Raw genomic sequence first — 72,089 nt, forward strand, 5'->3', positions numbered from 1 at the left:
AGATGTACCACAAACGAGGAGAGTAGGCAAACGAAATATAACTGAAAATTGAAGATTGAGCTAGAGTAGTGAACAGAAAAGTTATTTCCCATTTAATAACATTCCTTTTTATCATGAACAAATACAGGAACAGAAGATTCCATATATATATATATATATATATATATATATATATATATATATATATATATATATAACATATAACATATTTTTGGTCTTACGTTTTCCTTTCCTTCAACTTCCCATAGATATTTCTAGTATATATATATATATATATATATATATATATATGCATGAACAGCACTTGAAACTCATCAGAAGATTCAGTGCAATGACCATGTGATTTACCTTATCATTAAAGAAGGTGTTTTCCAACTCTTTATCTGACATAGGGATCATATCCATTGAATAAGACCCAATAACTTATTCTTCAAAAATATATTACATACTAGAACAAATGCTTAAAATAATAGCACAAAAATTATCAAAATGTACAGGAAAAATACTAAACCCACAAATCATTGGTTAAGTATAAATACAAATGACAATGTTTATACTGTGTTGCTGGAAAAATGTACCCTAGAATACAGATGCTCGGACTAAATTTTAATATAGCTACTATAGAAATCGATATAGAAACTAAAAACTGAAATCACTTGTGATTCAATAGTACCACTGAAAGAATATGTACCTGAAAGTATCTACCTATATATTTCTATGATACCTTTATTAAATGAGTTTATCTTCTCACTGTTCACAATATCCATGTTACAAAATTGGATAAATGACATATATAGACACTAGACCTTTATGTAACCAGAAAAAGAGAAAAATTACATAATTGGAATGGATATTGATGAAGCTAGATATAATTGCCCCAATTGAAAAGAATAGAACTGTGAGGACAAATGCCTTAATCTTATGAAAGTAGACAACTACAGTTTGTTTGACTTTGAATCCTCTTCTATAGAAGGGAAGTCAGATCTCATGTTGTAAACATGGTCAAAGTTTCCCATGTCTCAAATGGTTGTAGAGAGGATCCTACTACTCCTGTTTTGCTAAATGACCATGTTGTCAAACTGTCTTCCAATTCTTATTGTTTTTGTCCATAGATTACAGCTTTCATGAGCTGTGGTCAGAGAAATGTGTATGTGTACTGTGCAGCAATTACTGCTGATATGTGTAACTGGTATAAGTGCTAAGACTGTGAGAAGAAGAAAGCTGATGGCTGGGGAAACATTGCAGAAAATGAGAAGACAGAATGTGAGGATTGGGAGGATGCAATCGTGACCTCTGGACATGACACAGTTATTGGACCTATGGACTCACTGCATCTACCCTCGTATTCACAAGTCCAGCACATGATTAAGACAAGATTAGGCAACATCCCAGCACGCAGTACTCAGTAAAGCAATGGATTACAAAGAAAAGAAAAAAATATAAAGAACATGAAACTGGAATGAGAATGTTCTGGAAAGAGTAGAACCAAGTTTAGGATAGGTGTGATCAAGGTACATTGTATATATGTATGAAGAATAAGTAAAAATTCCAAAATAAAAAATTCTGAAAATCTATTAAGACTTGTTGTAACCTCTGCAAGTCACTTTTTTCCCCTAAAAGTATCCTCACTTTTGGTAAGTTGCAGGAAAGTCAATGTTACATTAGTTCAGTGCATGGTGTCTGCATTATGGAAATATCAAACTGAGGGTCATTAATCTGTACAGATAAATTCTATCACCTGTTCAAATAAAATAAAATTAAACACTGTAATGATCCACCAAAACCAAACTGCACACTGGAGAGGTCAATGCAACCTGAAAAATGCCCTCTTCTTAACCTCAACCATTTTAATCTTTGAAACTCTGAATACATGTGAAGAAAAAAGGTCTATCCTGATACACAACATGTAGTATGGTGTCTTTGTGACTTATATGGCAAGACATTCAGGGTTGCACATTGCCTTCATTATGTCATTCATTTTAAAAATCCTAGGAGACCAAGATCTAAAATTCATGGGCTTTTGTACTGACAGCTATGGATTGCACTCTGTCCATGATAACTTTATGTATATTGGTTAAACTCTGAAAGTCAATTTGCTCCCTCACAAAATTAAATTGATTCATTGCTATGGTTATGATAATGATTTTTTGTAGAATAGTTATAAATTTCTCATGACAAAATGTGCTTCCTCTTCTGTTGGTTTGTCGGCTATTGATGAGCTTAACCCTCTTCCTTCCCAACATAGCACTTACTATAGATTATTTTTCACTGTCGATCTTATATACACTAAAGATAGGAAAAACACTGAAAATAGTATGGGCTTTGTTTTCTGTCCCAAAAGTTCTTTTTTTGAATTCTTCTTCATCATTTTCATCACCACCACCACCAACAACAATGACATCATCACCATCATCATCTAATTTACATGAAACTGAATTTGAAATTTTATTACACAATGAAATGAGGAGTATTCCCTTTGAAGCAGAGATATTGATGAAGACTAACTCCTGTGCAGTCATTTTAGTGTTATAAAGACATTGCCAAAATTGCTTCAGATGATTTAGTGAAATGCTAGCGCTCTTTGCAACTGGTTTTGAGAGTCCCTTAGTGAAAGAATGGTCTTCTACAGCAAGACCTTCATTAACAGAAGTTTGATTTAAACCATGTACCAACGAAGTGAAATTGTGCCAGAAATAAAATAGTGCCTCTCCTGAAACAGCTTTTATCCAATAATTCACATCTACTTCTATTTCTTAATTGCTATATTGATATGGGCTTAGGATACAATATATTCTGATTTATTAATGGTATTTTAGTTTTATTTGGTAAATTGTGAAAATTTCAAAGGAACATACCTATATCCCATACAACTTTTAATTTGAACTTGAAGAGTTTCATGAAAACTGAAGTATCAAAAATGTATATCTTCCCATTGAAAATGTGTAACATCCATCATGTGAAATACCCACTATACCCCAATGGATTGATGTCTCTGAAAGCATTTAAAGACTGCATTACTTTAAGCGTGCAGAAGCTTCACTCATATAGTTGCAGTTCCAGATTGGCTGTAAACAAATCACTTTCTGTGAGTTGGAAAGTGACTAAAACTTTTGATATGAAACTAGTTAGGACTTTGAGAAAAGGGAGCAGACAGGCCATATAAAGTATGTTTTTAAAATTCTTTTCTTTAAAATAGACTTTTTTATGCAATATATTTTTTACGGTTCCTCTACCCTCTATTTCTCCCCCTTCTTCTATACCTCTCCTGTCACCTGTATCTACATTCCTTCTGACTCGCAGTAGATAACAAAAAATCATCTAAGGGACAAAATTAGGGTAAAGGTTAATGAACTGGAGTAGAACAAAACAAGCAGATAGCAAAGAGCCAATAAAGAGCACAAGAATCAGGTACAGACACAGGGACCCAGACTTCCATTCACATACTGGATAATTCTAAGGAAACATAAAACCAGGAAACAATATATACAAAATCATACAGAGTAGCAATTAATAGATAATTAAACAAATTAAAAAGAGGTAAATGAAATTGTGAAGGAAATGTCCTGGTGGATTATGAGACAACGATTCTCCAAAGATAATTTTGAGTTCCATTAGTGCTTTTTATGCAGTCTACCCTTAAAATTGAATTGTGTACCCAGTGAGAGTCCCTTGGAGAAAAGTATGCTTTCATTTAAAATTATTACCCATTGGAGATAATTTCTGGTTGAGAGATAAGGTGATGTTCAGGGCTTGGCTTCTTTAAAGGGCTAATTAACAGGTAACGAGTTCTGTGAGGTGTTGTCTTCTGAGCAATATTCAGTTGTGACACTCAGGAAATCGCAATAATTACATCTATCTGAACAGACCCTAAATTATGTTGACCCTGCCTATTCAAAGTTACTAAGGGCAGTGCTGGAAAATAAAAGATGATGTAGCCACTGGTGTCTTACTAGGGGTTAAATGTTTAGCTTCATGCCCTTGTTCACCAAAAAGGCTCAAGTTATATCCAGGGGTTCATGAAGGAAAATATAAAGATATTCACGCGCTATCAGGATTTAGTCCAAAGAGATTATGTTGGTTGGGGAGGATGAGGTTGAGAGTGTAGAGGGCTTACATTCATGTTTTGTGCATGTATGGAATTGTCAAAGAATAACTTCCTTTCTTAAAACTTCTAAATGTAACCACAAAGAAAATTTGGGAGATATTCTTTCAAATCTGCTCTATTTGTTTTAAAAATTGTGTCTCATTGTGTAGCTCAAATTACCCTAGAACTGCCAGTGTTCTGTCTCCTGCATCCCCTGCTCTTTTATCAGGTTTACTCAATATTGACAAAATTATAGAATATATGTAAATATTCTGTTTTTCAAGTTTCATTAAATAATGCATTATTCTGTCATTTGTTTTTCAATTAATATATCTTGAATACATGTGCATGGGGAATTTCTTCATGGAATATCATGCATTTAATAAATGGTAGTATACTCATTTGTTTAAATAATAATCTAATTGTGCCATTCAGATCATTTTCATTTTCATTAACTAAAGTTCGCTACAGAAAGTACACTGACTCAGGCACTCTACTCAATGGTGATTATTTACATTACATTTTGTATAAATTACAAAACACATTGTTGGAATGATGTCAAGACTGTTAAGTAATGTAATACTTGTATAAATACTGCCAAATTTCCATTTCAGAAGACTCTAATAAATATATATTGCCATCAATTTTATATGTGAAACCATACTATACCATTCAAAATTAAATGGTACACATATTTTAAAAAGGTACCAATCTCGAACTTCTGTCAGTTCTTTAATTAGGGGAAGGGTTGAACATGTTGAAGAGGAGGGCATCCTCTATAGGAAGACAAGCAGTCACAACTAATCAGAACCGCTGAGATCTCCTAGACACTGATCCACCAAACAGGCAGGGCACATAAGGTGATCGGAGGCCGTGACACATGTATACCAGAGGACTGCTTGGTCTGCCGTAATCCTTGAGAGACTTGAGGCCACAGGGATTATAGTGCCTGGCAGGATCTGGGGAGAATCCTCCTCGAGTCAGGGGAGGAAGAGGTGGAATGGGATGAGGAACTGTGGGAAGGATATAGCACAATGGCAGGAATGTAAATAAATAAAATAATTTTTAAAATAGTTTCACTCATAAATTCAAATGCTAGTTTCTTTTTATCTTCTACATTGCAATTCAATTGTGAAGTTTAGCGTTTTCGCTTACTGAACTGTGTAAGCATTAATCCTTAATTTACTCTTCATACTATTTGCGATTTTTTCCATTCTTACTACTTTGCATCAATTGTGCTTTCATATGTCGTATGCTTACTATTTATTATTTGTGCAGAAAATATATTTATGAATCTTTTCTTTTATTTTAATGATCTGTTATGTGTGAATGTCTATGTATAGATTTGTGCACATGAACACAGGCACTTGGGGAGATCAGTTATCAGATCCCCTGGAGATGCTTTTACAGCTGGTTGCAAGTGTCTTCATGGGTGTTGTAAACTTAACGAGTTTGCTCTAAAGAGTAATAAGTGCTCTTAACCACTAAGGCAATACTACACTACTTATTCCATAATAAAATCAACCTATTTATCATTTTCTCATGTATTTCAGTGTATCTTTGTATTTGAGACATATTGCCTCCTTCTCGGTGCTGAGACTACATTCAGGCATTTTTTTCCAGTTTTCTTTCCTTTATCTTTTAAGATGTTTTAGATTAAATATGTCAATATTATACAGTAAATCTTTCAAATTTTTACTTATACAACCTTGGTTCAGTATCTTTTTCTTTCCTCTGCAATGACTATATTAATTTTACAGTTTGCTGTTCTCTCTTCCTTTACACAATCCATCTCATGTGTTTTTGATTTCATATAGAATGAAGTAAAAGCCTTTAGTTTTTCTGTGAAGAGTTAATCTACTAAGAAAATGTGTTGAATTTCCTTTTTTAAGGCCAATACAATACATTATTGTATTAAAATATTCATAGGGTTTTGTTTTTTTTCTTTTTCTTATTATTATTGTTCTTATTAGTCTCATTACTAATATTCTGTTTAAGCTTTTATGTGCTCAGGTCATGTAGTAAATATGAAAATCTTCAAAACATATATGTGTGGGTATCAAATTTAGATTCTTGGTTTTTCATGGCATGAAAATTTATCTGCTCGGCCACCTCTCTAGAACACATTATAAAACTTTAAGGTGACATATACCTCCAGGGTGCTTGTATATATACAATGTTTTCATCATTTGGATTTTAATAAATATATTTTGTTTACTCTAATTTATTTTATTTTCCATTTCCACTTGGTAACTCTAGTATGCTTATTTTAATATATAATTAATAATTCAATCATAATTATTATGCATTTGATACCTAGCTAATATGATATTATCTTAGATACAATTGAATACATGCAATTAGATACCTAAAGCATGAAACTTGGTACATAATTTTTTTCATTATTACTATGCATTTGCATAAAACAGAGAATATATCATCGTCACAATCATTACACAGTATGACAGCTACCAACTATCTGTGACTTTTAATCATTTAAAAGGAGTTAGAAGGAAACAGACCGGATAAACAGTTCTCTGCACCCAAGTCCTGTGGGAGGGAGAGTTAAACCTTCAGAGAGGCAGACATGCCTGGGAAACCAGAAGAGATTGCACTTTGCACACACATCTCGGACGCCAGAGGAAGACACCAAACGCCATCTGGAACCCTGGTGCACTGAAGCTCCCAGAAACGGCAGCACAGATCTTCCTGGTTGCTGTCGCCCTAGAAAGCTTGTGGGCAGCACACCGCGAGCAAACTTGAGCCTCGGGACCACAGGTAAGACCAACTTCTCTACTGCAAGAGACCTGCCTGGTGAACTCAAGACACAGGCCCACAGGAACAGCTAAAGACCTGTAGAGAAGAAAAACTACACGCCCGAAAGCAGAACACTCTGTCCCCATAACAGGCTGAAAGAAAACAGGGAAACAGGTCTACAGCACTCCTGACACACAGGCTTATAGGGCAGTCTAGCCACTGTCAGAAATAGCAGAACAAAGTAACACTAGAGATAATCTGATGCCGAGAGGCAAGCGCACGAACCCAAGCAACAGAAACCATAACTACATGGCATCATCAGAGCCCAATTCTCCCATCAAAACAAATATGGAATATCCAAACACACCAGAAAAGCAAGATCTTGTTTCAAAATCATATTTGATCATGATGTTGGAGGACTTCAAGAAAGACATGAAGAACTCCTTTAGAGAACAAATAGAAGCCCATAGAGAGGAGACACAAAAATCCCTGAAAGAATTCAAGGAAAACGCAATCAAACAGTTGAAGGAATTAAAAGATGGAAATAGAAGCAATCAAGAAAGAACACATGGAAACAACCCTGGATATAGAAAACAAAAAGAAGAGACAAGGAGCTGTAGATACAAGCTTCACCAACAGAATACAAGAGATGGAAGAGAGAATCTCAAGAGCAGAAGATTCCATAGAAATCATTGACTCAACTGTCAAAGATAACGTAAAGCGGAAAAAGCTACTGGTCCAAAACATACAGGAAATCCAGGACTCAATGTGAAGATGAAACATAAGGATAATAGGTATAGAAGAGAGGGAAGACTCCCAGCTCAAAGGACCAGTAAATATCTTCAACAAAATCATAGAAGAAAACTTCCCTAACCTAAAAAAAGAGATACCCAAAGGCATACAAGAAGCCTACAGAACTCCAAATAGATTGGACCAGAAAAGGAACACCTCCCTTCACATAATAGTCAAAACACCAAAAGCAAAAAAAAATACTAAAAGCAGTAAGAGAAAAAGGTGAAGTAACATATAAAGGCAGACCTATAAGAATCACACCAGACTTTTCGCCGCAAACCATGAAGGCCAGACGATCCTGGACTGATGTCAAAGAGACCCTAAGAGAACACAAATGCCAGCCCAGGTTACTGTATCCTGCAAAACTCTCAATTAACATAGATGGAGAAACCAAGATATTCCATGACAAAACCGATTTACACAATATCATTCTACAAATCCAGCACTACAAAGGAAAATAAATGGTAAAGCCCAACATAAGGAGGCAAGCTATACCCTAGAAGAAGCAAGAAACTAATCGTCTTGGCAACAAAACAAAGAGAAGGAAAGCACACAAACATAACCTCACATCCAAATATGAATAAAACAGGAAGCAATAATCACTATTCCTTAATATCTCTCAACATCAATGGCCTCAACTTCCCAATAAAAAGACATAGATTAACAAACTGGATACACAACGAGGACCCTGCATTCTGCTGCCTACAGGAAACACACCTCAGAGAGAAAGACAGACACTACCTCAGAGTGAAAGGCTGAAAAACAACTTTCCAAGCAAATGGTCGGAAGAAGCAAGCTGGAGTAGCCATTCTAATATCAAATGAAATCAATTTTCAACTAAAAGTCATCAAAAAAGATAAGGAAGGACACTTCATATTCACCAAAGGAAAAACCACCAAAGGAACACTCAATCTTATATATCTATGCCCCAAATATAAGGGCAATACATATGTAAAATAAACCTTACTAAAGCTCAAAACACACATTGCACCTCACACAATAATATTAGGAGATTTCAACACCCCACTCTCATCAATGGACAGATCATGGAAACAGAAATTAAACAGAGACGTAGACAGAGTAAGAGAAGTCATGAGCCAAATAGACTTAACGGATATTTATAGAACATTCTCTCCTAAAGCAAAAGGATATACCTTCTTCTCAGCTCCTCATGGTACTTTCTCTAAAATTGACCATATAATTGGTCAAAAAACGGGCCTCAACAGGTACAGAAAGATAGAAATTATCCCATGAGTGCTATCGGACCACCACGGCCGATGTTATTCAATAACAATAAGGGAAGAATGCCCACATATACGTGGAAATTTAACAATGCTCTACTCAATGATAACCTGGTCAAGGAAGAAATAAAGAAAGAAATTAAAGACTTTTTAGAATTTAATGAAAATGAATGTACAACATTCTCCAACTTATGGGACACAATGAAAGCTGTGCTAAGAGGAAAACTCATAGCGCTGAGTTACTGCAGAAAGAAACAGGAAAGAGCATATGTCAGCAGCTTAACAGCACACCTAAAAGTTCTAGAACAAAAAGAAGCAAATACACCCAGGAGGAGTAGAAGGCAGGAAATAATCAAACTCAGAGCTTTAATCAACCAAGTAGAAACAAAAAGGACCATAGAAAGAATCAACAGAACCAAAAGTTGGTTCATTGAGAAAATCAACAAGATAGATAAACCCTTAGCCAGACTAACGAGAGGACACAGAGAGTGCGTCCAAATTAACAAAATCAGAAATTAAAAGCAAGACATAACAACAGATTCAGAGGAAATTCAAAAAAATCATCAGATCTTACTATAAAAGCCTATATTCAACAAAACTTGAAAATCTACAGGAAATGGACATTTCCTAGACAGAATCCAGGTAATGAAGTTAAATCAGGAACAGATAAACCAGTTAAACAACCCCATAAATCCTAAGGAAACAGAAGCAGTCATTAAAGTTCTCCCAACCAAAATGTGCCCAGGTCCAGACAGGTTCAGTGTAGAATTCTATCAAAACTTCATAGAAGACCTCATACAATATTATCCAAACTATTCCACAAAATTGAAACAGATGGATCACTACCGAATACCTTCTATGAAGCCACAATTACTTTTATACCTAAACCACACAAAGACCCAACAAAAAGAGAACTTCAGACCAACTTCCCTTATGAATATCAACGCTAAAAAACTCAATAAATATCTGGCAAACCGAATCCGAGAGCACATCAAAACAATCGTCCACCATGATCGAGTAGGCTTCATCCCAGGTTTGCAGGGATGGTTTAATATACGGAAAACCATCAATGTGATCAATTATATAAACAAACTGAAAGAACAAAACCAAATGATCATTTCATTAGATGCTGAGAAAGCATTTGACAAAATTCAACACCCCTTCATGATAAAAGTCCTAGAAAGAATAGGAATTCAAATCCCATACCTAAACAAAGTAAAAGCCATATACAGCAAACCAGTTGCTAATATTAAACTAAATGGAGAGAAACTTGAAACAATCCCACTAAAATCAGAGACTAGACAAGGCTGCCCACTCTCTCCCTACTTATTCAATATAGTTCTTGAAATTCTAGCCAGAGCAATCAGACAACAAAAGGAGGTCAAGGGGATACCGATCCAAAAAGAAGAAGTCAAAATATCACTATTTGCAGATGATATGATAGTATATTTAAGTGATCACAAAAGTTCCACCAGACAACTACTAAAGCTGATAAACAACTTCAGCAAAGTGGCTGGGTATAAAATTAACTCAAGTAAATCAGTAGCCTTCCTCTGCACAAAAGAGAAACAAGCCGAGAAAGAAATTAGGGAAACAACACACTTCATAATAGACCCAAATAATATAAAGTACCTCGGTGTGACTTTAACCAAGCAAGTAAAAGATCTGTACAATAAGAACTTCAAGACACTGAAGAAAGAAATTGAAGAAGACCTCAGAAGATGGAAAGATCTCCCATGCTCATGGATTGGCAGGATTAATATAGTAAAAATGGCCATTTTACCAAAAGCGCCCTACAGATTCAATGCAATCCCCATCAAAATACCAATCCAATTCTTCAAAGAGTTAGACAGAACAATTTGCAAATTCATCTGGAAAAACAAAAAACCCAGGATTGCTAAAACTATCCTCAACAATAAAAGGACTTCAGTGGGAATCACTATCCCTGAACTCAAGCAGTATTACACAGCAATAGTTATAAAAACTGCATGGTATTGGTACAGATACAGACAGCCAGACAAATGGAATAGAATTGAGGACCCAGAAATGAATCCACACACCTATGGTCACTTGATTTTTGACAAAGGAGCCAAAACCATCCAATGGAAAAATGATAGCATTTTCAGCAAATGGTGCTGGTTCAACTGGAGGGCAACATGTAGAAGAATGCAGATCGATCCATGCTTATCACCCTCTACAAAGATTAAGTCCAAGTGGATCATGGACCTCCACATCAAACCAGACACACTCAAACTAGTAGAAGAAAACTAGGGAAGCATCTGGAACACATGGGCACTGGAAAAAATTTCCTGAACAAAACACCAATGGCTTATGCTCTAAGATCAAGAATCGACAAATGGGATCTCATAAAACTGCAAAGCTTCTGTAAGGCAAAGGACACTGTGGTTAGGCCAAAACGGCAACCAACAGTTTGGGAAAAGATCTTTACCAATCCTACAACAGATAGAGGCCTTATATCCAAAATATACAAAGAACTCAAGAAGTTAGACTGCAGGGAGACAAATAACCCTATTAAAAAATGGGGTTCAGAGCTAAAGAAACAATTAACTGCTGAGGAATGCCTAATGGCTGAGAAACACCTAAAGAAATGTTCAACATCTTTACTCATAAGGGAAATGCAAATCAAAACAACCCTGAGACTTCACCTCACACCAGGGAGAATGACCAAGTTCAAAACTCAGGTGACAGCAGATGCTGGCAGGATGTGGAGAAAGAGGAGCACTCCTCCATTGTTGGTGGGATTGCAGACTGGTACAACCATTCTGGAAATCAGTCTGGAGGTTCCTCAGAAAATTGGACATTGAACTGCCTGAGGATCCATCTATACCTCTCTTGGGCATATACCCAAAAGATGCCCCAACATATAAAAAAGACACATGCTCCACTATGTTCATCGCAGCCTTATTTATAATAGCCAGAAGCTGGAAAGAGCCCAGATGCCCTTCAACAGAGGAATGGATACAGAAAATGTGGTACATCTACACAATGGAATATTACTCAGCTATCAAAAACAACGACTTTATGAAATTTCTTAGGCAAATGGTTGGAATTGGAAAATATCCTGAGTGAGCTAACCCAATCACAGAAAGATATACATGGTATGCACTCATTGATAAGTTGCTATTAGCCCAAATGCTTGAATTACCCTAGATGCCTAGAACAAATGAAACTCAAGACGGATGGTCAAAATGTGAATGCTTCACTCCTTCTTTAAAAGGGGAAAAAGAATACCCTTGGTAGGGAAGAGAGAGGCAAAGATTAAAACAGAGACTGAAGGAACACCCATTCAGAGCCTGCCCCTCATGCGGCCCATACATATACAGCCACCCAATTAGAGTATGAAGCAAAGAAGTGCAGATAGACAGGAGCCGGATGTAGATCGCTCCTGAGAGACACAGCCAGAATACAGCAAATACAGAGGCGAATGCCAGCAGCAAACCACTGAACTGAGAATAGGACACCCGTTGAAGGAATCAGAGAAAGAACTGGAAGAGCTTGAAGGGGCTTGAGACCCCATATGTACAACAATGCCAAGCAACTAGAGCTTCCAGGGACTAAGCCACTACCTAAAGACTGTACATGGACTGACCCTGGACTCTGACCTCATAGGTAGCAATGAATATCCTAGTGCGAGCACCAGTGGAAGGGGAAGCCGTGGGTCCTGCTAAGACTGAACCCCCAGTGAACTAGACTGTTGTTGGGAGGGTGGCAATGGTGGGATGGTTGAGAGGGGAACACCCATAAGGAAGGAGAGGGGGGAGGGGAATGTTTGCCCAGAAACTGGGAAAGGGAATAACACTCGAAATGTATATAAGAAATACTCAAGTTAAAAAAAAATTCTCAAAAGAAGAGTTGAGCCTCTTCTGACACTACAATCCCCATGACTCTCCCACAAAGAAAGCCTAAATACCCAAAAGGAGAGCAATGCCTGACCTACTCCAGTGAGATGTGCCAATTCTCATTCTTAGAATCTAACCAAGGAGTGGAAACTTTGACAATTGTTTTTAAAATGTGACATTCTACAAAAAAAGGCAAAAAACTCAGAAATGGCTAATAGATTAAAAAAAAAGAGTTAGAATTATATTGTTAAATGATATTTCCCCAACATCAAGTAAATAGATTTTATTTTGCTTCAGTTAATTAAACATGCTATAGGAGGAAAATTTTAATTTCCTCCTTTTTTTAAACAAAATTTAACTTTTACATCCCCCTACCTATCAGAAAATCAATATTCTTATACTGGAAGATGTGCCAGGCACAGGTCAAATTTCTAGTATAACCTGTTATTACAATCATCAGTCTTGTCAGTTTCAAATGATGTTCACATCATGCCTGTAAAACACAATGATAAACATGGCAGTATAACCATAAGGGCAGTGCAATGGCGTAAATAGCTTGGTGATAGCCAACAGCTCTCTAACTTGGCTTAAGTCCTGTTCAATGAAAATCGTTTGTAGTAGAAATGTAGCCATGTATATGACTATTGAAGCTGTGGGTGCGAAGGAGAATTTACAGCCCCTTACTTACTTAAGCCAGTATCATACCTAACAACAATCAAAGCCATGTGTCCTTATATACAGAATTAATTACAGTCTCTGGAACAAACATCACAGTAAAAATCCCAGCCATAAAAAATGCAGGATAGTAATTTCAAGCCCAGTCTCAATGACTATATCTACAAAATGTCACATGATTCAAGGCTGAGGAACATTACCGAAGAGGGAGCATGAAGATTGTAAGAGACTAAAGTTTTCTATGAGATGGTGTCTCAATGTAACACCAGAAATTACACTTATATCATCTCACTAAAACTACTGCCTAAACAACAGCTGACGAAGAGAGGGAATGGAGAAGAATGGAACTTTAGTTCTCTTTCTGTTTCAAATTCTTCTTCTTCTTCTTCTTCTTCTTCTTCTTCTTCTTCTTCTTCTTCTTCTTCTTCTTCTTCTTCTTCCTCTTCTTCATCTCTCTCTCTCTCTCTCTCTCTCTCTCTCTCTCTCTCTCTCTCATTGTTGGAGATTTCATGTTTACATTTCAAATGTTATTCCCTGTCCATGTTTTCAGTCCACAAGCCCCTTAAACCTTCCCCCAACTCTTCTGTAAGGGAGTTCACATTCCCACCCATGGCCTCCCCACACTTCCCCATTTTCCCCAACACTGGGGGTCCTACCTTGGTAGAAACAAGAGTTTCTCATTACATTTTTCCCAGCAAGGCCATCCTTTGCTACATATGCAGTTGGAACCATGGGTCTGTCTATGTATAATCTTTCTCTTGTGGTTTGGTCCTGGTATCTCTGGTTGTTTGGCAATGTTATTATTATGGGGTTGCAAATCACTTCAGCTCTTTCAATCCTTTCTCTAATTCCTCCAACCGGGTTCTGGTTCTTGGTTCAGTGGTTTGCTGTTTCCATTTTCCTCTGTATTTGACATATTCTGGCTGTGTCTCTCAGGAGGGATCAATATCCAGTCATTGTCAGCCTGCACTTCTTAACTTCATCAATCTTAACTAGTTTTGGTGTCTGTACATATATGGGCTACATGTGAGTCAGGCTCTGAATGGCAGGTCCTTCAGTCACTGTTATGAACTTTGCCTCCTTATCCCCTGTCACGGGTATTTTGGTTCCCCTTTTAAAGAAGGAGTGAAGCATCTGTATTTTGGTCATCCTTCTTCAGCTTCATGTGGTCTGTGTATGGCATGATGGGTATTTCAAGCTTTTTGCTAATATCTGTTTATCAATGAATGCATATCAAGTGTGTTTTTCTGTGATTGAGTAACCTCACTCAGGATGATATTTTCTAGTTCCTTTTATATGACTAGAATTTCATGAAGTCATTGTTTTTACAGCTGAGTAATATTCCATTTTGTAGATGTACCACATTTCTGTATCCATTCTTCTGTTGAAGGGCATCTGGGTTCTTTCCAGCTTCTAACTATTTTAAATATGGCTGCTATGAATACAGACAAATATATTTCTCGGTTGTATGTTGGACAATATTTTGGGTATATGCTCAGGATAGTTGTAGCTGCGTCCTCATTCATGGAATGTCCAATATTCTGAGGAAACTTCAGTGTGATTTTCCGAAGGGTTGTACAAGTCTGAAATCTCACCAACAATGGAGGAGTGTTCCTCATTCTCCACATCCTCACCAGCATCTTCTGTCACCTGAGATTTATATCTTAGCCATTCTCATTGGTGTGAGGTAGACGCTCAGATTTGTTTTGATTTGAATTTCCCTGATTACTAAGTATGTTGAACATTTATTTATGTGTTTTTTGGCCATTTGATAACCTGCATCTGAGAATGTTTTGTAACTCACAGTACCCCATTTTTAATTCTGTTTTTGCTTTCTAAAGTCTAACTTCTTAAGATCTTTGTATATTTTGGATATTACCCACTATCAGATATAGGATTGGTAAAAATGTTTTCCCAAACTGTTGGTTGCAGTTTTGTCTAAATGACAATGTATTTTGCCTTACAGAACTTTGCTATTTTATGAGGTCCTATTTGTCAATTCTTGATCTTAGAGCATAAGTCATGTTTTTTTTTTTTTGTTTTTTTTTTCAGGAAACTTTCTCCAGTGCCCATGTGTTGAAGACTCTTCCCCATCTTTTCTTCTATTAGTGTAGTGCCCACCTCGACCAGCAAGGAAGACACATCACCGTTGGATTCTTCTCAACAGCCTTTATTTCAGGAAAACCTCATTCTTGATGAGGGGGGCCCCGAGGGAAAAAAGGCACTCCACCTAAATACAAGAAAGGCTGTGGTTGTAAATTTGTCCTCTGGGGATTGGTGGAGTATGAAATACCTTATTAGCGTGAATATCACTCCAGTCTGATAACTGCCGGAGAAATGTCAATACATGCACATTGTAGGTGTTTATCACTAACAACCACAAGATGTCGGAGCCATCTTTAGACACTCCCTACATCTCCCTCTTTTTTGTTTTCTAAAAATGACTGTCTAGATCTTGGTGTCACATCAGTATATGTCATTGTTTCTGTCTTAGGTCGGTCTTCTCCAGGACTCAGCCTTACTTGTCCTTGTGTAACCCTATCGACACCAAGCCCCTGTCTTAGGTTGGTCTGAACCTGAGGAATGGTGTCCGTCTCTGGATATAATGACTTCACATGACAGTGACAAAATATAGTCTAGGGCAAACTCTTAATTTTTTAAAGAGGCCTGCCATATATTGGGAGATGCACCAATTTCAATGGCAACCATAGCCTGGTAAACAATCGCTTTGTGTCTGTCATGTTCTCGTTGTAAACCGCAAAAGAGCCATAGACATACTCCACATCCCAAGAGGACAATGGCTCCCCAGGCAAAAATGCTAGCCCATTCTTTAAAAAAAAGAGAGCATTGGTAATCCATGATGTGAAATCTCTAAACATGATGGGTTCCATTCTAGTATTGTTAAGGACAAGAATCTGTATCAGCAATTGTCTTGATAATTGCTCTGCTTTCATGGACCAGTTTCCTTTTAGATAATTTGGGATTTCTTTGTTCTGTTAGAATACTGAGAAAAGTTAACCTGTAAAGAGTAATACATGAAAAACTACAATTATGTATCCTAATCAAAGTTGTAATGTTCAACTTAGCAGAATTATTGATTGATGTGTTTTCACTGCCTGAAGAAGCTACTTGGGCAATTTGACTCAAAGCAGCCAGGATGGTTCCAGTGCCCACAGCACTATTGTTCATAGGATCTAACCAATTGGCCAATGTGGTCCTTCACAACCATATAAAATGCTGGGAGGAATTTTTAAGAGTGAAACATAATGTATGTAACAAAGAATTATTAGTGGCAGTATACCGTTGGGGCAATTCTACATTTGGCGCTATACAAGGAACATCATGCAAACAGGATGTACAGAAAAAGTTGGAAAACAGTAGAATTGCTGTGAATTGGGATAAGTACTGGCCAGTATCTGGCAATGGCACACAGAGTGAGTGAATCAACCTGGATTACCATTTCCACCAGTAATGGTAGGGTTCGTAGTCTCATCTTCACGAATAGCAGGAGGCAGTTTGCAAGTCAAATATTCAGGCACCCATATTGGATTGTCTTGATTCTGTGGAAAAACACAAACAGCGCCCCTAGATCTCAAAATTACGAGTCTGGGCCACACCATTCACCAGTTAAAACATCCTTCCACTTTAAGTCTGCCTTAGCCATAGGTTTAGTAGCAGCATGGCGATCCGCAGCAGTGCGGCCATGCACATCTAAAATTAAGAAATTTAGAGTAAAAAGAGCTAAAGACAACTGTTCTCTTGGTGTTCTGCCATTGGCAATTTCCCCTTTTTGTTTTTGAAAGAGCTCTTTTAAGGTACGATCTATTCTTTTCACAATTCTTTGACCTTGGGGATTGTATGGCAATCTAGTACTATGACTGACCTGCACTGTCTGGCAAAATGTGTGAAAGGAGTTTACAGTGTAGGCAGGACCGTTGTCTGTATTGAGACTATCAGGCTTTCCCCAGGCTGCCCATGTCTGTAAGCAATGACTAATGGCATTACGAGCCTTTTCACCAGTCATCAGAGGGGCATGTATAATACGGGAACAGGTATCAACAGAAACATGAGCATATTTTAAATTTCCAAATTGAGATATGTATGTGACATCCATCTGTCAAAATTTTCGCGGGATCAGACCACGAGGGTTAATTCACACATGAGGAAGGAGGTGAAACTGAACACAATTCTCACCTTTATACAACATCACGAGCTGCAGCTCTAGAGATTTTAAATTTTTGTTGAAGAGTGAAAACAGGAACATGAAACTTTTGATGAAATTCTCTAGCGAGATCACCCAGAGCAGCATGAAAAATAAACTCTCTACGAGTACTAGCATCCATCAGGATGTTATTATTGGCCATGGGACCAGGCAATTTAGTATGAGCTCGGATATGTTGTATGAAAACCTTATTTTTTCTGGCCCAAAACAATTTTTGTAATACTAAAAGAATTTGACCCACAGTACTAGTCGACATAATTGGCCCTGCAATTTCAAGTGAGCGCAGAGCATTAACTACTTAAGCAGAATCAAAAATTATATTCAAAGAATCATGAAATCTTTTAAAAACTTCCAATAAAATTTTACATTCTGCAATTTGGGGGGTGCCTGGACTGTACTGAATTAATACTGGTTCTTGAGAATAAACCATATAGGCACCTACACCTGTTTTGGAGCTATCTCTATAAATATCTAACGCTCCAGACAAAGGCTCTGAGGCAGCGAATTTAGGAAAGATCACAGGATGTTCAGTAAAAAATTGTAACAAACGATCCTTAGCATAATGATTTTCAAACTCTCCATCAAAACTACAGCATAATATGGCCCAGTCATCTATCAGGGCACACAATGTTTCCACCTGAGTGGTAGTATATGGTATAATTTTCTTGGACAAAATAACAAAATGCTGAATACAAGATTTAACACCTAACATAGCAAGCTGTTCGACAGCAGAGGAAAAATATGCAAGGGTTTTATTCGGAGAAATATGGGGATAAATCCACAGTAGTGGTCCTTTTTGCCATAGCACTCCTGTAGGCTGACGAAAAGTTCTCAGTATACACAAAAAGAGAACCTCCTTTTCCTTTTACCTTCTTAGCATTGCTTTTTCCAGTCTTTCTTCTACTTTTCTCAAGGATAATTGTGCTTCCTTGGTTACAGCACAGGGTGATGTAACCTGAGAATTTCCTTTCAGGATCTCATAGAGTGGTTGTAAATCTACTTTAGGCATTTTAATATAGGGTCAAATTCAATTTATTCTTCCTAGTAACTTTTGAAAGTCATTTAATGTTTTTACATGATTTTTTCATCAAAAGACTGACAAAAGAATTGTAACCAGTTCACCTGGGACTTTCAGGACCTCAACAGTGGCCCTTTATCAAACTGTCTCAGAGGGCTAAAGGCCCATGGAAAAGAAAACATTAATCTTGACCTTGGTCACAACCCCTTATTGGAGTAAGGTGAAGAGCCTATGTCAAGACTTTCACCTCTTATCATCTTAGAGCAAAGCCTGTTCTGTCTAGAAAGACAAAGTTACTCATACTCTGCTGTAGACATTTTTGAAACTACTTTAGGCACCCCCTGTCCCCAAATCTGGGGCATTTTTACCATAGGGGCATAAACTGTCTGCTGAGGGGACAGGATCAAAGGCACTCTCCATGTTAATGATGATGAAGGGGAAAAGTAACTTAATGCTGGAGATCAAGGGGAAAAGTAACTTAATGCTGGAGACTGACTCCTCTCTTGGAATAAAGCCAGCAGATAAGGCAGACTCTCTTAAGGAAGTTGTCTTAATGAGCACTCTCTTTCTGTGAGCAAATGTTGAAGGTCAGGTGTTCAACTGGGAGCAAGTGGAATTTTTTCTTCTGACCTTGTTCTTTGAGTTATGGATAAATTCCTTTCTAGTTCTTGTTTTACTTAGAGTCTTCCCCCGCCTTACGCTCAGCCTTTTCAGATCGTTCTTTCTGTAACATTTCTAACACAGCCTGTCCCTTTTCTATAGCCTTTTAACAGCATTTCTGATCTTCTAGGCAGGTATTCATTAAGTGCCAAACCGGCCCATCCTCTGTCTTTATAGTTCCTTGCTCCCAAGCAAAATTTAAATCTTTTCCCAGCTTATCTCAGCTGTCCACCATGAGATTCCCAGAGAGTTAGCCAAGGAGTAATGGCTTCGAAATCACTAAGAAATCTCTCTATAGTGCTTCTTTTTATCCTGTCTATTTCTTTCAAACAGCTCTTGAAGAGCCAGGAAAATTGGGTGAGACTGAGAAGTTTCCATGTTCACAGTAGCAGCTCCGCAGCTAGTTTTGCTCCCCCCTACTGTGTGGGCTGGGAACAAAAGCACAGATAAAACACTATGTTTCAAAAATTAACATTGGGAATCAACCAACACACCACTACTAGAGCAGGGTCCATAAAATTAAATTTCCTTCTACTACACTTACTCCTTAGCCAGAGGCCTTATCTGAGGAAATTTTATTTAAGAGTTATTTCTTCCTCAAGTTTCCTTGTCTCTTTTCCTTTTGATTTTAAGCTTACGCTGACCAACAAGCTCCTGAATAGCTGACAGGAGGGGGTGGAGTGTGAGTTTCCCATGATCTACGACCTTATTTACTATTGATTTACGAGCAGGGCAAGCTGGAGTGTTTATTTACACACCAGTTTGTAGCTCATCATTAGTGGTCTCTACCCAGCACATGTATTCATGGCCTGGATGGTGGCAATTCAAACAGTAGCAACACCACCACACAAAAAGGGTAAAAGGCAAAAGTGTTAGTACAACCCACAGAAGATTATTTGGGGAAAAAAAAAACTTTGCCACGTTTCACTCACCTTTTTGCCTGTAAAACAAGGCTTTCATCGTCTCTGCTTACTCCAGAGAAACTTATTTTCCCATTAGGGAAATTTTATAGTCCCTAATACACCAGAACTTGATCGACACTATCTGGGATACTTATCGTCCCTTTTCTGGGAGCTTTATTATCCCTTATCCAGGAGCTTTATCGTCCCATCAAGAAACTTCCTCACGTCACAGTCCTGAGGCTGAAAAGTTCCGAATCCACTTGAGAAAAGAGAATTTTCTTGGGTCCCCGTACAAGTTGTAGTGCCCAAGTCGTCCAGTAAGGAAGACACAACACCATTGGATTCTTCTCAACAGCCTTTTTTGCAGGAACACCTCATTCTTGATATGGTGGACCCTGGGGAACAAAGGCACCTGACTTAAATACAAGACAGGCTGTGGTTGTAAATTTGTTCTCTGGGGATTGGTGGAGTATGAAATACCTTATTAACATGAATATTACTCCAGTCTGATAACTGCTGGAGAAATGTCACGACATGCACCTTGTAGTTGTTTATCACTAATGATCACCGGATGTCGGAGCCATCTTTAGCCGCTCCCTATTAGTTTGAGTGTATCTGGTTTGATGTGAAGGTCCTTGATTCACTCGTACTTAAGCTTTGTACATGTTCTTAAAATGGTATAATTTGCACTCATCTTCATGCTGACTTCCAGTTCAACCAGCCCTCTTTTCGGAAAATGTTATGTTTCTTCCTTTGGATGGATTTATCTCCATTGACAAAGATCAAGTGAAAGGTTTGTGGGTTCATTTCTGGGTCTTCAATTCTTTTTCACTCTCTATCTGTCTGTCCCTTACAAATACCATGGAGTTTTTATCACTATTGCTCTGTAATACTGCTGGAGTTCAGGGGTGGTGGTTCCCGCAGAAGTTCTTTTATTGTTGAGGATAGTTTTAGCTATCATGGGTTTTTCTTATTCCAAATGATTTTAAAAATTGCTCTTTCTCTCTCTATTAAAGAATTGAATTGTAATTTTGACGGGGATTGCATTGATTGTGTAGATTGCTTTTGGCAAAATGGTCATCTTTACTATATCAATTCTGTCAATTCATGGGCCTGGAAGCTCATTGTATCTTTTGAGTTCTTCCTCAATTACTCTCTTCAGAGACTTGAATTTCTTGTCATACACATTTTTCACCTTCTTGGTAAATCACACAACAAGATATTTTACATTATTTGGGACTATTGTGAAGTGTATGATTTCATTATTTTCATTCTCAGCTTGTTTATCCATTTAGGATAAGAAGACTTCTGGTATGTTTGAGTTAATTTTATGCCCTGACACTTTGCTGAAGTTATTTATCAGATTAAGTAGTTCTCTGGTGGAACTTTTGGGGTCACTTAAGTATACAATCATATCATCTGCAAATAGTAATATTTTGATATCTAACCTTCCAATTGTATCCTTTTGACCTCCTTTTGTTGTCTGGTTTCTCTGTCTATGACATGGAGTCCTGTTTTGAATAAGTAGGAAGAAAGTGGTGCAGCCTTATCTAGTCCCTGATTTTAGTGAGACTGCTTCAAGTTACTCTCCATTTAGTTTGATGTTATCTAGAGGTTTACAGTATATTTCTTTCACTATGTTTAGAAATGGGCCTTCAATTCCTGATCTTTCTACGACTTTTATTCTGAAGTGTCACGTCCACCTCGGCTGGCAAGGAATACGCAACACAGTGGGATTCTTCTTAACAGCCTTTATTGCGGGATCACCTCTTTACTGATAAGGGGAACTCGAGCGACAAAAGCGCTCGCCTTATGTAGAGAAGAGGCTGTGGTTATGCTAATTGTCCTTCAGGGATTGGTGGATCACGAATCACCCCACTATTACTCTGCTACTTGTCCTTCATGGATTGGCAGAGCATGAATCCCTCATTAGCACATTCCTGTCCCATCCAACTGATGCCAGGTGCAAATTCCATGCATGAGCAGTATGCAAATACCGTTGTTCACCACAGCAGGGCTCTGGATTACCTCATTATCATAAGGTCGCCCTGGCAAGTGGACAAGCCTATGCATCCTCGATAAGTCATTTACTACCACACGGGACAGGATGTCTGCACCATCTTTGTTTTACCATGCTGCTCCCCATTTCTCCCCCTTTTTTGTTTAATAATATGAATGGTCTAGATCTGGGTGTAACATCATTCTTTTCATTGCTCCTGTCTTAGGTCATTCCTGATGATGACTCAGACTTACCCATCATTGGGTTCACATACAACCACTGGGCCTCCTGTCTCAGGTTGGACCGAACTCGAGGATATTTACCCATCTCTGGATACAATGATTCCACATGACAATGACAAAAATGATCTAGGGCGAACACTTAATCTTATAAAGAGGCCATCCCTATGTTGGGAGAAGCACCATTTTCAAAGACGATCATAGCCTGGTAAACAACCGCTTTTTGTCTGACATGTTATCTTTTTAAATGGCCAATAAGCTAGAGACATACTCTGCATCCAAGGAGGAAAATATCTCCCCAGGCAAACATACCAGCCCACTCCATAATAAAGGGAGAAAGCATTGGCAATCCATGACGTAAAGTCTTCAACTGTGATAGGGTCCAACCTAGTGCTGTTAAGTCAGCAATCTACATCAGCAATTGTCTTGATAGTTGCTCTGCTTTCATGGAATAGTTCCCTTTCAGATAATTCAAGATTTCTTTGCTCTGTTGAGAATGGTGAGAAAAGTTAACTTGCAAAGGAGTAATGCATAAGCCTCTATGGGAAGAAAAGCAGGACAGCTGCGTAATATGGTAAGGTGCTTCAATTTGTCCTTGAACTAAATCTATCCTTTGATTAACTAATAGGAGGCCAGATACCAAATGGGTATATTGCTCACATTAGAGCTTATATTATATTGAATATTGAAATGTGGCTCTACGCAACCAAATGCAAGGCAGGGAAGAGTTCTTTAAATAAAACATAAGGTTGCGACAGAGAAAAGTTAATGGCTGCATAGCATTGGGGCATTTCTCCATTTGGCAAAATACAGGGAGCATCACACAAACAGGAGGCAGAGGAAAAGTTTGGCAAAACAGTTGAATTGCTATGAACAGGCATGGGTACTGGCCAGGATCTGGCAATAGCCCACAAGATTAGTGAATCAACCTGAAATACCATTCCCAGTTATAGTAGGGTTCGTAGTCTCATCTTCAGGAAGAGCAGAAGGCAATTTTCGAGTCAAGTGCTCAGGTACAAATTGGATTTTCTTGGTTCTGCGGAAAAAGACAAACAGCTCCCCTAGACCTCGAAATCACAAGATCTGGCCCACACCATTCACCAGTTAATATTCCTTCCACTTTTCTTCTGCGTTACTCATAGGTGTAGTAGCAGCATGGCAATCTGTGACAGAGCGGCCATGCACGGACAAAATTAAGAAATTTAGAGTAAAAAGAGCTAATGAATGTTCTTCTTTTGGTGTTTGGCCACTGGCAAATCCCCCTTTTTGCTTTTTATAAGCCCTTTTAAGGTACAATGTGCTCTTTCCACAATTCCTTGCCACTAGGGAGTGTATGGTAATCCTGTAGTATGACAAACCTGCATTGTCTGGCAAAATTCCTTAAAGGACTTTGCTGTGTAGGCCGACCCGTTGTCTGTCTTAACACTATCAGGCTTTTCCAGGCCACCCATGTGTCTAAGCAATGACTAATGGCATTACTAGCCTTTTCACCAGTCACCAGAGTAGCATGTATAATACCAGAACAAGTATCAACAGAAAAATGAGCATATTTTAAATTTCCATATTGAAATATGTGTGTGACATCCATCTGCCAAAGTTTTAGGGGGATCAGACAACAAGGGTGAATCCCCACATGACAAGGGTGGTGAAATTGAACACAATTCTGGCAACTAACACCACATCACGAACTGTAGCCCTAGAGATGTTAAACTTTTGTAAAGGCAGGAACATGAATCTTTTGATGCAATTCTCTAGTAAGATCAACTGGAGCTGCATGAAAAATAAATTCTCTACGAGTACTAGCATCCACCAAGTCGTTATTATTGTCCACAGGACCAGGCGAATTAGTATGAGCTCGGATATGTTGTATGAAAAACTTATTTTTTCTGACCCAAATCAATTTTTGTAATTCGAAAATAATTTGACATACAGTATTACTCGAAGTAATTGGCCCTGAAATTTCAAGTGAGCGTAAACTACATAAGCAGAATTAGAAATTAAATTAAAAGAATCATTAAATATTTTAAAAACTTCCAATACCATTTTATATTCTGTGATTTGGGGTGTTCCTGGACTGTACTGAATCAATACTGTTTCTTGAGAATCAAACATGTAGGCACCTACACCTGTTTTGGAGCCATCTGTATAAATATCTAATGCTCTGAGGCAGTGACCTGAGGAAAGATCACTGGATGCTCAGTAAAAAATTGTAGCAAAGGATCCTTAGGATAATGATTGTCAAACTCTAAATCATGAAGTTAGACTAAAGGGGGACAAATAACCCTATTGAAATATGGGGTTCAGAGCAAAACAAAGAATTCACAGCTGAAGAATATCAAATGGCAGAGAAACACCTAAAGAAATGTTCAACATTTTTAGTCTTAAGGCAAATGCAAATCAAAACAACACTGTGATTCCACCGCACACCAGTCAGAATGTCTAAGATGTAAACTCAGATGATAAAAGATGCTGGCAAGGATGTGGAGAAAGAGGAACAGGCCTCCATTGTTGGTGGGATTGCAGACTGGTACAACCACTCTGGAAATCAGTGCAGAGCTTCCTCAGAAAATTGGACATTTAACTACCTGAGGAACCAGCTATACCTCTCTTGGGCATATTCCCAAAATATGCCCCAACATGTAACAAAGACACATGCTCCACTATGTTCATAGCAGCCTGATTTATAATAGCCAGGAACTGGAAAGAACACAGATGCCTTCAACAGAGGAATGGATACAGAAAATGTGGTACATCTACACAATGTAATATTACTCAGCTATCAAAAACAACGGCTTTATGAAATTCATAGGCAAATGGATGGAAGTGGAAAATATCATCCTGAGTGAGTAACCCAATCACAGAAAATCACACATGGTATGCACTCATTGATAAGTGGGTATTAGACCAATTACCCTAGATGCACAGAACATGTGAAACTTAAGAAGGTTGACCAAAATGTGAATGCTTTGCTCCTTCTTTAAATGGGGAACAATAATATACTTGGGAGAGGATGGGGAGGTAAAGTTTACAACAGAGACAGAAGGAACACCCATTCACAGTCTCCCACACATGTGGCCCATACATATACAGAAACCTAAGGAGATAAGAGATGATGCAAAAAAGTGAAGGCTGACAGGATCCAGATGTAGATCTCTCTTGAGAGACACAGCCAGAATACAGCAAATAAACAGGCAAATGTCAGCAACAAACCACTGAACTGAGAACGGGACACTTGTTGAAGGAATCAGGAATCAGTTGAGCTTGAAGGGGCTCGAGACCCCATCTGAACAACAATGTCAACCAAGCAGAGCTTCCATAGACTAAGCCACTACCCAAAAACTCTACATGGACTGACCCTGGGCTCGAACTTCATAGGTAGCAATGAATATCCTAGGAAGAGCACGAGTGGAAGGGGAAGACCTTGGTCCTGCCAAGACTGAATTCACCATTAAATGGGATTGTTTTGGGGAGGCACTAATGAGGGAGGAAGGGGAGCTAGCACCTATATAGAAGGGGATGTGTATGGGATACGGGGATGTTGGTCCAGAAACTGGGAAAGGGAGTAACAATTGAAATGTTAAAAAACAAAATAACCAAGTTAATAAATATGGAGAAAAAAAATAATTTTCAACATGTTTAATCATAAGGAAAATGCAAATCAAAACAACCCTGACATTCCACGTCACACCAGTCTGAATGGCTACAAAAAAAAATCTCAGGTGACAGCAGATTCTGGCAAGGATATAGAGAAAAAAAAGAGCACTCCTCCATTTTTGGTGGGATTGCAGACTGGTAAAAATCATTCTTTGAGCTTCTTTAGAAAACTGGGTATTGCACTATCTATGTACCCAAGTATATCTCCCCTGAGCATATACCCAAAACATTCTCCAACATACAACAAAGACTCATGCTCCACTATATTCACAGAAGAAGATGGAAATTACCCAGATGCCCTTCAAGAGAGGAATGGATACAGAAAATGTGATAAATCTACACAAAGGAATACTACTCAACTCTCAAAAAATGACATCATATAATTCATAGGCAAGTGGATGGAACTAGAAAATATCACCCTGAGTGAGGTAACCCAATCACAGAAAAAACACTCATGGTATGTAGTCAATGATAAGCGGATATTAACCCAAATGCTCTGATTTCCCAAGATGCACAGACCACAGGAATTTCAAGAAGGATAACTGTAATGTGGATGCTTCACTCCTTCTTTAATAGGGGAACAAGAATACCCATAGTAGGGCACAGGGTGTCAATGTTTAGAGAAGAGAATGAAGGAACAGTCATTGGGGCCCATACATATACAGCCACCAAACTAAATAAATGGATGAAGCAGCAAAGAGTGGCAGGCTGACAGGAACTGGATGTAGATCTCTCCTGAGACACAAAGCCAGATAATGGTAAATACTTAGGCAAATGCCAGCAGCAAACCACTGAACTGAGAAACGGATCCCCGTTGAAGGAATCAGAGAAAGGCCTAAAAGAACTGAAGGGGCTTGAGACCCCATGTGAAATAACATGCCCACCAACCAGAGCTTCCAGAGACTAAGCTACTACTCAAAGACTTTACATGAACTGACCCTGGTCTCCAAAATCATAGGAATCACTGAATGCCTAGTAGGGGCACCAGTGGAAGGGGAAGTCTTTGGTCCTCCCAAGACTGAACCCCCAGTGAATGGCATTGTTGGGAGAAGGGCAGTAATGTGGGGGAGAATCGGACAGTAACACCCCTGTAGAAGGGGAGTGGGAGGGGCTAGGAAAATGTTAACATGGAAACCTGGAAAGAAAATAACATTTGAAATGTCAATAAGAAATTCTCAAGTTAATAAAGATTGAAGAAAAAAAAACACTCCTTCTGGAAGAGGAGAATGTATCATTTTCCGTTCAGTATCTGTGGGAAGAATTTTGGACACCTGGGCAAATGTGGAATAACCCTATAGAACATTGGAAACATTTGGTTATTTCCGCAAAGTCTTGGGTGGGTAGGAATATCTTGGGGTAAAATGGGAGATCAAGTTCTCCATGTCTAGATAGGGAAGGATGTTGGGAACCTGGAAAGTGTGGGGAAATTACCTGTCCAAGTTTGTCAGTAGAAGAGTCAGCAGAAGGTGGCCCAGGCACAGTGTGATCTACTTTGAATCTTTCAGTGTTCTCTCCAGTACTGTGTTTTGTAGATGTTGCAGGCACTCTGGCTACCAACTCGTCAAAGTCCATATTTTCTTCAAACCCAGTAGAAATAACCCACTTTTTTTTTCATCTTCCCAAGAATGAGCACTAAAGATGCGGCCACTCTTTTTCTGGTAGCAGGATGTAAGCACATGTTCTGGTATCCCTGGTCAGTGGGTTACTCAGTGATCTGCTATCCTTGGTCAGTGAATTACTCATGCCCTCAGGAACCCTCAGAGGAAGTGGAACTGTCCATTTCTTCTTCTCTGTCAGTTCCGGTCTGTGGTCTAGGACCCCCTTACTGACTGAAGCCTTCATATGATCTTCGAGTTTCCGTAGCTTTTCTGTAGCACGAATATCAGGTTTTTTTGAATCTCTGGTCTTCATAGGGTTTTGTGCATCTGAACTTGTACCGAGTGCGTCTAAGTAGTCCGGAAGGTACAAAGTCGCTCGGGTCTCTGCTATTCAATTGCTTCCCACACTGGTGTAGGAAGTTATAATCCGGTTGGGGGACACTGAAGGCGGTCTCAGGTGGCGAACACTGGGAACCCTTAAAGTGCTTCCCCCATTGGAGTCCGGTGTTATAATCATCTTGGGGGAATCTAAAGGCGTTCCAAGGCCGAGGAGGCTGGGAAATCGGCGGTGCATGGTCAGAGGGTAAAGTCCGGGATGAAGCTCACTGGCCTCTCTCCACACATCTGGCCTTTTAGTCGTTAGGAAATTGAACAAGAAATGGCAAATGGGCTACTACTCGTGAAGTGGCAGTGAATGTACTTCCCAGTGGTAAGGAACATCAGTTGAGCTGTATCATTTGAGTATTGCTCTCTCTCCCGAGAACTTTGGACAAGTCCGGAAGGCAAAGCAGGGAAATCTCGAGTGACCATTGATCTCAGGAAACAACCAAAGCTCGAGAGGGCCTGTCCTCGAGTTAGCACGGGGCAGTAGCGAGGACTGCATGGTGCAGTCGCGAGGTCTGCACGGGGGTCGTGAGGTCTGCACCGGGAAGTCGCGAGGTCTGCACGAGGCAGTCGTGAGGTCTTCACGGCCCAGTCAGGAGCTGCCTCACTTGTCAATTCTTCTTGTAGTAGCGGGCGATCATCCAAGCTTTCTGAATGGGGAGGATCCCTGTCGACTCTCCTCCTTTGAATCCAGAGTGCTATCTGCTCTTGTGCACACTGTCAGGGGCCAAGACAAGGGATTCTGGAAGGATCAACATGAATGGAAAGGGCAAGGAGTGCTTAAGACATTGTGCAGTCAAGCGACTCTTAAAACAGGGTAGTTCCCTGTAAACTGGAGGCCATCAGTGGTGCAGTCATGTGTCTTGGAGCCTCAAAACCGAATGTGAAAAGCTGATCCAGACCCTTGCTCCTCAGAGACTGCAGGGACTAGAAAATCACTGGTGGACTGTGTTAGGGAATGAACATGTGATAGGATATGAATAGAGCATAGAATGCATGTGATTGATATTAGAATTCCATGTGACTTCCAGGTGTTTCTGTGATGCTTGTGACTTGGTGTTCGTTATTTTTTCTTGTCCTAAAGCTCTTAATATTATTTCCATGATGATATTTTTGAAATATTGAGTATGCTACTCAATGGAATGTATTTTCTCTAGTCACATATATTGAATTTCTAAATGTCTCTTGTTATCGTACACAGTTGCCTGGCTAGAAATCCTGGGATGCATTCAATACTAGTAAGTTTATTGAACACATACTGTTCGTGTTACAAATTTTGCTTGTAATTAATTCTTTTGGTGACCCCCAAATAGATTGTAGAAATGGCTCCTGCCTTTTACAGACATATCTACAATCACCCTTGCTTGGAGAAAGGAGTTAAGTGTTATGCCTTCTTTGAATGAAGAGAAAGCCCTAAGGCTACACTCCTCAGAAAACAAGAAATCAGAAACTGTAGGAAGAAATATGCATCTAGGCAACAATAAATGTTCCAAGCTAACCTGTGCAGTAAAATAATGTATGGAAAATGCCACTCCTTTATTATTAGTATTATTAATCATTGTTTTTGTTTTCATTGCAAATATTAACCACTTTCCAGTCCCTGTTAATAAACCACCCCACAGTATCCTCCTCCACTTTGTCTCTAAGAGGGTGCCTCCCCAAATCTCCCACTCATTCTTGCCTCACCCCTCTAGAATCACTCTTCTCTGGGACATCAAGCATCTAAAGGCCAAGTGCTTCCCCTTCCACTGATGTGAGATGAGGCAGTCCTCAGCTACATATGTAGGGTACCAGACCATATACATTCTATGGTTGGTTGTTAGGGCCATGGGAGCTCTGAGGTGTCTGCTTAATTGATATCGTTATTCGACCTCTAATTACAATCCCCTTCAGCTCCTTCAGGCCTTCCCCTACATCTTCCATTGGGATCTCTAGGCTCAGTTCAATGGTTGGCTGTGCTGGCAGAGCCTCTCAGAGGACAGGCATATCAGACTCCAGTTTGCAAGCAGATCTCAAGATCAGCAACAGTGTCCAGTTTGGTGTCTGCAGATCTCTGGATGGCCTTTCCTTCAGCCTCTGCTGCATTTTTGCCCTGCATTTCCACTAGACAGGGATAACTGTGATTTAATAAGAGATGGGTGAGTTGTCCCATTCTTGCACTGTGGACCGTGTCTATCTACTGCAGGTGGTGTCTTCAGGTTCAGTATCACTGTTGTTGTGTATGTTGGCTAATGTCATCAATGTTAGGTCCAGGGAACCTGTCACATCCTTAGTATCTGAGAAATTCAAGAGATTACCCCCTTACCAGTGAGTGAATGCCATGTGCCTTTATTTGTGTTAGGTTTACTTCACTCAGGATGATATTTTCTAGTTTCATCCATTTGCCTATGAATTGCCTGAAGTCATTCTATTTAATACCTCAGTACCACACCATTGTGTAAATGTACCACCTTATCTGTTTCTCTTTTGAGGGACATGTGGGCTCTTTCCAGCTTCGGTCCTTTATAAACAAGGCTGTTATAAACATAGTGGTGTATGTGAACTTGTTGTAGGTTGGAGCAAGTTTTGGATATATGCCATCGAATGGTACAGCTGGGTCCTCAAGTAGTAAATACTACGTTCAATTTTCTGAGGAACCTCCAGCCGGTTTCCAGAGTGGTTTAAAGAGCTTGCAATTTCAACAGTGACAGAGTGTTCCTTTCTCTCCACATCCTTGCCAGCCTCTTTTGTCACCTGACATTTTTATCTTAGCCATTCTGAGTGGTATGAGGTATTATCTCAGGATTGTTTTGATTTGCTTTTCCCCAAGGACAAAGGATGTTGAAAATATCTTTAGGTGCTTCTCAGCCATTCAATATTCATCAGTTGAGAATTTTTGTGTTTAGAACTGTAGTCCACTTTTAAATAGTGTTATTTGGTTCTCTGAAGGATAGCTTATTGAATTTTTTGTATATATTGTAGATTAGTGCTCTATCGGATATAGGATTTTTAAATATCTTTTCCCAAGATGTTAGTTGCTGTATGGAAGTAATGACAGTGTCCTTTGCCTTACAGAAACTTTGAAATTTTATGAAGTTTCATTTTTTAATTTTTGATCTTAGAACAAAAGACTTTGGTGTTGTATTCAGGAAATTTTCCCCAATTCTAAAGTGTTCAAGGCTTTTCCCTGCTTTTTCATCAGTTAGTTTCAGTGTATCTGGTTTTATTTGGAGGTCTTATTTTTAAATATTTTTTTAACTTGAGTATTTCTTATTTACATTACCAGTGTTATTCCCTTTCCAGTTTTCCAGGCAAACATCCCACTAAGCCCTCCCCCTGCCTTTATGGGTGTTCCCATCCCCACCCTCCCTCCATTGACACCCTCCCCCAACAATCACATTCACTGGGGTTTCAGTCTTACCAGGACCAAGTGCTTCCTGTTCCACTGGTGATCTTTATGTGGAGGACTTTAATCCACATTTACTTAAACTTTGTACAAGGACATAAGAATGGATTAATTTGCATTCTTCTACATTCTGCCCTTCAGGTGAAACAGCACAATTTTTTAAAAAATGCTATCGTTTTTTCCACTGAATGGTTTTAGATCTTTTATCAATTTCCAAGTGGCCATAGCTGTGTGGGTTCATTTCTGCATCTTCAATTCTATTCCATTTATTTACCTGCCTGTCTCAATACCAATACATTACAGTTTTTCATCACCATTGCTCTGTAACACAACATGAGCTCAGGGATGGTGATTTCCCCAAAATGCTTTTATTTTTGAGAATAGTTTTCTCTATCCTGGGATTTATTTTATTCCAAATAAATTGGCAAACTGTCATTTTTATGTCTGTGAAGAATTCACTTGTAATATTGATGGGGATTGAATTGAATCTGTAAATTGCTTTTGGCAAAATGGACATTTTCACAACATTTGTCCTGTCAATACACAAGCATGGGAGATCTTTCTAATTTCTGAGACCTTCAATTTAATTCTTCAGAGACATGTGTTCTTGTCATATATATCTTTCACTTGCTTGGTTAGAGTCACACTGAAGTATTTCATATGCTTTTTGACTATTGTCAAGTGTGTCATTTCTGTAATTTCTTTCTCAGTCTATTTCTCTTTTGAGTAGAGTACTGATTTGTTTGAATCAATTTTTTACCCTGCCACTTTGCTAAAGTTGTTTATTAGGCTTATAAATTCACTGGTGGAAATTTTGGGGCCAATTAAATATACTACCACATCATCTGCACATAGTGACATTTTGAATACTTCATTTGCAATATTAGTCTGTTTACCTACATTTGTTGTCTAATTACTCTGGCTAGGACTTCGAATACTATATTGAAAAGGTAGGGAAAGAGTTGGTGTCCTTGTCTAGTTCCTGATTTTAGTGGGATTGCATTAAATTTCTCTCCATTTAGTTTGATGCTGGCTACTGGTTTGCTGTATATTGCTTTTACTGTGCTTCAGTATGGTCCTTGAATTTAAGATATTTCCAAGACTTTTAACTGTAAAATGCTTTCTCAGCATCTAATGAGATAATTAATTGTTTTCTTTTCTTTGAATTTGTTTTTATAGTGGGATTAGTTTGATTAGTGATCAGGTTCTGTATATTAAACAATCCCAGTATCTCCAGGATGAAGCCTACTTGATCATGATGGATAATTGTTTTGATGTGTTCTTGGATTTGGTTTGAAAGAAATTTACTGAGAATATTTGCAGGGATATTCATGAATAAATTGGTCTGAAATTCTCTTTTTTTGATGGGTCTTTGTTTGCTTTAGTTATAAGCATAACTATGGCATCAGAGAAAGAATTGTGTAATGTTTCTTCTATTTCTAGATTGTTGAATAGTTTGGAGAATATTGGTATTAGGTATTCTGTGAAGGTCTGAGAGAATTCTGTACTAAACCTTTCCAGTCCTGGGATCTTTGGTTGGGAGATATTTAATGACTGCTTCTACTACTTTATGAGTTATGGGAGTATTTAGATGGTTTATCTGATCCTGATTCAACTTTGGTAACTTGTATCTGAATAGAAAATTATCCATTTATTCCTTACTTTCCCGTTTTTTTAAGCATAGGCTTTTATAGTAGGATCTGATAATTTTTCGAGTTTTCTCATTTTCTATGGTTATATCTCTATTTCAATTCTGATTTTGTTATTTTTAATTTGAATACTAAGGATTTGCCTATTTCTGGATTTTTCAAAGAACCAGCTCCTGGTTTTGTTGATTCTTTATATAATTCCTTTTGTTTCTACTTGGTTGATTTCAGTCTGGAGTTTGATTATTTCCTGCTGTTTAGTCCTCTTGGTGTATTTGGATTTGTATTGGTTCTGAGATTTCAGGTGTTCTGTCAAACTGCTAGTGGATCATAGCAATTGTTTCTTTGTGGAGGCTCTCAGAGCTATGAGTTTTCCTCTTAGCATTTCTTTTTTGTGTTCCCAAGTTATGACTTCATTTTCATTAAATTCAAAAGTGTCTTTAATTTTTTCTTTATTTCTTCCTTGAACAAGTTCTCCTCGAGTAAATCATTCCTGAGCTACCATGTATATGTGGGTCTTTGGTTGTTCTTGTTGTTATTGAAGACCATTCTTAGTGTTTAGTGATCTCATAGGATGCAAGGGATTAATTCAGTCTTCTTGTATTTGTTGAGGCCTGTTTTGTGATGGATCATATTGTCAGTTTTGGAGAAGGTACTATGTGGGACTGAGAAGAAAGTGTCAGAAGCCATGACTGGACAAGCTAATAACTGGCAGGTGATCATCCTCAGATGAACAGCATCAGATTACTTTATAATCCACAACTGGTACACCCTTATTAAGCAAGGCTGTAATGGATTCATTTTGGGAAAGTTTCCTGCTATTAAAATGCTATTCCTGTTGTTATTATTAGACATATATAACAATAATTGAGTTATAGCACCTTTGGAGCACATCTCTGCAGGCCTATGAAGTTGTACTGTCCCGTAGTGTTAGTATACAGAATAGTAGATGAATTCTTTAGTCTTAATAACGATCCTACAATAAATCTTAAAATTATATCAATGGTTATTAAGCTCTTTTATAGTGGGACTGCTATAAGTCTCTTTCTATTAGTCAAAATTCCAGTGACAACTCTGCCAGTCTCCCAGGTGTCACCATTTAACTGTTCTGAGAGAGTAAACAGACTTAATCCTACTCAGAACACATTGCAAGAGGTTCCAAAACAGTTATCAAGAGTCAAACAAAGAGATCAAACGATTTGGTACAGGTGAAAGGACACAAGATAAGATATTGACTGGGTTTTTCAATATATAACTTCACTAACAACTATGGTTTAGGATCTTCAGTGAGCCTGTGGAGCTGACACTCGTGATGAATGTTTAGCCAGATAATTACTTCTGATGGATAATCGTGATGTCATGCCCCACCACCATGATGTCATGTCCCACACCCATGATGTCCCGCCCCCTTCCCAGTGATGTCATGCCTGAGTCCCTTGCTAGAATGGTTGCATCTATTCACCAGGTAGCATTCTGAATGCTGCCCTGGAACCACACTCCTCCAGGCTCCTACCATTTATACTCCCTCCTTCTATCCTCTCCCCTTCTTATCTGAGAGAGTGGAGGACCCCTCTGGGTTCACCCTCTCCCCTGGCACATCAAGTCTCTACTCAACTAGATTCATCATCTCCCACCAGGTCCTGAAAACGCAGCCCGGGTAGGAGAACAGGATCCACAGACAAGCGACTGGTTTAGTGACCCCACCTGAAGATCATTGTGCTCCTCTGTCTCTGTCTGCCCTTCCCTCAGCCCTTCAGTGAGACTCACTGAGCTCCATTCGATATTTGGCCGTATGTCTGTGCACCTGTGTCAGTCGGTTGCTCCGTTGAGTCTTGCAGAGGACAATAATGCTACCCTCCTGTCTGCAAACATAAGAAAGGACCATTAATAATGTCAGGGTTTGCCGTTTGCCCATAGGATAAGTCTCACATACGGCCACTTACCTTGTCGCCATTCCCTCATTTCCTCTTCCATTTCTGTACTTGTGTTTCTTATAGAGAGGACAAATTCTGGGTCAAAATTTTGGGAGTGTGTTTGGGTTATTATCCTTCCACCTTGGGTCCTCTGTGGCTATGGAAAGTGACCATTTCAGTACCCGTATCCCCACTGCTACGAATCTCAGCTAAAGTCACCCTCATGGATGCTGGGGTAGCCTCACACATCCCAGATTGCAGGCAAATAATACAGATATCACCCACCCTGGACAGTCACTGATTTCAGTTTATTCTCTTGGCCCTCTGTCCCTCTTGCCCGTCTCTCCCAAGAAATGATTCTCAAACCCCATTTCCCTTCCCATCCTCTCACCACCCAATCCTTTCCTTCCATCTGCCTACTCTCATTATTTTATTCATCTTTCTGAGTGAAATTTAAGCATTTTCTTAGGCCTTTCTTCTTGTTTAGCTTCTTTGGTTCCATAGATCGTAGCTTGTATATTCTGTACTTTATGGCTAATACCTTCTTTTAAGTGAATATGTACATGTTATTTTGTGTCTCAATTACCTCATTCAGAACAATACTTTCTCATTCCATCTACTTGACTACATCCTCACAATGTACTTATTTTCATAGCTGCATAGTATTCCATACTATAAATGAACCACATTTTCTGTAGCCATTCTTTGGTTGAGGGGCATCTGGGTTATTTCTATTTCCTTCTTATTATGAAGAAAGCAGTAAGGAAACTTATGGAGCACATGTCCTTGAGGTATGGCAGAGGTCTTTTCAGTTATAAGGCCAGGAGTAGTATAGCTAGGTATATATATATATATATATATATATATATATATATATATATATACATATATATATATATATATATATATATATATATATTGGTTTATATGCAACTTAAACAAAGTTTAACTCCATGTGTAGCTCACAAGTTAATGTGAAATGCTGAGGGCAGAATTTTTTACACTTCAGTTTGCTTATATGGTGAATCACTTTGATCGATTTTCATAGACTGAACCACTCCTGCAGCTACAGGAGGAAGCCTACTAGATGTCACTGGATGGAATATTCATGTGTCCTTGGATTTTGTTTTCTATAATTTTACCTAGTATTTTTTCCACCTATGTTCTTAAGGGAAGTTCGTCTGAAATTCTTGCTGTGTTAAGTCCTTTTGTGATTTAGGTGTCAGGGTGACTGTGCTGTCAAGGAATAAGTTTGGCAATTTTCCTCCTCTTTCTGTTTTTTGGAGTATGTTGAGAATTCTTTGAAAATCTGGTAGGACTCTGTGCTCAAACAATCTGGCCTTGTGGCTCTTTCAGTGGGGAAACTTTTAATTACTCTTTTGTCTCTTTAGGTGTTGTAGAGCTATTTACATAGTTTATCTTACCTCAGTTTACATGTGGTCAGTGTTATCCATCTACAAAATCATCCATTTCATTCAGAGCTTCAAATTGTGTAACCACCAGGTTTCTGAAGTGAGACCTAAGGATTTTGTGACTTTCATCAGTGTCCATCGATGTGGCTCCCTGATCATTTCTGATTTGGATGCTATTTCTCCTCCTAGTACATTATCTGTCTTAGGGTTTGTCTGTCTTGTTGATGTTCCCAAGGAACCAGCTATTTTTTTTCTTTGTTGATCTTTGTATTCTTTGTTTCTGATGTACCACTTTCACCCCGAGTCTGATTATTTCTTGCTGTCTCCTCCTTTAATATGTATTTGCTTCTTTTTATTTTAGAGACTTAGGGTGTGCTGGGAAGTTGCTAGTGTTGGTTCTCTCTGGTTTCTTCATGAAAGCGCCTTGTGCTGCATATGCATGTTCCTCTTAGCAATGCTTTCCTTATTTCCCTTAAGTTTGGAGAAGCTGTGCCTTCATTTTCTTTGAATTCTAGGAATGCTTCTTTTTTATGTCTTCTCTGAACTGATGGTTCTTCAGTTGCGAGTTATTGAATTTCAATGAGTTTATACACTTTTTCTTATTGTTGAAGTCCAGTTTTAATCCATTGTCATCTGAGAAAATACAATGGTTAGCACAGTCTTTCTGTATCCCTTGTGGCCTTTTTAGAGTGTGAGAACATGGTCAGTTTAGGATAAGGTTCCATGAGGTACTGAAAGGAGAGTGTTTACTTTTGTATTCAGGTGAATTATTATGTAGATATCAGTGAGGTCAACTTAATTGAACCCCGTGTTAGTTACATCATTTTTTTTTAATTTCTGTCTCAATGGCCTGCCCTTGGTAAGAGTAGGACATTGATATTCCCTACTACTCATTTGTGAGGTTCGATTTGATATTTAAGCTTCAGCAATATTGCTGCCTTTGTCTTTGGCATATAGACATCTAGAATCGAGATGGCATTTTGGTGGATTTTTCTTCTGATGCATATGAATTGTCCTTCCCCAACTCTATTGATTACTTTTGGTTGCATGTCTGATTTGCTGGATGTTAGAATATCTACGCCATTTGTTTCTTGTGTCTATTTGCTTGGAAAAGCTTTTCAAACACCTTTGTATGAGGTTGTGTCTATCTCAGTTGCTGGATTGTGTTTCTTGAGTGCAACAGAAGGATAGATCCTGTTTTTAAATCCATTGTGATAGCCTGTGTTCTTTTACTATTGAGTAGAGGCCATTAATGCTTAAAGGCATTAATGAGAAGTGATATTTAGTTCATTCTATTTTGATGTTGTCGAAGCATGGTTATTTTTTTTTTTGATTGCATGTTTTTTGGTTTTTGTTTTTTCGATTGGGATGTTTGAGTGTGTATGTGAGTATTAGATATGTTCTGTAGGGTGCATGGCTTTTTTTGTTAACATGTTTCGTTTTTGTTTTTTGGAGGAGCTGTTAGAGTATGTGTGTGAATATGAGAACACTTCTGTAGGTTATGCTGTGCAATTATTAATTTCTAGTGGGAGGCAGGGATGGTTCAATTTCTGAAAATTCATCAATATAATGCACTACCTAATGAAAATAAAAGAAAAAAATCACATGATAATCTGATTAGATGCTGAAAAGGCTTGCAAAAATATTCGAAACCCTTTTCATGTTAAAAGGATAAGAGCGAGCAGGGATACCAGTCCTATGCAGAAACATAATAGAAGCAATGAGCTGCAAGTCGGTACCCAACATCAACCTAAATGGAGAGAAACATAAAGCAATTCCATTAAAGTCAAGGACAATGTAAGGATGCCCACTATCAGTAGAGTATTTGAAATTCTATCCATGGTAAAAGAATGGTTCAAATTTGGTTCTGACATGGAGTATGGCCAAGGCCTGAGAAAAAGAAATGGCATAGAGATTTAGAACTCCTGGGTTATGGCCCACTCTTCAGCACAGCCTCATTGGACCTTGGTGAGTCATGAACCCAACGAGGACTTCATGCAGAGTGTTGCTCGGTTATACCACTCATATCCCTCTTAATCTAAGAAGTGCATGAAAATCCTCATGGAGATTCCCACCACTCAAAAGGCAGCACCATTGGTATTGGTAATAACAGTGGTCAAGGTCTTTTAGGGATTGCCTCTGGGGCAGATCAGTGCTTTCATCATTGCCTGAAGAAATGTACAATGGTCAGAGACGACCACAACCCTTAAAAAGCTTTTGGGAAAATAAAATTGTTCGTGAAGCTGGCTAAGATGTTTTCACTACTGTCTCTGATGTAAAATATATATATATATATATATATATATATATATATATATATATATATATATATATATATATATGGAACAATTTGAAGTTCGGAAAGGCTGGGACCTTTTAAGGTCAGGGATCAAGAACAATGGTGGTACAGGTAATGGTGTGACTGTCACAGAAGCTGGACTGTTGATGACTGATTTCTGACCCAGTTTTACCCTCAGCTTCCTGATAAGATTTAATAAGGATTTCCAATCACAGACGTATATTCTGATCATTTAAAGCAGATATGACGTTTTTATACAGATGTTTAGATTTCTTTTTTTTTTTTTAAGATTCTTATGAGGGTACTTTTAATGATAAATAATACAATACTTAACCATTGCTCTAGAAATTCAAATTGCTGCCTACAGTGAAGGGAAACCAACTGAAAAAAGTACTTTGTTTGTTCTTTGTTACTTTATAACAAATTGCTTACTTATGAAGTTACGTTGGCCTTGGGAGTAATTTGTTTTCTCTACATGTATTATGTAATACTAGGTCTCATACAGTGTTGGGTACCACTTTTTTCACCATCAAGCAGGAGAAGAAAATTAGTACATGTTCACATTTGCAATTTTTAACGGATTGAAAGATTTCACTAGGATATCAAAGCTACTTGTTGTGGTTTGCCCTGAAGTTATCTGTATTTTGATGCTAAATCCACTGGCCCAAGGATAGTTGCCTAGTCTTGTACTCAGAACTCAGGTGACTTCACAAGAACCACCTCCCATTGAATTTGTAAAGTACATGTGAGGGGCAGGAACAGGATAGAAGGAATCCTGTCATTGGAGGAGAAGGAAGGATGGGCGGGAGAGATGTTTGAAAGGAGAGGAGGAGACTAGAGGAAAAGGGAGAGACAGCAAGAGGAGAGGGTGAGAAGCCATTGAAGGTGAAGTCAAGATTCTGCTCTCTGTATTTACAGGTTGGTATTAATGTTCCTAAGGGATAGATGGTAAAGTGCTTTGTTTGTTTAAGTGGGCAATTATATCTTATTAATTGGGTCAAAATTATTGTGTTGTGTGTTCTTTTACATGAGGGTTTGAGGATAGGAAAGTGTGTGGCAGCAAGAGACACTGGGCAGCCAAGGAGTGGGGATGTGTTTTCCCAAAGATATCTACCAGATATCATGGGACAATATGGTGCCAGTGCTAGCGGGGTAAAAGGCAACATTACTTTTTTCTTTTCTCTTTTTACAACAGATCATGAACCAAGGTGATGATCAAGAATCCAATAGCATTCCTTAGAGTTTACTGAAAAGTTTTATTTTCTAAGTAAGAGGACACAGGCTCTATGTTAAGGCATGTGATAACTTAAGGCCAGGAATTCAAACAATGAAAAAGGGAAGCAGCCTGTACTGACAGGCTGTAGGTCCGCTGCTCTGTGATAAGTAAGGGCAGCTCAGAGAGTTAAGAGAGTAAAGCTGCTTTTTAAAGAAAGTTGTTTAGAAAGTTTTTCAGGATACTCATATTCTTTTTAAGGTGGGCTCCAAGTGAATTTTGGGATTAAATCCTAGCTACACAAGGTACTTCATTATTAAAGGTATTATTAAAAAGTGATAAAATTTGGTTTTAGAAAGAAGAGTGTAGGGACATTTCCTGACACAGGGGGGATTTTCATAAAAGCTTCAGAACTTAGATAAGGAAAAATTAGTCACTACCACCAAGTTGAGAGTTGTGATAAATGTCTGTAACAGCAGGCAGAGTGAATGCAGACATATATTGTAGAAGTTATTAAGGTTAAAGAAAAATCTGTGGCTCCGGGTAGAGAGCTTAAGTGATGGATATATTTTGGGCTAAAGCCCTGAGTTTTAAGTTGCATATTGATTTTAGAATTGATAGAATGTTGTGGTTTGCCTTGAAATTTTCTCTGAATTTGTTAAATAAAGGCAAGAGTGTGAGATTTGGACAGAGGGAAAAGTCAGGAGCAAGAGGGGGATTAGATTCAGAGAATAGGGTTAGAGAGAACAGTTGCTGACAGTTGAGCCAGTGGAACCTGAGCAGGAGGGGGAGAGGATGGAACAGTTGGGACTGTGAAGGGAGGAGAAGGAAGCAAGGAGGAGAAGGGAATGGTTTAGAGATAGGATGGGGAACTGAGAAGTGTTAGAAGAGACAGGAGATGGAGATAGGGGAGGAGAAGGAAGCTAGGAGGAGAAGGGAACGGTTTAGAGACAGGATGGGGAACTGAGAAGAGTTAGAATTGACAGGAGATGGAGAGAGGGGAGAAGCTAGGAGTCTTTGAAAGAGAAAGAGAAACTAAAGCATGAAAGGGTTGATATATTTGGGAGAGTGAGTAAAGAAAGAGAGAGAGAGAGGAGAAGCAAGGAGTCGTTGTGGGAGAAGCTGGAGACTTGGTAAATAAAGGGTGCAAGGGATAGATGGTACCGGGCTTTGTATGATTAAGTGGGCAATTATATCTTACCAATTGGAAATAAGATTATTGTGTGGTGTGTTTTTATATGTAAGAGTCTCACTGTAAGAAAGTGTGTGGCTGGGCTGTGTTTCTGCCAAGATATCCAGCAGATATCTGGGGCACTGAGGTGTGGAACCCAAGCAGGGTAAACCAACCAGGGAAAAACATTTACTGTTTCATTTTTATTTTTTATTTTTTATTTTTATTAATTTTTACAACAACAATAGAAGGTGTTTAAGTTTGTTTTAAGGAGAGTAAAGAGACTACCTGAATCACGTGGTGATTTTCATCTGTGGTTTGAAACTTAGATAGGGAAAAATTGGTCTTATTTTGCAGTTTGTGTCTGACACTGATATCTGGGAGATAGAATTGTTTCTAGTTGAGACTTCATCATCTCAGTCTTTTCACTAGTAATAATCTGAGTTCCATTCCTTGACAGTGACCTTTTAGATTTCTGAATCAGTAGGTGTGATTAGGTGGCAGATTTCTTTACTTTAATTTCTTTTATTTTTTTTAGCAAATTTTATTCCTTTTTTCAATTGGATAATTCTATATTTACAATTCAAATGTTATTTCCTCCCCAATTTCCGGCCCATAAGATCCCTAAACTGTCCCTCATCCCATTTCTACAATGTCCCTTACTGCTCCTTGTCATTCCCTTGAACTGGGAGTCAAAACCAGGGAGGATGAAGGGCTTCTCCTGTTGATGCACAAAAAAGCCATCCTTTGCTACATATCCAGTTGGAGCCATAGGTCTGTCCATTTAGTCTTTGAATATTGGTTTAGACCCAGAAAGCTCTGGTTCATTGGCATTGTTGTTCTTATGGGGTTGAAAACCACTTCAGCTCCTTTAATTCTTTCTCAAAATATACCAACAAGAGGTCTGTTTTCAGTTCACTGGTTTGCCACTTGCATTCACTTCTCTGCTTGACAGGTTCTTCCTGTGTCTCTCAGGGAAGATCTATATCAGCTTCCTTGCAGAATGCATTGCTTAGCTTTATCAACATTATCTAGTTTTCGTGGCTAGTAAATATACATTTGTTGGCTCGTACAGCTGGTTAGGTGCAATTTTAAAATGGATTCTGCACAACTAGGTAAAGATTTTATAATCCACAAATGAATATGACCAATAGACTCCCTCCTTTTCATATAAACATATTGGTATTGAGGTTTTAGTGGACCTAAAGCCATTCCTCTCACAGCCGATCCTTCTGAATATTGTTTGGCCTGTAGAAATAATCATGGTAGAACATCCATAACCCTCAAGTCAGGGACTGGGAACACAGGAAGGTAGATATGTGAGAACTGATATCTAATGGGACTAGAGAACTGCATTCTATACTCCATGGTGTTTTTTGCATTACTGATTTCTGGTAATTTTTGGATAAAATAAGGTTTAGGGAGTTTATTCTTTGAAGTAGGTACATAATATTTAAATTATTATACTCTATAGCTGAGTCCCCTTTGTTGAAAAAATCATTTAAAAAATTGGAATTGGAAAACAGAAGTTTTGAGTACACATTCAGGAATATATTTATAAAGTCCCCTATCAAGGAATGTAAAATAAGAAAATGTAATGTGAAATTCATTCAATTAAGGTCTGTAGAAAAAATATTGGCTTGTGGAAAACATAGAAAACCTAGGAAATTGAATTGTATGTCAGAGGAATGGAATTGGGAATAAAATGATTGTCCAGAAGAATCTATTTCACCCCATGTTCCTAGATCTTTTCTCTGTATGCCCAGTGCCTGACCTTCTACATTTACAGCATGTATACACTAATGAAGCAAGAAGTAGTATCTAACTTTAGGGAGATGTAGTATGTAAAGGTGTCCATTGTATAACCAATTCTATATGGGTGATCCCCTTCCCATCCTCCCCCCATTACCTCCAGCCCCCCAACAATCACGTTCACTGGGGATTCAGTGTTAGAAGGACAAAGGGCTTCCCCTTCCACTGGTGCTCTTACTAGGATATTCATAGATGCCTATGAGGTCACAGTCCAGGGTCAGTCCATGTACAGTCTTTGGGTAGTGGCTTACTCCCTGGAAGCTCTGGTTGATTGGTATTGTTGTTCATATGGGGTCTCGAGCCCCTTTAAGGTCATCCAGTCCTTTTTTTGATTCTTACAACGCAGTTCCCTTTCTCAGATCATTGGTTTGCTGCTGGCATTCACCTATGTATTTGCTGTATTCTGACTGTGACTCTCAGGAGAGATTTACATGTGGTAACTGTCAGTCTGAATTTCTTTGCTTCATCGATCTTTTCTAATTGGGTGACTGTATATGTATAGGCCCCATGTGGGGCAGGCTCTGAATGGGTGTTCCTTCTGCCACTCATTTGATCTTTGCCTTCCTATTCCATGCCAAGTGTATTCTGGTTCCACTTTTAAAGAAGGAGTGAAGCATTCGCATTTTGATCATCTGTCTTGAGTATCACGTGTTCTGTGCATCTAGGATATTTCATGCATTTGGGTTAATAGACACTTATCAATGAGTGCATACCATGTGTGTTTTTCTGTGATTGGGTTACGTCACTCAGGATATTTTGCAGTTCGATCAATTTGCCTATGAATTTCATGAAGGCATTGTTTTTGATAGCTGTGTAATATTCCATTGTGTAGATGTACCACATTTTCTGTATCCATTCCTCTGTTAAAGGGCATCTGGGTTCTTTCGATCTTCTGGAAAGTATAAATAAGGCTGCTATGAAAATAGTAGAACACGTGTCTTTTTATATGTTTGGGCATCTTTTGAGTATATCCCCAAGAGAGGTATAGCTGGATCCTCAGGTAGTTCAATGTCCAATTTTCTGAGGAACCTCCAGACTGATTTCCAGAAGGGTTGTACAAGTCTGCAATCCCACCAACAATGGAGGAGTGTTCTTCTTTCTCCACATCCTTGCCAGCACTTGCTGTCCCCTGAGATTTTGATCTTAGCCATTCTCACTGGTGTGAGGTGAAATCTCAGGGTTGCTTTGATTTTTATTTCCCTTATGACTAAAGATGTTGAACATTTCTTTAGGTGTTTCTCTGCCATTCCATGTTCATCAGCTGTGAATTCTTTGTTTAGCTCTGAACCCCATTTTTTAATAGGGTTATTTGACTCCCTGTGGCTGTCTAACTTCTTGAGTTTGGAGATTATATATATATATATATATATATATATATATATATATATATATATATATATATGCCCTCTATCTGTTGTAGGATCGGTAAAGATCTTTTCCCAATATGTTGGTTGCTGTTTTTTCCTAACCACAGTATCCTTTGCCTTCAAAAGCTTTTCAGTTTTATGAGATCCCATTTGTTGATTCTTGATCTTAGATCATAGGCCATGGTTTCTTCAGGAATTTTTCTCCAGTGCCCTTGTTTTCCACACAGCATGCACTTCTTAGCATCATCAATCTTATCTAATTTTGGTGTCTGAAATATATATAGAAAATGTATGCACACACACACACACACACACACACACACACACACATTTTGCTGGCTCCTACAGCTAGGATGTTGGGTGGAATTTTAACATGTTTTCTGGGAAACTAGGTCATGAATGTAGAATCACCAAATGACAATGTCAAATAGACTCCCTCCTGTTCTTATGAAACTATTGAAGTTGAGGTTTATCTTGACCTCAAGTGATTTTTCTCCCTGCCCATCCTCCTGAATCTTATGTTTTACCAGAAGAAAGAATCGGGGTAATTTATTTAAAACCCTCAAGTCTGTCCCTGTGAACTCAGGAATTCAGATATTAGAGTACTGATATCTGATGGGACTACAAGAAACATAATCTGTACTTCACTTTGTCCTTTGCTTTACTGATGTCTGGTAATATTGGGATAAAATTATGATTTGGGAGTTTATCATTTGAATTAGGTACACTATATTTAAAGTCTTAGATTTACTCTATAGCTCGACCCTCTTTGTTGCCAAAATCAGTGCAAAAAATGAATTGAAAAATACAGTTTTTGAGTACACAAATATATATATATATATACAAAGGAATATATACAAAGTCTCCAATAAAAGAAGTACAATAAGAAAGTGTAATACAATATTCAGTCAAAATACTGTAGGGCAAATTCTGTCCTTTAGGAAACAGAGAAAACCTAGGAAATTGCACTGTATGTCACAGGAATTGAACTGGGAATAAAATTATTATCCAGAAGTATCTCCTCTACTCTGTGTGTCTAGATCATTCTACCCCTGCCAAGACCCTGACTAACTTTGTCCATTCAGAACATGTAAACAGTAATGAAGCAAAGGGAAGTCTCTAGCTTTAGAGAGACAGAGTACATAAAGGATTCCCCTGTGTTACAGGGCACATACCTGGAAACGGCACTCTCGAAACTGCTCAATGTAAAGAAAGCTGTTTAGAGGTAGGCCATGGAAATTCTCAGTTACATCATCATTAGGCCCTCCATGAAAAAATCTCTTGTATCTTGGAGATCCCTAGTTTCTCCTGTGATATCATGTTGTCATGTCTGCAATGCCTCTCGTATATTCCTTCAGTACCTATAGGTTTTACTAATTGGCCTCTATTTCAGAGGAAACATCAATTTGGGAGTAAGAATAAAGAGGATGAAAAGCTCAGAGATGGGGAGAATGAAGATGGACTTCTGTCTTGGTATAAAAAAAAGGAAGAAATATGTCCACCCAGAGAAATCTCACTGAGTCCTTGGTAGGAGTTGAGTAGTTACCTTGAAGAGATAGAATTGATCTGAGCCTTCCACACATGGGATCAGGAGCTCGGAGCTCGGAGCGTGTCAGAAGCATCTGGACTTCCCTGCTTCAAGTGGTTCCTGTTAGTCAGAGAGTTTATATCATTAATATCTTTATCCCAAAAACCAGGCGTTGCGAAGGGCACTGTTCTTTTCCTTAGAGCTGATGGCTTTTATTTTTTTTTTTGCCCAGAAGAAAAAGGTCCTAAGGAAGAAGTGAAAGACAAGTATTGTCTCTTCAGCTCACAGTAAACTCCTCGATTATTTGGATACCTATAGTGCAGTTTGTCTCTGTTACTGGTATTTGGGAGAGAGACATGTTTATAGTTCATCATATCATTTTTCCACTAATATTACTCTGTCTCCCATTGCCTGGTTGTGACCCTTCAGATTTCTCAGTCAATATGTATGATTAGATGGCAGTTTTCATATCTTTAACATATTTAATTCTTTTTATTTTTTAGCAATTTTTTTGCTTTTTAATTTGATTTTTCCATATTTACATTTCAAATATTTTTGCCTTTCCCAGTTTCCTGTCCATAAGATCCCTCCCCGTCCCCCCACACTTCTTATATAATTTCCCTTTATGCCCTTTGACATTCCCTTGAATTGGTAATAAAACCTAGTTTAGACCAAGGGCATCTCCTCTATTGGTGCCCAGCAAGGACATTCTCTGCTACATATGAAGTTGGAGCCATAGGTCTATCCATGTATTATATTTGAATATTCATATAGTACAAGAAAACTCCGGTTCGTTGGCATTGTCTTTTTTATTGGACTGAAAGCTCCTTCAGCTCGTGTAATCCTTCCTCAAAAATCTACCAACAAGAGATGTGCTTTCAGTTCACTTTTTTGTTACTACCATTCACTTTTGTATTTGACATGTTCTAGCTGTGTCTCTCAGGAAAGACCTATATCCATATCTTCTGATCATGCAATTCTAAGTTTCATCAATCTTATTTAGTTTTGGTGGCTGATACACACACACACACACACACACACACACACATATATATATATACATATACATATATATATATATATATATATATCTGTATATCTATATCTATATCTACATCTACACCTGCATCTCCATCTACATCTCTCTCTCTCTCTCTCTCTCTAGAGAGAGAGAGAGAGAGAGAGATAGAGAGAGAAAGAGAGAGAGAGAGAGAGAGAGAAAGAGAGAGAGAGAGAGAGAGAGAGAGAGAGAGATTAGATGGAATTTTAACATGGATTCTGGGGAATAATGTCAAGAAAGTAGAATCTAAAAAGGACAGTGCAAAATAGATTCTCTCTTGTTCTTATGAACCTAATGAAACTGAGGACCTCAAGCCATTCCTCACCCTGCCAAACCTCGTGAATCTTATGTTTGGCCTGAAGAAAGAATCATAGTCAAGCATCCACAACACTCTAGTCTTGCCACGGGAACACAGTAAGGTAGATAATGCAGAACTGGTATCAAATGGGACTAGAGAACCGAATTCTACAGTCCATGTTGTTTTTTGCTTTACTGATGTCTGGTAATTTTGGGATAAAATTAGGATTTGTGAGTTTATCATTTCAAGTAGGTACACAATATGTACACTGTTATACTCATTCTAGAGCTGGGCCACATTTGTTTACAAAATCATTGCAGAAAAAGGAATTGGAATACGGAATTTTTGAGTACACATTCAGAAATATTTATAAAGTCCCATATCGAGGAATGTACAGTAAGAAAGTGAAACACAATATTAATTCAATTGAAGGTCCGTAGTGAAAATACTGGCCTTTGGGAAGCAGAGAAGAGAAACAAAATTGAACTGTATTTCACGAAATGTACCTGGGAATAACATTAATATCCAAAAGAATCCCATCCATTCTATGTTAAAAGACCTTTTCTACCCATTCCAAGCCCTTGACTAACTTTTTCTGTTCAGAGCATGTAATCTCATATAAAGCAAAGTGAAATCTATAGTTTTACAGAGATGGAGGATATAAAGGTTTCCACTGTGTCACAGGAGACATATCAGGAAAGGACACCCTCAAATATGGTCAATGTAAGGAAAGCTGTTCAGCAGGTAGGCCATGGCAGTTCTCAGTGATATCATCATTAGGCCTTGCCTGAAAAATCTCTTGTAACCTGGAGAGATTTTTCTTCTGTGATGTCACAATTGTTGTCATGACTTCATCTGCATCTCAGGTATTCCTTCAGTACCTCTAGGGTTCAGTAATAGGCATCTAATTCAGAATAAACATCCATTTGGGAGTAAGAACAAAGAGGATGAAAAGATCAGAAATGGGTAGAAGAAAACTGCCATTCTGTCTTTGTCTAAAAAAGGGAAGTAATATGTGTGCTTGGGAAAACTCAGTGCCTCCTTGGTAGGGGTTGACTGGTATTGCTGAACAGATAGCCTTGATCTGAGCCTTCCACATATGCAAATCAGGAGCTGGGACCCTCTCAGAAGCATCTGGACTTCTCTGTTCTTATGGTTCCTGTAAATCAGAGAGTTTATATAATCAATTTCTTCATTCCAAAACTAGTTGTTGGGAAGGGCACAGTTGTTCTCCTCAGAGCTCATGGCTTTTACTCTTTCTGCCCTGAAGAAAAAGGTACAAAGAAACAAAGAAAAGACAAGTATTGTGTCCTCAACTCAGTGTAAATGCCTCCAAGCTTTGTATACCTGTAGTGCAATTTGTGTCTGACACTGATATCTGGAAGGGATCTAGTTGAGACTTCATCATCTCAGTCTTTCCATTAGAATTACACTGAATACCATTTCCAGAAAGTGACTGTTTGGATTTCTCTGTCAATAGGTTTGATTATCTGGCAGGTTTCTTTTCTTTCTTTCAATTTTTTTATTTTTAATACAATTTTATTGCTTTTTTATTTGGATATTTCTACATTTGCATTTCAAATGTTATTTCCTTTCCCAGTTTCTTTTCCACAATTGCCATATCTAAATCCGCTAACCTTCTTATATAACCCACCTTACTGCCCGCTGACTTTGCCTTGAACTTGGAGTCAAACCCAGGCAGTACCAAGGACTTCTCCTTCCATTGGACTTCTCCTTCCATTGGACTTCTCCTTCCATTGGTGACCAACAACGCTATCCTTTGCCACTTATGCCGTTGGAGCCATAGTTCTATCCATGTATAGTCTTTGAATATTGGTTTAGTACCAGAAATCTCTGGTTCATTATGATTGTTGTTCTTATAGGGTTGAAAGCACCTTTAGCTCTTTTAATCCTTTCTCAAACTCTACCAAAAAGATGTCCGTTTTCAGTTCACTGGCAGCATAGACTACTTAGCTTCATCAATCTTATCTACATTTGGTTGCTGAGTGTGTGTGTGTGTGTCTGTGTGTGTGTGTGTGTGTGTGTGTGTGTGTGTGTGTGTGTGTGTAGAGCTGAACAATGAATTCTCAACTGAGGAATATCAACATCCTTAGCCACTAGGTAAATGGAAATAAAAAAAAATCCTGAGGTTCCACAGCACACCAATCAGAATGGCTAAGATTTATTTGGTGCCTCATACAGCTAGGGTGTTTTGTTGATTTTTAACAAGGATACTGTGAAACTAGGTCAAGAATTTAGAATCCACAAATGACTAAGCCAAAGAGACTCCATCCTATTCTTATGAACCTATTGAAGTAGAAGATTCACTGGACCTCAAGTTCCTCATCCCTCAGCCCATGACATGAACCTTATGTTTGGACTTCAGAAAGAATCATGGTAAAACATCCAAAACCCTCAAGTCTGGCCCTTGAAACACAGGAAGATAGATATTAGAGAACTGCTATCTAATGCGACTACAGAAATGTATCATATAGTCTATGCTGTCCTTTGTTTTACTAATATCTGGTAATTTTTGGATAAAATAAGGATTTGGGAGTTTATCATTTAAGTAAATACAAGATATTTAGAACTATAGAGCTGGGCCCCCTTTGTTTCAAAATCATAGCAAAAAATGGAATAGGATAATAGAACATTTGAGTACACATTCAGCAATATATATATATGTGTGTATATATATATATGTATATATATATATACATACATATATATATATTCCACTATCAAGAAATGTACAAAAAAATTTAATAAAATATTCACTAAACAAAAGGTCTGTAGGGAAAATACTGGCCTTTAGAAAAGAGAGATATCTGAGGAAATTGTACTATAAGCCAGAGGAATGGAACTAGGGATAAAATTATTATCCAGTAGAATCTCCTGCACTCCATATTCTTAGATCTTTGGGACACATGCCAAGGCCCTGACTAACTTTCTCCATAAGAGCATGTAACCACGAGTGATGCAGAGAGAATTCTGTAGCTTTAGAGAGATGGAGTACGTAAAGGTTTCCACTGTGCCAAAGGAGACAGACCTAGAAAGGACACCCTTGAATCTGGTCAATGTAAGGAAAGCTGTTCAGTAGGTAGGCCCTGCCAGTTATCAGTGACATAATAAATAGGCACCACCTGAAAAATCTGTTGTAACTGGAGATCCCTAGCTTCTTCTGTGATGTAACAAGTATTGTCCTGACAGGAACTGCCTCTCAGATATTCCTTCAGTACCTCTCCAGTTTACTAATAGGCCACTTATTCAGAGAAAGCAGCCATTTGGGAGGGAGTACAAACAGGATGAAGAGATCAGAGAAGAGAGGAAGGAAGCTTGCCTTCTGTCTTAGTATTAAAAAAATGAAGAAATAAGTGGTACTGGGAAACTTCAGAGAGCCCTTGGTAGGGGTTGAGTGGTATCACTGAAGAGATAGACTTGATCTGAGCCTTACTCATATGGGAATCAAGAGCTGGAAGCTTCACTGAAGCATCTGGACTTCCCTGATCTAATGGTTCCTGGATGTCAGAGGATTTATCTCATTCATTTCTTTATTGCAAAGCCAAGAGTTTGAGAGGGCACAGTTGTTTCTCTGAGAGCTATGGCCTTTATTATTTTTGTCCTAAGAAAAAGGTCCTAAAGAAGAAGGATGGACAAGTATTATGTCCACAGCTCAGAGGAAACTCCTCCAAGATTTGGATACCTATAGTGCAGTTTGTGTCTGACATTGATATCTGGGAGAGAGAAGTTCTTCTAATTGAGACTTCCATCATCTTTGTCTTTCCACTAGTATTACTCTGAATACCACTATAGATTTCTGAGTGAATAACTGTGATTAGTTGGCAGTTTTCTTTATTTTTATATCTTTCTTTCTTATTTTTTATAAAATTTTAGTGTTTTTAAAGTGGATGAGTCTATATTTACATTTAAAATATTATTTCCTTTCTTAGTTTCCTGCCCATAAGATCACTACCTGTCACAATCCTTTCTTATCTAACCATACTTCTACCCCTTGACATTTCCTTGAGCTGGGAGACAAACCAACGTAGGACCAAGGACTTCTCCTTCCATTGGTGCCAGCAAAGCCATCCTCTGCCAAATATACATTTGGAGCCACAGGTCTGTCCGTGTTCATTCTTTAAATATTGGTCTATTACCAGAAAGCTCTGTTTCATTGACATTGTTTTTCTTTTGGGGTTAACAGCACCTTCAACTCTTGTAATCCTTTCTCAAAACCTACCAACAAGAGGTCCGTTTTCCGTTCACTGGTTTGCCACTAACATTCACTTCTGTATTTGACATGCTCCAGCTCTCTCTCAGGCAAGACCTATACCCAGTTCCTGGTAGAATGCACTTAGCTTCCTAAATCTTATCTAGTTTTGGTGGCTGATTTTATATATATATACTTTTGGTGGATCCTACTGTATGAAGTTAGGGGGAATTTTATCATAGATTCAATGCAACTGGGTCAAGAATGTAGAATCCACAAATGGAATTGGCAAATAGATTCCCTCCTGTTCTTATGAAACTATTGAAGTTGAGGTTTCCCTGGTCCTGAAGCCATTCTTATCACTTCCCATCCTTCTCTATCTTATGTTTGGCCTCAAGAAAGAATCATGGTAAAACATCCAAAAACCTCAAATCTAACCCTGAGACACTGGAAAAGAGATATTGAAGAACCGAGATCAAACAGGACCTGAGATCCAAATTCTATACTCCATGTGGTCCTATGGTTTACTGATATCTGGAAATTTTTGGATGAAATAGGAATTTGGAGATTGCCATTTGAAGTAGGTACACCCTATTTACACTGTTATAATCACTCTATAGCTGGGCGCCTTTGTTGCTAAAATCATTGCAGAAAATGGAACTGGAAAAGCAAATTTTTGAGTACAAATTCAGGAATATATATAAAGTCACCTATCAAGGAATATTCAATAAAAATTGAAATACACATGCATTCAATTAAAGGTCTGTAGGGAAAATACTGGCCTTTGGGAAACAGAGAAAATGAAGAAAATTGAACTGTGTGTCACAGGAATGAACCTGAAAAAGAAAATATTATCTAGAAGAATCTTCTAAACTCAAATTCCTAAATCTTATCGACTCGTGCCAAGACCCTGACTACCTTTGTCCATTCAGAGCATTTAACCACTAATGAAGCAAAGAGAAGTCACTAGCTTTAGAGAGATGGAGTACGCAAACATTTCCACTGTGTAATAGGAGATATATATGGAAAGAGCACCCTAAAATCTAGTCAATTTAAGGAAAGCTCTTTAGCAGATAGGCCATGGCAGGTCTTAGAGACATCATAGTTAGTTCATTCATGAAAAATCTCTTGTATCCTGGAGAGCATTAGCTTCTTCTGTGATGTCACATGAGTTGTCGTGACTGCAACTGTCTCTCAGATATTCCTTCAGTAACTCTAGGTTTTACTAATTGGCCTCTAAATTCAGAGCAAATTGGGGAGTGATAACAAAGAGGATGAAGAGATCAGAAATAGGGAGAAAGAAGCCGGTCCTCTGTCTTGGTACAAAATACAAGGAACAAACATATGGTCCTACGGAAAGCTCAGTGAGACATATATAGGGGTTGAGTGCTATGGGTGAAGAGATAGCCTTGATCTGAGCCTCCCACATAAGGGAATCAGGAGCTGGGAGACCCTCAGAAGAATCTGGACTTCCCTGTTCTTATGGTTCCTGGAGAGTTTATATCCTTCATTTCTTACTTCCAAAAGCCAAGTGTTGTGAAGGGCACAGTTGTTTTCCTAAGAGCTCATGGCCTTTACTCAATTTGTCAAGAAGAGAAGGTCATAAGGAAGAAGTGAAAAACAAGTATTGTGTCCCTAGGTCTGAGTAAACTCCTCCATGCTTTGGATATCTATAGTGCAGTTTCTGTCTGACACTGATATTTGGAAGAAAGAAGTGCTACTAGTTGAGATTTCATCATCCCAGACTTTCCACGAGTACTACTCTGACTAGTTCACTATTTAATTACTTCACTATTTCACTTTACTATTACACTTCGGATTTCTGAGTTAATATGTGTGATTACTTGGCAGGTTTCTTTTCCTTTATATCATTCATTTTTTTTATTTTTTAGCGAAATTTATTGATTTTTTAATTGGATGTCTCTATATTTACATTTAAAATATTCTTTCCTATCCCAGTTTTCTGTCCATAAAATCCCTAACCATTCCATTTCTTTCTTCTCTAACCAGCCTTTCTGCTGCATGACATTCCCTTAAACTGGGAGACAAACTAGGGAAGACAAGTGCTTCCTTTCCAATGTTGCTCAATATCTCATCTTCTGCCACATATTCATTTGGAGCCATAGGTTCAATGTACGTTCTTTGTATATTGGTCTAGTATGAGAAAGTGGTGGTTCATTGGCATTGTTGTTCCTATGGGGTTGAAAGCACCTTCAGCTCTTCTAATCTTTTTTTTTTCAAAAATTACTTACAAGTGGTCCGTTTTCAGTTCACTAGTTTGCTACTAGCATTCACTTCTGTACTTGACTTGTTGTATCTCTGTCTCTCAGGAAATATCTATATCCAGTTCATGGAAGAATGCACTTCTTACCTTCATCAATCTTATCTAGTTTTGTTGGCTGATGTAAACATATATACTTTTGGTGGATCCTACACCTATGTAGTTAAGAGGAATGTTAACATGGATTCTGCACAACTATTTCAAGAATGGAGAATTCACAAATGACAATTTTTAAAAGAATCCCTCCTGTTTTTATAATCTATTGAAGTAGACCTTTAACAGGTCCTCAAACCATTCTTCTCCCTGCACATCATCTGGTATCTTACTTTTGGCCTTCAAAACACAGGAAGCTAGAGAGTGTAGTACTGATATAAAATGGGACAAGAAACTTAATAGTCCATGTTGTCCTTTGCTTTCCTGATGTCTGGTAATTTTTCAAGAAAATAAAAATTTGGGAGTTTACCATTTGAAGTAGGTACACAGTATTTACACTTTTATATTCTCCCTTTAGTTGGGCCCCCTTTGTGACCAAAATCATTGCAGAAAATGGAATTGGAAAACAGAATTTTTGAGTACACATTGAGGAATATTTACAAAGTCCCCTATCAACGAATTTTCAATAAGAAATTGAAATACAATATTCATTCAATTAAACGTCTGTAGGGAAAATACTGGCCTTTGGGAAACAGAGAATACCTAGAATATTGAAGTGAGTCACAGGAATGAACCTGGGAATATAAGTACTATCTAGAAGAATCTCCGACACTCCATGTTCCTAAATCTTTTCTACCCATGCCAAGACCCTGACTAACTTTCTCCATACAGAACATGTAACCTCTATTGAAGTAGACAGAAATCTCTAGCTTTAGGGAGATGGTGTACGTAAAGGTTTCCACCGCATCAATGGAGATGGACCTGGAAAGGGCACCCTCGATCCTGTCAATGTAAGGAAAGCTGTTCAGGATGTAGGCCATGGCAGTTCTCAGTGACATCACCATTAGGCCTTCCCGAAAACACTCTTGTAACCTGGAGAGTCATACCTTCTTCTCTGATGTCACAACTTTTCTCATAACTGCAACTGCTTCTCAGATATCCTTCAGGAACTCTAGGGTTTAATAATTGGCCCCTAATTCAGAGAAAATTGGAGAGTGATAACAAAGTGGATGATGAGATTGGAAATAGGGGAAAGGAAACTGGCCTTCTGTCTTGGTATAAAAACAAGGTCGTTTGGAAAGCTCAGTGAGTTCTGGGTTGTGGTTGAGTGGTATCGCTGAAGAGATAGCCTTGATCTGAGCCTTCCACATAAGGAAATCAAGAGCTGGGAGACTCTCAGAAACATCTTGACTTCCCTGTTTTTATGGTTCGTGGATGACAGAGGGATTATATCATTCATTTTTTATTCCAAAACCAAGTTTTATGAAGTGCACAGTAGATTTCCTGAGAGCTCATGACCTTTACTATTTTTGTCAAGAAGAAAAGGACCTACGGAGGAAGAAAAAACAAGTATTGTGTCCCTAACTCAAGTTAAACTCCTAAATGCTTTGGAAACTTATAGTGCACCTTGTGTCTGACACTGATATATGGGAGAGAGAAGTGCTTCTAGTTGAGACCTCAACATCTCAGTCTTTATACTAGTATTAACCTGACTTCCACTTCTGAGTCAATATGTTAGAATATTTGGCAGCTTTCTTCTCTTTTATATCATTCATGTTTTTTTATTTTTTAGCAATTTTTTTCTATTTTACTAGATGTTTTATATATACATTTAAAATATTATTTCCTTTCCCAGTTTCCTGACCATAAGTTCCCTACCAGTTCCATTTCGTTCTTTTCTAACCAGCCTTTCTGCCGCATGACATTCCCTTGAACTGGGAGACAAACTAGGAAAGACAAGGGCTTCTCTTTCCAATGTTGCCCAAAAAGGCTATCCTCAGCAACATATGCATTTGGAGCCATAGGTCACTCCATGTACTTTCGTTTTATATTGGTCTAGTAGAAAAAGTCTCTGGTTCATTGGCAACGTTGTTCTTATGGGTTTGTTAGCACCTACAGCTCTTCTAATTCTTTTTTCAAAATTTACCAACAAGAGGTCCATTTTAAGTTCACTGGTTTGTTACCAGCACTCACTTCTGTATTAGACATGCTATATCTGTGTCTCTCAGTAAATATTTATATCTGGTTCCTGGCAGAATGCACCTCTTACCTTCATCAATTTTATCTAGTTTTTTGACAGATGTATACATATATAGATTTGGTGTCTCCTACACCTAAGTGGTTAGGTGGAATGTTATCATGGATTCTGCCTAAATATGTCAATAATGTAGAATTCACAAATGACTATTTCAAATAGACTCTCCTGTTTTTATGAACCTATTGAAGTAGATGTTTAACTGGTCCTCAAGACCTTTTTTGCCCTACCGATCATCGGGTATTTTATGTTTGGCCTTAAGAATAATCATGGTAAATTATCCTATACTCAAGTCTGGGCATGCAAACACTGGATGTTAGATAGAGTGTATTGTTATCAAATGGGACTAGTGAACTGAATTCAATAGTCCGTGTTGTCCTTTGCTTTCCTGATGTCTCATAATTTTTTGTTAAATAAGGATTTGGGAGTTTATCATTTGAAGTAGGATTACAGTATTTACACTGTTATACTCACTCTGCAGCTGGGCACGGTTTGTGACCAAAATCATTGCAGAAAATGGAATTGGAAAACCGAATTATTGAGTACACATTGAGGAATATTTACAAAATCCGCTATCAAGGAATTTACAATAAGAAATTGAAATACAGTATTCATTCAATTAAATGTGTGTAGTGAAAATACTGGTCTTTGGGAAACATAAAAAACCTAAAAAATTGAACTGTATGTCACAGGAATGACCTGTCAATAAAAATATTATCTAGAAGTATCCCCTACACTCCATGCTCATAAATATTTTCCACCCATGCCAATACCCTGACTAACTTTCTCCATTCAGAGCATGTAACCACTAGTCAAGCAGAGAGAAGTCTCGAGCTTCAGAGAGATGGAGTACCTAAAGGATACCACTGTGTTACAGGAGATGGACCTGGAAAGGGCACTCTCGAATCTGGTCAGCGTAAGGAAAATTGTTTAGCAGGTAGGCCATGGCATTTCTCACTAACATCACCATTAGGCCTTCCCTGAAAACTCTCTTGTAACCTGGAGAGCCATAACTTCTTCTGTGATGTCACAACTGTTGTCCTGACTGCAACTGCCTCTCAGAAATACTTCAGTATTTCTAGGGTTTACTAATTGGCCTCTAATTTAGAGCAAATAGGGGAGTGAAAACAAAGAGGATGAAGAGATTGGAAATGGAGAGAAGGAAGCTGGTCTTCTGTCTTGGTATAAAAAACAAGGAAGAAATATGTGGTTTTTAGGAAAGCTCAGTGAGTCTTTGGTAGGTGTTGAGTGATATCACTGAAGAGATAGCCTTATCTGAGCCTTTCAGATATGGGAATCAGAAGCTGGGAGCCTGTCAGATACATCTGTGCTTCCCTGTTCTTATGGTTTCTGGAAATCAGTAGGATTATATCATTCATTTCTCTATTCCAAAAGGCAAGTGTTGTGAAGGGCATATTTGTTTTCCTGAGAGGTTATGACCTTTACTCTTTTTGTCAGAAGAAAAGGTCCTAAGGAAGTAGTGAAAAACAAGTATTGAGTACTAAGCTCCGAGTAAACTCCTCCATGTTTTGCATATCTATACTGCAGTTTGTGTCTGACACTGATATCTCGGAGAGAGAAGTACTTGTAGTTGAGACTTCATCATCTCAGTCTCTCCAATAATATTACTCTGAATACCACTTCAGATTTCTGAGTCAATATGTGCGATTACTTGGCAACTTTCTTCTCTTTTATATGTTTCTCATTTTAGCAAATTTTATTGCTTTTAATAACTGGATGTTTCTATATTTACATTTAAAATATAATTTTCTTTCCAAGTTTCTTGCCCTTCAGATCCCACTTGTTCTCTTTTCCTACTTCTCTAACCAGTCTTTCTGTTTGTTGACATTCCCTTGAACTGGGAGACAAACTAGGGAGGACCAAGGGCTTCATGTCCATTGTTGCCCAAAAAGGCCGTCCTCAGCAACGTATGCATTTGGAACCATAGGTCAGTCCATGTACTTTCTTTGTATATTGGTCTTGTAAGCAAAAGCTCTGGTTCACTGGCTTAGTTGTTCCTATGGGGTTGAAAGCACCCTCAGATCTTCTAATCCTTTTTCTAAATTTACCAAAAAGAGGTACGTTTTCAGTTCAATGGTTTGCTACCAGCATTCACTTCTTTATTCGACATGCTGTATCTGTGTCTCTCACTAAATATCTATATCCAATTACTGGCAGGATGTATTTCTTACCTTCATCAATTTTATCGAGTTTTGTTGGCTGATGTATACATATATACGTTTGGTGGCTCCTACACCTAAATGGTTCAATGGAAAGTTAACATGGATTCTGCCCAACTATGTCAAGAATGTAGAATTCACAAATGCCAATGCAAATAGACTCCTTCCTGTTTTTATGAACCTATTGAAGAAGATGTTTCATTGGTCCTCAAGACATTCTTCTCCCCGCCCATCATCTGGTAGATTACATTTGTCCTTAAGAAAGAATTATGGTAAAAAGTCCTGAACAATCAAGTCTGGCCATGGGAACACTGGAAGGTACAAAGGGTTGTACTGATATCAAATGGGACTAGAGGACTGAATTCAAACTTCATATTGTCCTTTGCTTTCCTGATGACTGGTAATTTTTTGATAAAATAAGGATTTGGGAATTCATCATTTGAAGTAGGTACACAGTATTCACACTCTTATACTCACTCTATACCTGGGCCCCCTCTCTGACCAATATCATTTCAGAAAATGTAATTGGCAAATGGAATTTTTGCTTCCACATTGAGGAACATTTACAAAATCCCCTATCAAGGAATTACAGTAAGAAATTGAAATACAATATTCATTCAATTAAAGGTTTTAGAGAAAATATGGCCTTTGGGAAAGAGAGAAAACCCAGAAAATTGAACTGTATGTCACAGGAATTACCTGTCAATAAAACTAATATCTGTAAGAATCTCCTACACTCCATGTTCCTAAACCGTTTTTACCCATGCTATGCCCCTTACTAACTTTCTGCATTATGAGCATGTAACCACTGGTGAAGCATAGAGAAGTCTCTATTTTAGAGTGATGTAGTACATACAGGTGTCCTGTGCCACATGAGACATACCTGGTAATGGCACTCTCGAATCTGGTCAATGTAAGAAAAAGTGTTCAGCAAGTAGACCAAGGTAGTTCTCAGTGACAGCATCATTAGGACCTCCATGAAAACTCTCTTATAACCTGGTGAGCCCTACCTCCTTCTGTTGTCATGACTGCAACTGCCTCTCAGATTTTCCTTCAATAACTCTAGTGTTTACTAATTGGCCTCTAATTCAGAGACAATTTGGGAGTTAGAACAAAGAGGATGAAGAGATATGATATGGGGAGAAGGAAGCTGGACTTATGTCTTGGTATAAAAAACAAGGAAGAAATATGAGGTGCTTGGGAAAGCTTAGTGTGTCCTTGTTAGGGGTTGAGTGGGATCACTGAAGAGATAGCCTTTTTCTGTGCCTTCCACATAAGGGAAACAGGAACTGGGAGACTCTCAGATGCATCTGCACTTCCCTGATCTTTTGCTTCCTGGTAGTCAGAGACTTTATATCATTCATTTCTATATTCCAAAAGTCATGTGTTGTAAAGGACACAGTTGTATTCCTGACAGATCATGGACTTTATACATTTTGTCAAAAAGAGAAAGTTACTAAGGAAGATGGGATGGACAAGTATTGTGTCCTCAGCTCAGAGTAAACTCTACAGTGTTTTGGATACCTATTGTCCAGTTTCTCTCTGTCTGAGACTTCTATCTTGGAGAGAGAAGTGCTCTATTTCAGACTTCATCATCTCAGTCTTTCCACTAGTATTACTCTGTCTATCATTTTAGATTTCCAAGTCAATACTTATGATTAGTTGGCAGGTTTTTTTTTTTTCTTTTATATCTCTCAATTTTTAGCAAATTTTATTGGTTTTTTTAACTGGATGTTCCTTTATTTACATTTAAATTGTTATGTCCTTTCCCATTTTCTGGCCCATAACATCCCTATCTGGTCCCCCTGCCCGTCTTCTATAACCCTTCTTACTACCCCTTAACATTCCCTGGAACTTGGAGTTAAACCTAGGGAGGACCAAGGACTTCTCCTTCCATTAGTACTCACCAAGTCCATCCTCTTCCACATATGCAGTTGGAGCCATAACTCTGTCCATGTACATTCTTGAACATAGGTCTAGTATCAGAAAGCTCTGGTTCATTAGCATTGTCGTTCTTATGGTGTTAAAGCCCCTTCAGCTCTTGTAATCTTTCCTGAAAATCTACAAACAAGAAGTCCATTTTCAGTTCACTGGTTTGCCACTAGCATTCACTTCTGTATTTGGCATAATCTAGTTGTGTCTCTCAGGAAATATCTATATCTGATTCCTGGAAGAATGCACTTACCTTCATCAATCTTGTCTAGTTTTGGTGGCTGATGTATATGTATGTACTTTTGGTGGCTCCTACAGCTCTGAGTTTAGCTGGAATTTTGACATGGGTTCTGCATATCTAGGTCAAGACTGTAGAATCCACAAATGGCAACACCAAATAGACTCCATCCTGTTTTTTGAAACTTCTGAAATTGAGGCGTCACTGGTCCTCAAGTCATTCCTCTAGATGCCCACCCTCCTATATCTTATGTTTGGCCTTAATAACTAATCATGGTAAAATACTCAAAACCCTCAAGTATGGGAATGAAACTCAGGAAGGTAGATATTGCAGAACTGATATCAAATGGGACTAGAGAACCGAATTCAATAGTCCATGTTGGGCTTTGCTTTTCTGATATCTGGTAATTTTTTGTTAAAATAAGGATTTGGGAATTTATAATTTGAATTAGGTATACAGTATTTACAGTGTTATGCTTACTCTATAGTTGGGCCTCCTTTGTTGCCAAAACCTTTGCAGAAAATGGAATTGGAAAACAGAATTTTTGAGTACACATTGAGGAATATTTTCAAAGTACCCTATCAACGAATTTTCAATAAGAAATTGAAATACAATATTAATTCAATTAAACGTCTGTAGGGAAAATACTGGCCTTTGGGAAACAGAATACTTAGAATGTTGAACTGAGTCACAGGTATGAACCTGGGGATATAAGCATTATCTAGAAGATCTCCTATATTCCATGTTCCTAAATGTTTTCTACCCATGCCAAGACCCTGACTAACTTTCTCCATTCAGAGCTTTTAACTACTAGTGAAGCAGAGAGAAGTCTCTAGGTTTAGAGAGATGGAGTATGTAAAGGTTTCAACTGTGCAATAGGAGACTCTCCTGGAAAGGACACCCTCGAATCTGGTCAATGAAAGGAACGCTGCTCAGCAGCTAAGGACATGGCAGTTCTCAGTGACATCATCATTAGGCCTCACTGAAAAATCTTTTGTATCCTGGAGATCCCTAGCTTCTTCTGTGATGTAACAAGTATTGTCCTGACAGGAGCTGCCTCTCCGATATTTCTTCAGTACCTCTCTGGTTTACTAATTGGCCACTAATTCAGAGTAAACAGCCATGTGGGAGTGAGAACAAACAGGATGAAGAGATCAGAAATGGGCAGAAGTAAGCTGGCCTTCTGTCTTAGTATTAAAAAAAAGAAAAAAATAAGTGGTATTTGGAAAAGCTCAGAGAGCCCTTGGTAGGGGTTGAGTGGTATTGATGAAGAAATAGACTTGATCTGAGCCTTCCACATATGGGAATCAAGAGCTGGAGCATCTGGACTTCCCTGTTCTTCTGGTTCCTGGATGTCAGAGGGTTTATATCATTTATTTCTTTATTCCAATACCAAGTGTTATGAACGGCACAGTTGATTTCCTGAGAGCTCATGACCTTTACTCTTTTTGTCAAGAAGAAAAGGTCCTAAGGAAGAAGGGAAAAACAAGTATTGTGTCCCTAACTCAAGTTAAACTCCTCAAGGCTTTGAATCCCTATAGTGCAGTTTGTGGCTGACACTGATATCTAGGAGAGAGAAGTGCTTCTAGTTGAGACTTCATCATCTCAGTCTTTATACTAATATTAACCTGACTACCACTTCAGATTTCTGAGTCAATATGTTAGATTACTTGGCAGCTTTCTTCTCTTTTATATCATATTTTTTTTATTTTTTAGCAATTTGTTTTCTTTTCAAACTACATGTTTCTATATATACATTGAAAATATGATTTCCTTTCCCAGTTTCCTGCCCATAAGATCCCTACCAGTTTCATTTCCTTCTTCTCTAACCAGCCTTTCTGCTGCATGACATTCCCTTGAACTGAGAGACAAACTGTGGAGGACAAGGCCTCTCTTTCCAATGTTGCCTAAAAAAGGCCATCCTCTGCCACATATGCATTTGGAGCCATAGGTCTGTCCTTGTACTATTTGGTATGTTGGTATAGTATGAGAAAGTTCTGGTTCATTGGCATTGTTGTTTGTATGGGTTTGAAAACACCCTCAGCTCCTCTATCCTTTTTCAAAATTTACGAACAATAGGTCCGTTTTCAGTTCAATGGTTTACTACTAGCATTCACTTCTGTATTTGACATGCTGTATCTGAGTATCTCAGGTAATATTGATATCCGGTTCCTGGCAAAATGCATTTCTTACCTTCATCAATCTTATATAGTTTTGTTGGCTGATGTATACATATATACTTTTGGTGGCTCCTACACTTATGTGGTGAAGTGGAATGATAACATGGATTTTACCCAACTATGTCAAGAATGTAGAACTCACAAATGACCATTTCAAAAATACTCCTTCCTATTTTTATAAACTTAATGAAGTAGATGTTTAACTGGTCCTCAAGCCATTCTTCTCCTTTCCCATCATCCAGTATCTTATGTTTGGCCTTAAGATAGAATCACGTTAAAACATCCTAAAACCTCAAGTCTGGCCATTGGAATACTGGAAGCTCAATAGTGTAGTTCTGATATCAAATTGTACAAGAAACCGAAATCAATAGTCCATGTTGTCCTTTGCTTTCCTGATGTCTGGTAATTTTTCAATAAAATAAGAATTTGGGAATTTATCACTTGAAGTAGGTACACAGTTTTACACTTTTTATACTCACTCTATACCTGGGCCCACTTTGTGACCAAAATCATTGCAGAGAATGGAATTGGAAAACAAAATTTTTGAGTACACATTGAGGAATATTTACCAAGTCCCTTGTCATGCCCAACCTCGACCAGCAAAAAAGATATGACCAATGAAGATCTTCTTCAAGCAGTTTTACTCAGGAACCTTGAAACAATCTTCTGACCCCGGGGAACCCCCGGAGAACACTTAAATAGCTAGTGCTGGCTAATCCCAGCAAGCTATCTGGGTCATGCAGACAGGCTATCACTATGCGGAAGCTAGCAAGCCAGGCAGGTATAGCCAAATAAGGACTTGCTTACTACAAGGAGCGCACACTGTTCGGAGGGTGGAAAGTGGAACCAGCACGATCTTTGACGCCTGTCACGTCACAGCCGCCTATAGTTCCACCTTTTTGTTTAATTAACCAAGCAGGCAAAGGCACCAGTGAGTGTGGTGACCCCCACTGTCTTAGGATCATCCCTTCATTAAACCAGTCTTATGACACCTCTTTGCCCACCAAGTTCCTTAGCTAGAAGAGAGGTTGCCCATAACTGGGGAGGGTCACTCACACATACTCATGCCTGAGGTACAACAAGGTCTTCTGAATAACCTTAAGCCAGGCTTGAGGGGACTGTCCTGCTTCAATTGCTGCAAATACCTGTACCACCATAACAGCGTGCCGCCTCTGAACAAACCTCATTCTACAGAGACAACACAGGCACACTAGGCAGACCAGCAGCAAGAATCCAACTAGGGTTCCCATACCCTCCCACTCCCTTAGATGATTCATAGCAGCCTCAATCCAAAATGACAATCCTGTAGCCAGTCTAGCATATGCACGTGTGGAGTTCACCGTCACGATGGCTGCACATAGCTGAACCATTAAGAAATCGAATTCTCCTGTCCAATTTCCTAGAAGATAACTTGACAACTTTTTAGAAAAATTAGATGAGTGGATTTAAAAGTCATGACGTATCGGCATGAGTCTCCGGAACACCAATAGTATCCCCCACAGGGGTTCCATTTGGACCACCATTTGTTTCACACCAAGAAGTGTCAGCAGCAGCAGGATCTTCATTCTTGTTGTACCTCCTGGTCAATCTTTCAGCGACCCACAACGGATCTTGCTGGTCCTGAGGAAACACACAAAGAGACCCTCTTGCCCATGACAACACGGGATCTGGCCAATGTCATAAGCCAGTGATCACGTCTTTCCATTTCACGTAACCTTTCAACATGCCCACCCGACACTGATGTCTGTCAGTGGCAGATAGGCCATCATAATCCAATATTAAAAAATTAAGAGTAAAAGGGGCTAAAGATATCTGTTCCCTGGTGGTTCTACCATGGCCTATTCCCCCTATTTGATTAATCACGCATTCCTTCAAGGTACGATATGCTTGCTCAACAATACCTTAACATTGGAGATTATAAGGCAGGCCATGGGTCAACTGCATATCCATCTGTTTACAAAAGGATTTGAAAGATATAGCAGTTTAAGCTGGGTCATTATCAGTTTTTAAGTGTTAAGGCTTTTTCCAAACAGCCCAGGCTTATAGGAAGTGTCCAATAACATTGTGTGGCTTTTCTCTACTCATAGGGGTAGCATGAATGACACCTGAACAAGTATCCACAGAAACATGAATGCATTTTAGAGTCCCAAATCCAGATATGTGAGTTACATCCATTTGCCAAATCTTTAGGGGCAAAAGGCCTCTAGGATTAACCCCTACACCTGGGGAATCGTGAAAAGTGATACACTGTTGACATCCTAAAACTATCTGTCGAGCATCTGCTCAAGACAGATGAAACTTCTGTTCTAAGGTCTTAGTAGGCACATGAAATTGTTGATGAAACTGTCCAGCTTGATCCAATGATGAGCATAAGAAGATGAACTCCATTTGGGTCCATCTATCCACAAGATCATTTCATTGTTAGACAAAAATCTTGACCTCTTTTCAGATCAATTCCTGAAGTTCCCTCAGCAGCTGGCATACCGTGCTGCTAATTTTAATAGGGCTAACCACTTCTAAAATCTTAACTGCATTAACAAATATGATGAATCAGAGAGCAAATTAAAGGCAAAGGAACAATTTTTATACACTTCCTGCACAATCTTGAGTTCAATTATTTGTGGAGAGCTGGGATGATATTGACACAAAATTGGCTCTTGATGGTTAATCATATAAGCTCCACAGCCATTTTTGGATCCATCTGTAAAAATGTTTGGCGCCCCCTGTATAGAAGTACTGGAAGTAACCTTAGAAAGAATATGGGATGTTCTTTAAAGAAGGATAGCAAAGAATGTTTTGGATAATGATTATCTATCTCTCCATGGAATCCACAGCATAATATAGCGCAATCACCCACAGTGCCACACAAGATCTTCATCTGCTGACCTGTATAGGGCACTATGATCGAGATTAGGGAAACACCAAAAAATTGTATGCACTTTTGGATCCCATACAGGCCTAATTCTGTAACTGCAGTAGGATAATACTCTACTGATCTAGCTGGAGAAGCCTTGGGATAAAAACAAAGCAGAGGGCCATCTTCGCACAACAATTCTGTGGGCTGCATGTAGGTGGCTAGAATTCATAGCACAATGTCTGCACCCTCCTTCCATCGATGTAAAATTGCGCCTTGTAATCCTTTTTCAACCTTCTTTAAAGCTCTCCTTGCTTCATTTGTCAATTGTCTATGAGAATCCAAGGCCGAATCCCAAACTAAAGTATTATAAAATGGTTTTAATTCATAATTTGGTAAATTTAAATAACATCTGACCCAATTAATATCTCCTAATAATTTTTTAAAATCATTAAGTCTTAAGATTATCTTTCCTCCATTCATCCTCCTGGGGAATAATGATAAATGACTTAATTTTGCTCTTAAATAATTTACAAGATTGCCCTTTTGTACCTTTTCTGGGGCAATAATCCCCTACCTTCTAGCAATTTAACTAAATTTCCACATGATAAATCTAAAATCTCTTCATTCTTTGCAGTTAAAAGGATATCATCCATAATATGAGGTGCATGAAACTTCTGTCTTATTGGGGTGATGGTGTTGCCAACAAAAAGTTGACATATAGAAGGGCTATTTGGCATACCCTGTAGAATAACTACCCACTCATATTTTTGATCAGGTTCTTCATGTTTGCATGATGGAACAGTAAAAGCAAATCTTTCACTATCCCTTGGACAAAGAGGTATGAAGAAAAAGCAATCTTTTATATCAATCAGTACAGCAGGTCAACAGGCTGGCAGAGAGGATAAAAGAGGAAGCCCACGTTGCACTGGGCTCATGATTTGCAACTGTTGATTATTAAATTGTAAATTATGCATCATCATTCCCTGACTTCTTATATCACATATATTGGGGTATTCCAATATGATACTGATGGTTTTATATGCTTCATAGTCAGCTTTAGCTGTGGCAAGCTTCTCAGAAGAAAGCAGTCACTGAAGAACCCTCAATGGCTCCTCTGTTTTCCAGGTAATGGGAACCCTTACTCAGCAGCCCCAAGGAAAAACCCAAGTCCTGATCCTTTTCTCTCTTTTGGGCAGTTATAGGGTTAGTCCTACCCTGCAGGTATTTCCCTATTCCCTTACTGGGAATATACCCCATATGTTTCATAATTTTTTGTGAAGTTTCAGAATACTCAGTGTTCAATTTGAAACCCATATATTTCAGCAAATCTCTCCCTCAAAGGGAAATGGGCAAATCCAACATACAGGGTTGCATAACTCCCGAATGCCCTTCCTGATCTCTCCAACTCAATTGTCTTGCACTCATATCAGGAGCTCATGCTTAATGGAGACATTTTGATATGAGGCCTGTACTGGCCATCCAGAGGGCCAATCTTTTTAGCTATTATACTTTTATTGGGCACTGTATCCAACAGTCCTAGGATCCTTTTTCCTTCTACCCTTAGCTCCATTACTGGGTGTTGGTTTAAACCCAAGGCTAGAAATGTAAGGTTGGAGCTGAAACCATTCTCTCCTCTCCCTCTAGACTGGGCTGCAAATCTTCCATGAAGCCTAGGCAAAGTAATAGTTGGGCTATTCTGTCCCCAAGGGAAATGGCAGTAATCCCTTTCAGTGATTCTACCATGTTCTTGACTACCCCAGTATAATCTGGGTCAATAACTCCTGGATGGACATGTAGTCCTCTTAAAGCCGTAGATGATTTCTCTATAAGTAACCATACTGTGCCAAGTTCAAGGGGACGTTTAAATCAGTTTCTATCAACTGTACACCCATCCAAGGAGTTAGTACGAGTCTGGCAGTGGACCAGATGTCTAGTCCTGCAGAGCCTTTAGTGGCTCTCCTTGGCCCCTCAGATGGCGAAGGGATGGCCATCTCTCGTGACTCTGTTCTACATCCTAATTCTCGACTGGCACATATATTTGTGGGCCTTAGGGTCGTGGACGTGGCTGTCCATTTTTTGGACCTGCTCCACCAAAACCCGAGCTAAGAGGCTGCCCATTGATGTCTTTTACCGAGTGGCACTCATGAGTGCAATGGTTCCCCTTTTTGCACTTGGGGCACAACCTTTTTGCCTTGGTCATTGGCCACTTCTTGTACTGAAAAGACTTCTCCTTTCTGGACATTGCCTTTTGAGGTGCCCCTGTTGATCACACTTAACACACATTCCTGAGCTTCCTCCTTTTCTCTGCATCATCTGCATAACAGCAGCTCCAAGTCCAGCATTAGTCAAAGATCCCCCTATATCTCTACAGACCTTGATCCAAGCTTCAAGTCCCTTATTCTTGTAAGGAGTGATAGCGGCTTGACATTCCTTTGTGCAAAGCTCATAGGCCAAGTGTGTAATTAAGGGCATAATCATAATGGGGTCGCCAAAGTCTCTGCCTGCTGCTACCACTAATTGGGCTACAAAGTCAGAGAATGGCTCCATAGGTCGTTGAAGGATCTTGATGAGGTTTCTACTCACTTCTCCCTTTCTAGGTAAGGATTTCCATGCATTTGTTGAAACCTCATTAATCTGCTGGTAAACCTGTCCTGGATACCCTGTCTAAGCATTGGCAGAGTGTCCCTGACCTAGCAGCATATCTCTATCCTAGGCAGCCTCCCCCCCCCCTCGCTACCAAGTTAGCAGCAGCCTGTTCATTGGCAAACTCAATAAGAAAAGCTCTCCAGTTCAAATACTGTCCCAGACTAAGACAGGCCTAAGGAAGTTTACTCCAATCACTAGGAGTCATGCAAAATCTGTATAAGACCTCAACCTGAGTTATGGTAAATGAGGCCATAATGCAATATGTCCTGACTGATTTTACAGGGACTTGATCACCTTAAAGTCTAAAGGCTCATGATACCTTTGTTGATTATCATCCACATAAACAGGATAGACCAGATGCAGTTCTGTGTGGATTGGCTTCCACACTTCTGGGCAGAATTTACTACCCATTTGTCACGCGCCCAATTTCTCACCAGCAAGAACGACGTGTGGCAACAGGATTCTTCTGCGAACAAGCCTTTACTGTACAGCTCTCTTGAACAGGGACAGGGAGACCTCAAGCAGCAAGAATGCTCGCCTTATATAGACAGCAGCTGAGACTTTGCTAATTGTACTTCGGGGATTGGCGGAGCATGAATACCTCATTAGCATGGTGCTGCTCCCTCATTAGCATATTACTGGCCAACTGATGCCAGGTGCAAAGCCTGCACATGAACAGTACTGTTGTTCACCACAGGAGGGCTCCCTGCACGCGAAACTCTACTTCCTCCCTCTACAACATTGCAGGGAGGAGCAGCTGAGGGGAACCACACAGGACGTTCCTCCACCATTTTAGGCTTTTTCCTTTTCTTGTTCTGTCTATTCCTTAGAGACTGTTTCCGCATTTGATCTATCAACTCTTGTAACTCTTCTTCTGAATCTGTTTTGTCTGTTTCTTCCTCTGTATCTGTCTTTTCTGAGACTGTCTCCTTTACGCTTCCCTGCTTTTCTGTCCTCTCATTTTGATGCATTTCTTGGGCAGCTTGCCCCTTCTCCATAGTTGCCTGACAACATTTTTGATCCTCAAGACAACTACGCACTAAGGGCCACACTGGATGGACCCCAGGTCTTTTCATCCCCTGTTCCCATGCAAAATCAAGGTCTTTCCCTAATTTTTCCCAACTTCCACAGTAAGATTACCAGAGACTGCGAACCAGGGGGCAATGACATCCCATTCACGCAAAAATCTCTCTACTAATGCTCCTTTTTATTTTTAGTTTCTTATGCTCAAACAGCTCTTGAAGAGCCAGAAAAATTGGATGAGACTGTGAGGTCCTCATGACAAAATCTTTCTACCCTGCTATGGCTAAATTCACCAAGTGTCTTCCTAATTTCGGTTCGCTACTACCGAGAACTTTCTTGGTAACTACACTGAATATTTATAGCCACTTATATCCCAGGGTCGTTATGGTCCCATCTTACCTTGGGAACTTTCCAGCGCTGCCCTGACTGCATGAAGTTCTGATATCAGGAGGTCCCATACGGGCCACCACTTGCTGTGTCCAACCTCGACCAGCAAGGAAGACACGAATAGTGAAGATCTTCTTCAAGCAGTTTTACTTAGGAACTTTGATACAATCTTCTGACCCCAGGGAACCCACACACCACACTTAAATAGCTAGCACTGCCCAATCCTAATAAGCCACGTGCGTCATGCAGATATGCTGTCACTATGCAGAAGCCAGCAGGCCAGGCAGGCATATAGCCCAATAAGGAATAGTTTAGTGAAAGGAGAGCTCACCATTGGGAGGGTGGAATGCAGAAACAACTGCCAACTTTGAGCCTGGGCACATCACAGCTGCCTACAGTCGCTTTTCAAGGAATTTACAATAAGAACTAGAAATACAATATTCATTAAATTAAAGGTCTGTAGGGAAAATACTAGAGTTTGGGAAACAGAGAAAACCTAGAAAATTGAACTGTATGTCACAGGAAAAAACCTGTGACATAGAGAATAAAAATATTCTCTTGAGGAATCTACTACACTCCATATTCCAAAATCTTTACTACCCATGCCAAGCCCCTGTCTAAATTTCTCCATTCAGAACATGTAACCACAAGTGAAGCAGAGAGAAGTCTCTAGATTTAGAGAAATGGGGTACATAAATTTTTCCACTGTATCACAGGAGACACTCCTGGAAAAGGCACTCTCGAATCTGGTCAATGTAAGGAAAGGTGCTCAGAAGTTAGGCCATGGCAGCTCTCAGTTACATCATCATTAGCCCATGCCTGAAAAATCTCTTGTAACCTGGAGAGCCCTAGCCTCATCTGTGATGTCACAAGTTTTGTCCTGACAGCAACTGCCTCTCAGATATTCCTTCAGTAATTCTATGGTTTACTAAATGTCCTCTAATACAGAGCAAATAGCCATTAGGGAGTGAGAAGAAAGAGGGTAAAAAGAACAGTGATGGGGAGAAAGAAGTTGGTCTTCTGTATTTGTATAAAAAAGGAAGAAATACTTGGTCCACTGGAAAACTGAGTGAGCCCTGATTAGGGTTGAGTGGGTTTACTGAAAAATAGCCTTTATCTGAGCTCTCTACACATGGGACTGAGAGCCTCCCAGAAGCATCTGGACATACCTGCTTGCTATGGTTCCTTGAATTCGGAGAGTTTAAATCATTAATTTCTTTATTCCAAAAGCCAGGTATTGGAAAACGCCCAGTTGTTTCCTGAGAGCTCATGGGTTTCATAATTTTTCTCAGAAGAGAAAGGTCCTAAGGAAGAAGGGAAAGACAAGTATGGTGTCCTCAGTTCAGAGTACACTCCTCCTTTTTTGGATTCCTGTAGTACAGTTTGGGTCTGTCACTGGTATCTGGGAGAGAGAAGTGTTTCCAGTTGAGTCTTCATCATCTCAGTCTTTCCACTAGTATTATTCAGACAATATTCCCTGACAATTACACCTTTAGATTTCTGAGTCAATAGGTGTGATTAGCAGGCAGTTAACTTTTCTTTTTTTCTCTCATTTTTTAGCAATTTTTATTGCTTTTTCTAATTGGATATTTTTATATTTACATTTCAAATATTATTTCCCTGGTTCCTGTCCATGAGATCCCTAAACAGTCCCACTAACCTTCTTCCATAACTCCTCTTACTTCCCTTTGACATTCCCTTGAACTGGGAGGCAAACCTAAGGAGGAGCAAGGGTTTCTCCTTCCACTGGGGCCCAACAAGGCCATCCTCTTCTACCTATGCATTTGGAGCCATAGGCCTGTTCATACACAGTCTTTGAATATTGGTTTAGTACCAGAAAGCTCTGCTTAGTTGAATTGTTGTTCGTATGGGAGTTGAAAGTCCATTCAGCTCTTGTAATCTTTTCTAAACATCTACAAACATGAGGTTCATTTTCAGTTCCCTGGTTTGCCACTAGCATTCACTTCTGTATTTGACATGCTCTGGCTGTGTTTCTCATGAAAGATCTATGTCCAGTTCCTGGCAGCATGAGCTTCTTAGCTTCAACAATCCTATCTAGTTTTGGTGCTTGATATATATATGCTTTGGTAGCTCCTACTACTAAGAATTTTGATGGAATATTTACTTGTATTCTGTGTAACTAGGTCAAGAATATAGGATCCACAAATGACAAGGCCAAATAGAGTCCTTCCTGTTCTTATAACCTATGGAAGTTGAGGTTTCACTGGACCTGAAGCCATTCTTCTAGCTGACCATCACCCAGAAACTGATGTTTGTCCTGGTAAAGAATCATGATAAAACATCCAAAAACCTCATGTGTTTCCCTGGGAACACAGGAAGGTTGATATTAGAGAACTGATATCTAATAGAACTACAAACTGCATTATATAGTCCATGTTATCCTTTGCTTAACTAATGTCTGGTTATTTATGGATAAAATAAGGATTTGGGAGTTCATCATTTGAAGGACATACACAATATTTACACTATTATATTCACTCTATAGCTGGTCCCCTTTTGTATCCAAATTTATTGCATAAAATGGAATTGGAAAAATGAAAATTTTTAGTACACATGCAGGATCATATGTAATGTCCCCTATCAATGAATGTACAATCAGAAAATGTAGTACAATATTCACTCAATTAAAGGTCTGTAGGGAAAATACTGGAACTTGGAAAACGAGGACACTTAGGGAATTTAACTTTATGTCAGAGGATTGTACCTGGGAATAAAATTAATCTCCAGAAGGAACTCCTCCTCTCCATGTTCCTAGAT

At 38.8% G+C, this 72,089-nt stretch overlaps 1 long non-coding RNA gene across 1 annotated transcript; it reads right to left on the reverse strand.

Moving 5' to 3' along the window:
- Nucleotides 1-31,475: 31,475 nt before the first annotated feature.
- Nucleotides 31,476-60,092, reverse strand: LOC134484770 (uncharacterized). Its single transcript, XR_010062543.1, has 3 exons — nt 59,956-60,092; nt 45,850-45,951; nt 31,476-34,978 (listed from the first exon to the last, which is right to left on the reverse strand). It is a non-coding gene; the product is annotated as an uncharacterized LOC134484770 (long non-coding RNA).
- Nucleotides 60,093-72,089: the final 11,997 nt, after the last annotated feature.

Source organism: Rattus norvegicus (genome assembly GCF_036323735.1).
Source record: "Rattus norvegicus strain BN/NHsdMcwi chromosome Y unlocalized genomic scaffold, GRCr8 chrY_unlocalized_6, whole genome shotgun sequence".
In the NCBI taxonomy this organism is placed as follows: domain Eukaryota; kingdom Metazoa; phylum Chordata; class Mammalia; order Rodentia; family Muridae; genus Rattus; species Rattus norvegicus.